The 70,374-nt window shown below is 42.0% G+C and overlaps 5 protein-coding genes across 5 annotated transcripts in view; all 5 read left to right on the plus strand.

Annotated features, from left to right (window-relative positions):
- The first annotated feature begins 6,297 nt into the window (after positions 1–6,297).
- Positions 6,298–12,676, plus strand: Gm38423 (predicted gene, 38423). The gene is made up of 6 exons (NM_001256481.2): positions 6,298–6,336; positions 9,452–9,539; positions 10,007–10,315; positions 10,594–10,671; positions 11,651–11,956; positions 12,260–12,676. The coding sequence occupies exons 1-6, from the start codon at positions 6,298–6,300 to the stop codon at positions 12,553–12,555; spliced, it is 1,116 nt and encodes a 371-aa protein (NP_001243410.2). The 3' UTR covers positions 12,556–12,676.
- Positions 12,677–21,368: 8,692 nt separating this feature from the next.
- Positions 21,369–27,783, plus strand: Gm11237 (predicted gene 11237). Its single transcript, NM_001277575.2, has 6 exons — positions 21,369–21,440; positions 24,555–24,642; positions 25,113–25,421; positions 25,700–25,777; positions 26,755–27,060; positions 27,364–27,783. Exons 1-6 carry the CDS (start codon positions 21,402–21,404, stop codon positions 27,657–27,659), a joined length of 1,116 nt encoding a protein of 371 aa, NP_001264504.1. The 5' UTR covers positions 21,369–21,401; the 3' UTR covers positions 27,660–27,783.
- An 8,755-nt stretch (positions 27,784–36,538) lies between these two features.
- On the plus strand, positions 36,539–42,917 carry Gm11236 (predicted gene 11236). Its single transcript, NM_001277531.1, has 6 exons — positions 36,539–36,577; positions 39,692–39,779; positions 40,247–40,555; positions 40,834–40,911; positions 41,889–42,194; positions 42,498–42,917. The coding sequence occupies exons 1-6, from the start codon at positions 36,539–36,541 to the stop codon at positions 42,791–42,793; spliced, it is 1,116 nt and encodes a 371-aa protein (NP_001264460.1). The 3' UTR covers positions 42,794–42,917.
- Positions 42,918–51,663: 8,746 nt separating this feature from the next.
- Gm11238 (predicted gene 11238) lies at positions 51,664–58,046 on the plus strand. The gene is made up of 6 exons (NM_001277512.1): positions 51,664–51,702; positions 54,819–54,906; positions 55,374–55,682; positions 55,961–56,038; positions 57,018–57,323; positions 57,627–58,046. The coding sequence occupies exons 1-6, from the start codon at positions 51,664–51,666 to the stop codon at positions 57,920–57,922; spliced, it is 1,116 nt and encodes a 371-aa protein (NP_001264441.1). The 3' UTR covers positions 57,923–58,046.
- An 8,725-nt stretch (positions 58,047–66,771) lies between these two features.
- Gm11239 (predicted gene 11239) overlaps positions 66,772–70,374 on the plus strand; it is a 6,381-nt gene continuing 2,778 nt past the window's right edge. Inside the window, exons 1-2 of the mRNA NM_001277487.1 lie at positions 66,772–66,810; positions 69,925–70,012. Coding sequence (NP_001264416.1) covers positions 66,772–66,810; positions 69,925–70,012 — 127 coding nt within the window. The remainder of the gene's footprint in view (positions 66,811–69,924; positions 70,013–70,374) is intronic.

A 70,374-nucleotide genomic window follows, 5' to 3' on the forward strand; every position in this document is an offset into this window, starting at 1 on the left:
TTTTTTGGTCTAACAGCAAACTCTGTCCAATCAAAATTTCTAATGGGAAATTGATATACTTCTAACTAAAGCAGTTCCAGTGTACCAATATAATAACGTACTCCTTTTTATTGAATTTCTTTTTAATGATTATTTTCCCCATGCCAATCTAGCCTCTGCTGCCAACAGTGAGAGAGAAGGAAAACCCAGAGGTCCAAGGAACATCATTTTTATGTTCTACTGCCACCTAGCGATGCTAGTGAAGACCTTGCCTGGTGCTTTCATGGGCAATTGAGTAACTTCTAGAATGGAAATTCTAGAAGTGAAAAACTCAGTGTTACCTGCACATAAAGTCAAAGGACTTTTGTAAACACGGAAGATTTTAGTAAACACTAGGAACATGTATGTCATGATGGAGTCTTCCTTTTGAAACTATTAATAAAATGAATGCTCCTCTGGGAAAGATCAATTGTTAACAGTAACTGAAATAAGAAATGAACAAAATTGTGAGAACAAGTTTTATCATGACATTTACAGTATAGAAACCTTGTCACATTTTAAGTCAAATGATGATGGGCTGCTGTTTCAATTTGAGAGCATATATAAACTTAGTGTATGACAACCATGTTTATTGAAATCCTTTTTTTGGAATACGATCTTAGAGATTAAAAGTGTACGTGGATCAAAAATTTTGAAGGTGGGTTGGTATTCTCATCCCTTCACTCAGGGCCCTACTAACTACGGGAGATACACTGTTGGGCATTTTTATCTAAGGTCACCCCCACTGAATCCTAGGAGTCTCTCACTTCCAGGTCTCTGGGCCTTTCTAGAGGTTCGCCCCACCTCTATCCCCCAACCCCCAGCTGCTGCATATTTCCATTCATTCTCCTGGTCCTATGGGCTTCTCTCCTGTCTCCCCCAATACCTGCCCCTGCTTGACCCTCTTGCCTCTCTTACCCAGGTCCCTCCCTTCCTCTGCCTCCATCGTTATTTTGTTCTCCTTCTTCCTTTTTGTTAAACTTCTTACAGTCTGTGCTGCCAACAGTGAGAGAAGGAAAACCTGAGGCCCAAGGGACATCATTTTTATATTCCTGGTACTAATTGACTAATATTCACTTATCAGTGAGTACATACTATTCCTGTCCTTTTGAGTTTGTGTTACCTCACTCAGAATGATATTTTCTAACTCCATCCATTTGCCTGAAAAAATCATGATGTCCTCATTTTTAATAGCTTCATAGTATAAAAGAAATACAGAGATAAAAATAGAGCAGGGAAAAAAAATGAAGGAATAGCCTACCAGTGGCAGGTCCAACTTGGGATCCATCCTATGGGTGGGCACCAAACCCTGACACTATTACTGATTCTATGTTGTCCTTGCAGACAGCAATGTGGCTGTCCTCAGAGAGGCTCTACCAGCTGCTGCCTGAAACAGATGCAGATACTTAGAGCCAAACACTGGACTGATGTCGGTAACTCCTATGGAAGAGTTAGAAGGATTGAAGGAGCTGTCTTTCTCTAATAAATAACAAGTTTAAAGGAGTTAAACTTGGGACAGCCCAAGTAACAAATATTTAGTTCTGTACCCTGTTCAATATGGTATCACCGTTGCCTCTGCCTGCCCTTTCTTTATTTCTTGGATGACCATGCAAATGAGATTGTATAACTTTTGCCAATGGTCATAAGCCTTCATTAGTGTTTATAAACTCAGTATAAACCGAGCAGCTTTTTCTCCTGGATTGCTCTTGGTTGGAACTGAATCACCACTCATCTGTAAATCACTTCAAGATATATTTTCTTAACTTACCCACTGTTAAGTGTACGTCTTCCTAGTATGCATCGAACAAAAGTAAGTTTTCTTAGGTCTTTTAGTATCTCATGTCTGAGGTATATATTCAATAAATATTTGAATAGGATAATTTAATTTATTTATGAGACATAATCAAACCAAAGTCTTTCTCATATTGATGAGGTTCAGGGCAAAATTTCTTACCTTACTCAAGACACCTGGTAGGTGTTGCTGGTGTGTGGGCATTCTTTTTTTTTCTCCATATATTTCAATAATCAGAATCTTACTAATAAAAAAGAGAAAAACCCCTCAGCCAGCAGAAACAAAGCTCAGCTGCACTGGTCATTAAACTAAGAATCTGTTTGTTGTACCTGGAAAAATGATCATTAAATCTCAGGTTATAATAATAATCTTAACCATCCAGAATGTGGAAAGAATGGAAGGATATAAAACTTCTACTTCTATTTCTAATCCTTAAGACTATTGAACTATGGGTTTTGCTTCTCTTGTTCAGAAGAACTTAATGAGTAAATGAACAAAAGGATCAACAAATCAGTAAGGGAAGAAAAGGGTGGATAAAGAAAACAAGCTCTCTAATAAAGATTTTAAAAGTTGCTGATGACAATACTGCTTATGTTTCTGTGCTATAACCAACCAGGTAGACCATTTCTCCTGGTACTCAGATAGTTTGTAATACTCTGAGGTACATGATTCTCTTTACACAACAGGCCTGGCCACAAGATGGTAGGCTATAGCCAGCTAAGTTGCAAAGAGACAGAGTACTCAGCATTACCTCAAGCAATGGATGCCAGAGAAGCAAATTTGAAAGGACAAAGGAGACTAGTAGAGATAAAGAGAGGGAGAACTCCCAGGACTAGCAGAGATTCATATCAGCAAGAAGTAAGCCAAGTAAATTGGAGTAGACAGGTAGGTGTGAAGTCAAGCACTCTTAGGAACCACTCTACTTTATTTGGCTGTGCTTGCTTTTGTCTTTAGTTAGTATCTATCTCCAAAAAAAATAAAGTTTTCAGAAAATACCTAAGCATCACAAAATCTGAAAATGGCAAAAAAAAAAAAATGCAGTTTACAGTAAAGCTGTGCTGAGCCAGTAATCTCTGTCATAACTCCAGGATTCCTTGGTTCGTTTCTCATCTAGATAGATTATGAATTATCAACAGGGTCCCCCAAGAGGCACACAATCTTTGTGGGGAGATGGAGGAGGACAGGAAGTCTTCCTTAGTGTATAAAGCATAGGTATGTCCAGAATGCAGGAGACATGAAAGGTAGCAGTGGCATTAAATGTTTATAGAAGTGGAATTATTAAGAAAATATGTTTAAACAATGGTCCCTATTGGAATAGTGTGTGTGTTGGGGTATGGAAAGTTTCAGAAACACTGACACAAAGTGCCTTGATGGAGGTGGTTTCTGCTGTGTGTCTTTCATTCTTCCTATTCTTTTCTTTCTGACAGAGGAACACCTTCAAAACTAAGGCTTTATAAATATCAAATTGTCCATCAATGGGCTGATAATTTTATAATTGGATCATCCCACTAAAAGTTTTATGGGGTTCAGGTTGGAAAGCATTCTCTGTGTCCTCTGAACTAAAGGAAGATAACTGTCTCCATTTGATTGGACCCAAGCCATCTCTCAATCCTCTCCCTGTTGCTCTTTACTGATTTATTTTATTTCATCTTTCTATGAGGCTATAAAGGAAATGGATATGGTTTGCCATAGGAATGAACTCTGCTAGAACTTTCATTTTATTTAATTGTATTTTGTATTTAATTTCTTCAGACCTAATCATCTTGAATAAAGATTCCAATAAAAGTCAAAACAGAAATCTAAGGATCACTATCATTCATTTGGTAATTCAAATGTTGACCTTCAGTTCTCTGAGACCAAATTCAACTACTATTTGAGTCTTAAGATTATTAATGTCAATGGGTATTGCACACTGTCATTAAGAGTAATTTTATTGTTATGTTCCTTTAGCATAATAATAATATGTTTTCACCTAGGTTAATGTACTATCTAGTGTCTAATGTTGCAGGACACTTTGGCAAGGCCAGACACCATCCATGAGGATTCCATCTCATTTAGTGAACAGTTAATCTAATGAAAAAGTGGTTAGTTACACCTATAATATTAATTAAACTGTATATATTGCAGACTGGTCACTGTTATACATTTCAGGATCTGTAGCTAGAAGATGTTGATGATAAACTTTCTCCTCCAGTAAGGTGCAACACCTTTGTGGGTACTTGACACCTGTTGTCTACCCTCCATTTTCATAAGATTCCTGACCCTGTGTCTGCAACTCTCTCTACTTCACAGACAACAGCTCAGCAGCTCTTTCATTATCATGCCCTCTTGATGGAGGAGTCCTGGTCAGTGATACACACACTCCATTTTTTGAGAATACTGCGATAATGGGTTCAAAATTGAGTTGTACATGGGTGGTAGAATCGAACTATCTTTGTTTTGTTTGTTTGTTTTTGTTTTTGTTTTTTTTTTTGTTTATTTGTTGGTTGGTTTTTTGTTTTTGTTTTCAAGACAGAGTTTCTCTGTATAGTCTTGGCTGTCCTGGAACTCACTTTGTAGACCATGCTGGCCTCAAACTCAGAAATCTGCATTTCTCTGCCTCCCAAGTACAGGGATTAAAGGCATGAGCCACCACCGACCGGCCCATCTATCATATCTTGATCTCTATCTCTCTATCTGTCTCTATATCTCCCCATATCTATGTGTCTATGTATCTAGTATCCATCTATATTGCACTTGACATTCCACGTTGTACAGTTACATCACTCTACGTCTAATTAAGGTCCATAAAGTGTTTATTGTTTAAATGAATCATGACCTAGGGCTCTCTTCTGAGACATACATATATGTTATAGGTCTACAAGAAGGCCAGAAAAGAAGGAAGTTCTACATTGCCTGCATGGTATCATCCTCCCTAGGAAGTGCATGCACTAACTGAGGTTAGAGCAGGGGTTGTCTATTTTTGGGGGGAGATGTGTTTTGAGTTGATGAAGCTCCCAAAGGGGTCACCTAAAGCCAGTCTGTGAGCCAAGCATACTCAAAGCACCACATTCCTCTCCCTGGCCCCTTGTTCAAACACAAGATTCTCTGGGCTATACCTAGCTATAGCATAATGCTAAAATATGCAGTCTAACTGACAAAGTCCTCATACTATGTAACGCTGTCAAAAAAATTCGAAAGGCCATAATCTGATCATGTGGTTTAATGTCCTTTCAATGACTGAAGGGTAGTGCTGTATAAAATCAAAATCACAAAGCAGATCATATACCTCCAATATCACAGGATATATATTCCTAATTGAAAAAGTTACAGTGAAGAAATACTGAACCAAAGCAAGATAAAAATTTATCTGTGCAAACGCCAAATGCTCTATCTCCATGTCTGTTACCAGCTTTGTTAAGAGCTTTGCTGAGCTGGTTATCTATGCCTCTGATCTCTCTAATATCCTCAAGTCTAAAAGGTAACCTTAAGTTGCAGGTTCTTGTTCTAATGTCTGGGACCCACACATGATCATCTGGGCTCCTCCATAGGGCTTGGGTCACTTCTTCATCTCTGCCCTCTATAGTACTCTAGGCTTTGGTGGGTGACACTCCATTACTGCTATTCTTGTTGGTCATCCCATGGCATTGGCATCTCCAAAAGGCTGGGGACTTCTACTACATGTAGGCTTCACCAATAGCCTCTCAAAGGCTCCCTTCAATGTACCTAGTCACTAATTCTTTGCATGACTTCTTCAGTCCTAATTCATCAACTGCAACTAGGGCTGCACCTTCACACACAGCCTTCCCTAGGTGCTGAAGGCAATGGCAACCCCACAGTCACATCTAACCTCATACCTGGGAACATCTAGAATCTGACTTACCAAGCAAAGAGCATACATGCAATGATCTGAGGCCTTAGGCACATAAGTAGCATAGGGCTGGCTTGTCTAGCCTCAGTGGGAGAGGATGAACTTAAACCTGCATAGACTTTATGCATCAGGGTAGAGGTAATACCCAGGGAGTCCACCTACTCAGAGATCAAGGGGAGATTTGGAGAGGGGCCAGCCTTTTGGGTGAAAATTTATTGATGAGTTTTATATGAAAGAAAAAGGAAAGAAACAGTTAAAAATAAACGAACTAGCCGGCATGGTGGCGCACGCCTTTAATCCCAGCACTTGGGAGGCAGAGGCAGGTGGATTTCTGAGTTCGAGGCCAGCCTGGTCTACAAAGTGAGTTCCAGGGCAGCCAGGGCTACACAGAGAAACCCTGTCTCCAGGAAAAAAAAAAAAAAAAAAAAAAACGCTCAAATCCCAAAACCAAAACTAAAAAAACGAAAAAAACCAAAACAAAGGACAAAGAACAAAAAACAAAAAATAAATAAATAAACAAACTACAAAACATTAAGAAAACAACAACAACACAAAGGGCCTTCCCTGATAACTCTGAGAGCCAAGGCTCAGCTGCTCTCCACTACCCCTTCATAACTTAAAAATCAGTACCACCTGGATGAATCTCACCGATTACCACGTCCAGCTACAGTATGAGGTACAATCTTGGCAATCTCTGGAACACAGCTTCTTAGTACTCTCAGATCACACTTCCCAGAAGATTTCTCCTCAGTGATGGTGGTCCCTTTATAATACCCTCTAATTTCTATGCATTATTCAACCAGCATCAATTGTCCCACTAACCTCCTCTATTCCTGATTTGAGAGCTAGAATCACATTGAAGTGGAAACTCCTAGTTTTTTGCAAAGTTAATTATTTGAAAGGATGTTTTCTTGAGGCACAGAGGTGAAAGGATGTCTCCCTGAGGAAGACACGGGTAAAGGATGTTTTGCTGAAGCAGAAACAGGTGAAAGGATATTTGATATAGCAAACATGTGAAAGGACCTGTGATGTTGGCGTATAAAATGACTCTACAAACATTAGGGGGAATGAGCCCTGAGCGGTGGTTTGGGTTTCTCTGAGTCACTATTCTTCCCTAAGTATACACAAGTATTGGCTTGCATTACCTAGGGACATTGAGTTATTACAGGTGGTAAAGCTAGCTACCACTGAGAAACCCTCATCCAAGAAATCCTACCTAGATTCCTGCATCAGATGTCTGCTTTGTGGGCTCTCCTCAGGCCAGTTGTCATATCTGTCAGTTTCCTCCTGACCGGATTGTAGCTTCTGGTTTGTGCCTTGTGTGTCTGAGTAGAGAAGGGACCGAAGGTGCCGGTTCGAATGTGGTATCTGCCTGCCTAGAGGACTGGTCTGCAACAACTGTATCCTATTTGCGGTTTGCTATGGACTTAACTGCTGCCAAAGATTGAGCTTGCCTCCTAAAAAGTATTGATGAACAAGTCCACTTCCCCCATAATCTAATAACATTTCTCTTCAAGTACATTTGTGGGATGGCAGGCTAGAGTCGAGGTTGAACCCATTTTAATAATAGGTTGCAATATACTTGATGCCTAAATTGTAATGGGCCAAAGCTGCAGGGTTCTACTGCTTGGTGTACTGGGTCATGGCACCCCATGTTCTATTCCATCTTTACCAGCTTTCTGTGTTCAGTGGTTTCATTCATTGCCTATGCTTGGCTCTCCTGGAACTTAGTCTGTAGACTACCTTAAATTCAGCGATACACAGGCCTCTGTCTACTGAGTCTTGGGATTAAAGGTGTGCCCCACCACGCCTGTACTTAACCTTTTTTTCACCTAGAGCTTGGAATGAGACAGGCTCATCATGAACTCAAAGATCTGCTTGCCTTTGAACCATAGATTTTTTTTGTTGTTGTTTTAGTTTTATGATTGTTATGTTTGTCCTTAAGCTCCTGATCACTGTAAACCAAAGAACAAAGTCTATTCTTTTAAAGACTTTTTATAGACTCCCTTTGCAATTTCAAATGATCTCAGTCTTTTCACCTTAGCCTCAAACAAATTCTTCAGACAAGGGCAAAAAGCAGCCATATTTTCCACCAAATAGCAGAAAAAACAGTCTCTAGGCCACATACTAACATTCTTCTCCTCTGAAACCAACCTCTTGAGCCCTACACCCACAGTTCAATTCACTCTCAGCATCAGTGTCATCCATGTCCCTGCTAGAATGACCCATCCAGCTTCACTTAAGACATTCCACGGCTTTCCTGATCTAAAGTCCCCCAAACCCACTTTCCTTTAAATCAAAACGTGTTCAGGTCTATGACATCAATATCTCAGTGCTGGTACCAACTTCTGCCTGACTTTGGGTTCCCATTGCTCTAAAGAGACTCCATGTCCAACAACTCTTAGGAAAGACAACATTTAACTGGGAATGACATAGGGGTTCTGAAGTTCAGCCCCATATCATGAAGAGAGGAATCATGGCAGCATCTAGGCAGACATGGTGGTGCAGCACCCGAGAATCCTATGCCTTCATCCAGAGGAGGAAGCCAGGACACCTAAGAAGGTATTTAGTAAATGTGTTAATGTCTGGGCCTTACTTTAGATCCCAGCATATGAGAGAGGGAGCTATAGGCAGTGGATTGATCGGTGTATCACACACCAGAGTTTGGTCTTAGCTTTGTGAGTTGAAGAATGCCCAGGACTAGGTGAATAAACTCTGTCTCATAAAATGAACTTAAATTAATTGGCCTAGTTGTAACTTAGTTTCTTTGGTCATTTTCAGTAGAGACGGTGGGGTCTTGCTATGTAGCCTAGGAGATCCTGCTCATGAGCCTGTTTCTTTCCTCAGCATGGGATGTAGGATTAAAGGCCCCAGGTCAACAATTGAGCCACCCTAAACCCATGGGTTGGGTGGGTCAGATTCAATTAAACTGTAGAGCTTTATAAAGGACCACATTTGCACAGGAATCTCCTACTTGTAGTAGTCCAGGGAAGTAAGCAGAGCTCCTTGCACTGCAGACTCTTGTGAACACCGGGACACATTAGACCCTAGTTTCCTCACTGTGTTCGGGAAAGGAAGCTCAGGAGACAAAATGCAGGTGAGTTGGGGGCAATTATATTCACTCCTATTTTCTGTAGGATAACTGGATTATTTGTGCCTAGCCACATACAAAATATGGTTAGCTACCTTGAATTTGAACCCATGTCTGTAAATTGAAGAGGTACAACAACTAGATTTATTTTGTCCTTGGGTTTCTAGGTTTTAGCCCACAACCAACTATGGAGCCAAGAATGATGTTAAATTTCTGAGAATCCCCATTCCTCTTAGGAGTGAATGCCATTATGGCCACCTGTCAGACACCCATGTTGTGTGACTTAGGATGGATAAGTGTAGTTTCACACAGTTTCTCTTGATATCTTATTGTGTCTGAAGCACAGCTGGAGTTGATTAGATTTTGAAAGGGAATTTTTTCCCCTGCCGAAAATGGTAAGAATGTGAACTGGAGAGAGTGAGTGGCTGTGGTCTTCTCAAAGGAGAGGTGCTTCAGTTTCTTTCCTCCACTTGTTCAATAGCTCCTGCCCTGTTCACTGTCGATCCTCTTTGGATTAACCTCACAGGCCTACTCTCCCATTAGAAGAGAATGGACCAGCATCTGTGAATGAGGAAGTAAGGGTGCATTGTTTTAGCTTATGCAACTGGAGGCTGCTACCTGAGTCCATTCACAGCTGAGGAACAGGGATTCCTGTAGCTTGCAACCTGTTTTAATATTTAATTTTTTCCTTTCTGCACAGAGAGAAGATAACCGAGTCCAAAGTGTGAGAAATGACAAAGAAGCCAATAGGAGGAGGAGGCTGAGGCAAGAAGGCCAAAGTTCCTCAGGTATTCAGAGTGAAATCCCTGCTCTTCTATTCTCTTGCTCTTTGACCTCGAGTATATGAAAGAGCCCCGAATTGGAAATCTGTAGTAAGGATAGACCAGCATTCAGTGGTCCCTGATTTATGCCCTTGTCCCAGAAGGCTCTGAGTGTCTCCCTGTTGTGGATGTGGTTATGAGTCTCTACAGATCCAACATTCCCTGGTAGCACTAATGCTGTGGATCCCATTGTATTCTGGGACCAAACCATCCCTAAATCTGCAGACTCCTATGCTTTCCCAGTGAGTGTACTTCTTGCTGTGAAGAGCAGGATAGGTGCTGCAACAGGGCTGGTAAGACTGTGTTCATAACCACTTGAAAATGAAGGAAGCCATCGTTGGCCAATCAGTGTGCAGGGAAAGTCCCTAAGCAAAGTTGACATGGTCATGTGTGTTACCTTTGATATCCTCATCGCATCCCTCTTTGCCTTGCAGGTCCGTGTGATAGCCCGTGGACTGAGGATGAAATCTGGATCTTGCTGCAAGAGTGGGCAATGGTTGAATATGAACTCGGAGACCCAGGCAATAAGATGCATGCGAAGGCCAAGTCCCTTAGCAGACGCCTCTCTAATCGGGGTCTGAGGAAGAGCAAGAATAGCTGCCTTGATGTGATGGTGAAGATGAAGGACCTGCACACACGTCTTTGTAACGAGAGGCCCCGGGCTTACCGCTTGTATTCGACTTATGAATGGATCCTGTACGAGATCTTGGGCCACCCCAGATCCCAGGGAGGCTATGTGCCAGGTGAGTCTCTTGTGTAGAGGAGATTTTGACGTCCCAGAGAAAAGCATCAGCTGGGCATAGAGCAGAGCACACAAATGCTGCAAGTCCATTTCCCATAGGCCTTTATTTCCCATAGTGGGCTGCTCTGTGTTTCAAACTTCCTCTGTCACTCCAAGGCAATGGAATGTGTTCTTGTTCATACTTGACTCTGACCCAGAGTCCAGACAACCACTTATAGCGCCTCAAAGAGAGTGAGGGTGCCATTTTAAACGCCTTCTCTTTCTTCTCTCCTCACTCAGGTCCTTGGTTTGATGGGCACGGTAACCCACCAGCTTCCTATGCACCTTCCCTCTGCATTGATGGTGCCATCTCTCTAGGTATGCACTTTGGCGTTATCGCATCCCTCACACTAGTGGAAAGCTTAAGGGGAACTCATCACTGATGATGTCCAAGGGTGATGAAATTCTGATTTCCTGTTGGAAGGTTTGGAACTCCCATATGTCCTTTGATATTTTCCCTTGCCTTTGGAGTTGTGTGGGGGATATTATATCACGTTAGGTATGACTATGACACTGTTAAATATGCAATGCATTTGCCATTCCTCCTTGGATGGCTTTATCACCCTTCTCTGATTGTATCCTTATTGCTATTGTTTCCTTTGGAAAGGAGTCATGACCTAAGGTGACATCCTAGTCAGGAGTTGACAGGAGGTGGGCTTGTCATGGCTGTTCTTTGTCGTCAAGTTGATTATATCATAGTTAGAAGGAAACAAACCAATAAAGTTCTGCTTGTGTCTGCTTTTCAGCCTAACTTTCCAAGAAGTGAAGATATTTAGGAAACGTGTGACATTGGCATCCCATGCCTTTAGTTCCAGTACTTGGGAGGGGGAGCCAGAGGCAAGCACATCAGTGTGGTGTCCTAGATAGGTTGGGCTTAGTGTTAGTGAGCTGTAGGATGGCCAGCACCATGGAAGGAAACCCCAATTCATAAAAGAAACTTCAATGAACTGACCTTGGTTTCACTCGGTGTCTCTGATATTTTTAAATTGAGACAGTGTGGTCCTCCTAGGTTGGTTGATATTGCCTGAAACCTGCCCTTGGCTAAAACCTAAATCTGAACTCCTATTTATTTTCTAAAGCTGAAGACACTGATGAATTCCCAGTGAGTGTACCTCTTGGTATTAAGAGCCTGGTAGACTCTGGATCCTGGGCTCTCCTGCAAGTGTTCCCAATGTCTTGATAACAGAAAGTAACCATTTTTTTGTCAGTTCAATGTTCAGGGAGAATCCCTGAGTAAAGGTGACAGGTTCGTGTGTGTGACCTCTGATATATTCATCTTGCCCCTCCGTCTCTGCAGGCCCTTCCTTTAGCCCATGGACCGACCCTGAAATCAAGATCTTCCTGCAGGAGTGGCAAGTGGTTGAACGGGAATTTGGCCACCCAGGCCAGAAGATCAAGCAGAAGAGCAGTCTTGTTTGCCAGCGTCTCTATCATCGAGGCCTGTTCAAGGACATCCAAAGCTGTTTGGACCTGATGTGGACCATGAAGGATCTGCACTCCACTCTCAGTAGAGAGAGATCAAGGACTGTACCCTTGTTTTCTCCTTATAGAGATTATCTGGAAAGGATCTTCGACCCCAAATGTCAGAGAGGCCATGTTCCAGGTGAGTCTCTTCTGCACAGACACTTGGGGTTCTGTAAGTGGTGGCATCAGATGGCCTGTCCTTCATGAGGACAGAGCTGAGCAGACTATGGAGTGAAGCCCCATTCCCACAGGGCTGTGTTGTTGCATACAGCACAAATTCTGGCCTCCAATGTCTAACTTCCTGTGTCACCTCAAGGCAATGGAATTTGGACTTGTTCATAGTTGACTCTGACCCAGAGGACAGGCAATTACTTAGAGTGACTCAGGGAGAGTGAGGGTGCCATGTTTATGCTTTCTCTTTCTCTCTTTTTTCTCCTCTCAGGTGTTCAGTATAATTGGTCTGGTTACCACAGGCCTTCCTCAAACCCTCAAACTCCAATGGTGATGCCATCTCCTGTATACCAGCCTTGGGATTATGGCATGGCTGCATCTTCTGGTCAGCTTCCCTGGATCCCATTACTAATCATGTCCAGTCAGGACTTACTGGTTCCCAGATGGGATGCCTGGAATGCCACCTATCCATTGCCAGTTCAACATGTATTTCAGGCCTCTCTCCCTGGAGACAACAACTTTCAGCTGCCGTGGTCACCTCGTGATGAGAGCTCAAGTCCTCAGTGAAGACATGTGGGGACTTTTCTTTTTCCTCTGAAAACCACTAAGAATCTTCCAGCACTGTATGGATCCTCAATGTCTCTATTTTATTGTAAAGGAAATGTGAAATCAAATAAATTATTTTGACACAACTCTTTGCTTTTTTTTTTCATTTTTTTAATTGGGTATTTATTTCATTTACATTTCCAATGCTATCCCAAAAGTCCCAAACACACTCCCGCACCCACTCCTCCACCCACCCACTCCCACTTCTTGGCCCTCTTGTTCCCCTGTACTAAGGTATATAAAGTTTGCATGACTAATGGACCTCTCTTTCCACTGATGGCCAACTAGGCCATTTTCTGATTCATATGCAGCTAGAGACAAGAGCCCGGGGGGGGGGGGGGGGTAACTGGTTAGTTCATATTGTTGTTCCACCTATAGGATTGCAGATCCCTTTGGCTCCTTGGGTACTTTCTCTAGCTCCTCCATTGGGGGCCCTGTGTTCCTTCCAATAGCTGACTGAGCATCCACTTCTGTGTTTGCTAGGCTCCGGCATACTCTCACAAGAGACAGCTATATCTTGGTCCTTTCGGCAAAATCTTGCCAGTGTATGCAATGGTGTCAGCATTTGGAGGCTGATTGTCGGATGGATCCCTGGATATGGCAGTCTCTAGATGGTCCATCCTTTTTTCTCAGCTCCAAACTTTGTCTCTGTAACTCCTTCCATGGCGTTTTGTTCCCAATTCTAAGAAGGGGCAAAGTGTCTACACTTTGGGCATCATTCTTCTTGAGTTTCATGTGTTTTGAAAATTGTATCTAATATCTTGGGTATTCTAACATTCTGGGCTAATATCCACTTATCTGTGAGTACATATCGTGTGAGTTCTTTGTGGTTGGGTTACCTCTCTCAGGATGATGCCCTCCAGGTCCATCCATTTGCCTAGGAATTTCATAAATTCATTCTTTTTAATAGCTGAGTAGTACTCCATTGTATAAATGTACCACATTTTCTGTATCCATTCCTCTGTTGAGGGGCATCTTGGTTCTTTCCAGCTTCTGGCTATTATAAATAATATGAACATGGTGGAACATGTGTCCTTATTACCGATTGGAACATCTGGATAGATGCCCAGGAGAGGTATTGCGGGATCCTCCTGTAGTACTATGTACAATTTTCTGAGGAACCGATGGGCTGATTTCCAGAGTGGTTGTACAAGCTTGGAATCCCACCAACAATGGAGGAGTGTTCCTCTTACTCCACATCCTCGCCAGCATCTGCTGTCACCTGAATTTTTGATCTTAGCCATTCTGACTGGTGTGAGATGGAATCTCAGGGTTGTTTAGATTTGCATTTCCCTGATGATTAAGGATGTGGAATATTTGTTCAGGTGCTTCTCTGCCATTCGGTATTCCTCAGGTGAGAATTCTTTCTTCAGCTCTGAGCCCCATTTTTTAATGGGGTTATTTGATTTTATGGAGTCCACCTTCTTGAGTTCTTTATATCTATTGGATATTAGTCCCCTATCTGATTTAGTATGGGTAAAGATCCTTTCCCAATCTGTTGGTGGTCTCTTTATCGTATTGACGGTGTCTTTTGCCTTGCAGAAACTTTGCAACTATATGAAGTCCCATTTATCGATTCTCGATCTTACAGCACAAGGCATTGCTGTTCTATTCAGGAATTCTTCCCCTGTACCCATATCTTCGAGGCTTTTCCTTACTTTCTCCTCTATAAGTTTCAGTGTCTCTGGTTTTATGTGGAGTTCCTTAATACACTTAGATTTGACCTTAGTACAAGGAGATAGGAATGGATTAATTCCCATTTGTCTACATGATAACCGCCAGTTGTGCCAGCAGCATTTGTTGAAAATGCTGTCTTTTTTTCCGCTAAATGGTTTCTGCTCCCCTGTCAAAGAACAAGTGACCATAGCTGTCTGGGTTCATCTCTGGGTCTTCAATTCTATTCCATTGGTGTACTTGTCTGTTGCTATACCAGTACCATGCAGTTTTTTTTTTTTATCACAATTGCTCTGTAGTACAGCTTTAGTTCAGGCATGGTGATTCCACCAGAGGTTCTTTTATCCTTGAGAAGAGTTTTTGCTATCCTAGGTTTTTTGTTATTCCAGATGAATCTGCTGATTGCCCTTTCTAATTCGTTGAAGATTTGAGTTGGAATTTTGATGGGGATTGCATTGAATCTGTAGATTGCTTTTGGCAAGGTAGCCATTTTTACTATATTGATCCTGCCAATCCATGAGCATGGGAGATCTTTCCATCTTCTGAGATCTTCTTTAATTTCTTTCTTCAGAGACATGAAGTTCTTATCATACAGATCTTTCACTTTTTTAGAGGCACCCCAAGGTATTTTATATAATTTGTGACTATTGAAAAGGGTGTGGTTTCCCTAATTTCTTTCTCAGCCTGTTTATCCTTTGTGTACAGAAAGGCCATTGACTTGTTTGAGTTAATTTTATATCCAGCTACTTCACTGAAGCTGTTTATCAGGCTTAGGAGTTCTCCGGTGGAATTTTTAGGGTCACTTATATATACTACCATATCATCTGGAAAAAGTGATATTTTGACTTCTTCCTTTCCAATTTGTATCCCCATGATCTCCTTTTGTTGTCGAATTGCTCTAGCTAGGACTTTAGGTACAATGTTGAATAGGTAGGAAGAGAGTGGCCAGCCTTGTCTAGTCCCTCATTTTAGTGGGATTGCTTCCAGCTTCTCACCATTTACTTTGATGTTGGCTACTGGTTTGCTGTAGATTGCTTTTATCTTGTTTAGGTATGGGCCTTGAATTCCTGATCTGTCCAAGACTTTTATCATGAATGGGTGTTGGATTTTGTCAAATGCTTTCTCCGCATCTAACGAGATGATCATGTGGTTTTTGTCTTCGTGTTTGTTTATATACTGGATTAGTTGATGGATTTCCATATATTGAACCATCCCTGCATCCCTGGGATGAAACCTACTTGGTCAGGATGGATGATTGTTTTGATGTGTTCTTGCATTCGGTTAGCGAGAACTTTATTGAGGATTTTTGCATTGATATTCATAAGGGAAATTGGTCTGAAGTTCTCTATCTTTGTTGGGTCTCTTTGTGGTTTAGGTATCAGAGTAATTGTGGCTTCATAGAATGAGTTGGGTAGAGCACCTTCTGTTTCTATTTTGTGGAATAGTTTGTGACAAACTGGGATTAGATCTTTTTGGAAGGTCTGATAGAACTCTGCACTAAACCCATCTGGTCCTAGGCTTTTTATTTATTTATTTATTTATTTATTTATTTATTTATTTATTTATTTATTTATTTATTTTGGTTGGGAGACTATGAATGACTGCTTCTATTTCTTTAGGGGATATAGGACTGTTTAGATCGTTAACCTGATCTTGATTTAACTCTGATACCTGGTATCTGTCTAGAAACTTGTCCATTTCGTCCAGGTTCTCCAGTTTTGTTGAGTATAGCCTTTTGTAGTAGGATCTGGTGGTGTTTTGGATTTCTTCAGGATCTGTTGTTATGTCTCCCTTTTCATTTCTGATTTCCTTCATTAGGATTCTATCTCTGTGCCCTCTAGTGAGTCTGGCTAAGGGTTTATCTATCTTGTTGATTTTCTCAAAGAACCAGTTCCTCCTTTGGTTGATTCTTTGAATAGTTCTTCTTGTTTCCACTTGGTTGATTTCGGCCCTGAGTTTGATTATTTCTGGCCATCTACTCCTCTTGGGTGAGTTTGCTTCCTTTTATTCTAGAGCTTTTAGGTGTGTTGTCAAGCTGCTACTGTGTGCTCTCTCTAGTTTCTTTTTGGAGGCACTCAGAGCTATGAGTTTTCCTCTTACAAATGCTTGCATTGTGTCCCATAAGTTGGGGAATGTTGAAGCTTCATTTTCATTAAACTCCAAAAAGTCCTTAATTTCTTTCTTTTTTCCTTCCTTGACCAAGGTATCATTTAGAAGGGTGTTGTTCATTTTCCAAGTGAATGCTGGCTTTCTATTTTTTATTTTGTTATTGAAAATCAGCCTTAGTCCATGGTGATCTGATAGGATGCATGGGATAATTTCAATATTTTTGTTTATGCTAAGGCTTGTTTTGTGACCAATTGTATGGTCAATTTTGGAGAAGGTACCATGAAGTGCTGAGAAGAACGTATATCCTTTTGTTTAAGGATAAAATGTTCTCTAGATATCTGTTAGATCCATTTGCTTCATAACTTCTGTTAGTTTCACTGTGTCCCTGTTTGGTTTGTTTCCATGATCTGTCTGTTGGTGAAAGTGGTGTGTTGAAGACTCCCACTATTATTGTATGAGGTGCAATGTATACTTTGAGCTTTACTAAAGTTTCTTTAATGAATGTGGCTGCCCTTGTATTTGGAGCATAGATATTCAGAATTGAGAGTTCCTCTTGGAGGATTTTACCTTCGATGAGTATGAAGTGGCTCTCCTTGTCTTTTCTGGTGACTCTTGGTTGGAAGTCGATTTTATTAGATATTAGAATGGCTACACCAGCTTGTTTCTTCAGACCATCTGCTTGGAACAATTGTTTTCTAGCCTTTCATTCTGAGGTGGTGTCTACCTTTTTCTCTGAGATGAGTTTCCTGTAAGCACAAACATGTTGGGTCTTGTTTGTGTAGCCAGGCTGTTAGTCTATGTCTTTTTATTGGGGAGTTGAGTCCATTGATATTAAGAGATATTAAGGAAAAGTAATTGTTGCTTTCTATTATTTTGGTTGTTAAAGTTGGCATTCTGTTCTTGTGGCTTTTATCTTTTAGGTTTGTTGAGGGATCACCTTCTTGCTTTTTCTAGGACGTGGTTTCCATTCTTGTATTTTTTTTTTTCTGTTGTTATCCTTTGAAGGGCTGGATTCGTGGAAAGATAAGGTGTGAATTTGGTTTTGTCGTGGAATACTTTGGTTTCTCCATCTATGGTAATTGAGAGTTTGGCTGGGTATAGTAGCCGGGGCTGGCATTTGTGTTCTCTTAGTGTCTGTATAACATCTGTCCAGGCTCTTCTGGCTTTCATAGTCTGTGGTGAAAAATCTGGTGTAATTCTGATAGGCTTCCCTTTATATGTTACTTGACCTTTTTCCTTTACTGCTTTTAATATTCTATCTTTATTTAGTGCATTTTTTGTTCTGATTATTATGTGTTGGGAGGAATTTCTTTTCTGGTCCAGTCTATTTGGAGTTCTGTAGGCTTCTTGTATGTTCATGGGCATCTCTTTCTTTAGGTTTGAGAAGTTTATTTCTATAATTTTGTTGAAGATATTTGCTGGTCCTTTGATTTGAAAATCTTCCTTCTCATCTACTCCTATTATCCGTAGGTTTGGTCTTCTCATTGTGTCCTGGATTTCCTGGATGTTTTGAGCTAGGATCTTTTTGCGTTTTGCATTTTCTTTGATTGTTGTTCAGATGTTCTCTATGGAATCTTCTGCACCTGAGATTCTCTCTTCCATTTTTTGTATTCTATTGCTAATGCTCAAATCTATGGTTCCAGATTTCTTTCCTAGGGTTTCTATGTCCAGCGTTGCCTCACTTTGGGTTTTCTTTATTGTGTCTACTTCCCTTTTTTACGTCTTGGATAGTTTTGTTCAATTCCATCACATGTTTGGTTGTGTTTTCCTGCAATTCTTTAAGGGATTTTTGTGCTTCCTCTTTAAGGTCTTCTACCTGTTTAGCAGTGTTCTCCTGTATTTCTTCAAGTGAGTTATAGAAGTCCTTCTTGATGTCCTCTAACATCATCATGAGATATGCTTTTAAATCTGGGTCTAGCTTTTCGGGGGTGTTGGGGTGCCCTTGACTGGGCGAAGTGGGACTGCTGGGTTCTGATGATGGAGAGTGGTCTTGGTTTCTATTAGTAAGATTCTTACATTTACCTTTTGCCATCTGGTAATCTCTGGAGTTAGTTGTTAAGTTGTCTCTGGTTAGAAATTGTTCCTCTGGTGATTCTGTTAGCCTCTATCAGCAGACCTGAGAGACTAGCTCTCTCCTCTGATTTTCAGTGGTCAGAGCACTCTCTGCAGACAAGCTCTCCTCTTACAGGGAAGGTGCACAGATATCTGGCCTTAGGACCACCCCCCTGGCCAAAGATGAAGGCCGAAAACAGGACCTTTCACAGAAGCTGTGTTGCTTTGTCCTGTCACATAAGCTGTTAACTTTTGTAGTGCACACTCTCACCTGTGCAGACTACTTGCGGTGGAGTCCTGGAACCAAGATGGCTCCCGCCGATGCTGAGGCCATCATAACTCTTTTCATGTTTAATTCTTGTCACTTTAGTAGGGGACATAAGTATAGAGGGGAGGGGATGTCATACTTCATGGTGAGGTTCATTTTGTGGGTACCTGATACCTGTTGTCTACCCTCCATTTCCATAAGATTCCTGACCCTGAGACTGCAACTCTCTCTACTTCACAGACAACAGCTCAGCAGCTCTTTCATTATCTGGCCCTGTTGATGGAGGAGCCCTGGTCAGTGATCCACAGACTCCATTTTTTGAGAATACTGCAATAATGGGTTCAAAATTGAGTTGTACGTGGGTAGTAGATGCAATATCAATTGAGAGAATATGAAAAGTTATCTAAATATTTAGGTTTCAGATACTAAAATAGAATGTCTGTCAAGGGACATTGCCACCAAACTCATTTCCTATCTCATCTCATATATAGGTAGAAAGGATTGTTATGTTGGGTCTAATAATGGCCTGGTGATTCACATGCACACACACACACACGCACACACACACACACACACACACACACACACACACACATATATATATATATATATATCTGTCTACCATCTATCTATCTTTGTTTTTGTTGTTGTTGTTGTTTAGTTTTTTGGGGGGGGTTTGAGGGGGGTTTTGGTTTTTTGTTTTTGTTTTTGTTTTTGTTTCTTAAAACAGGGTTTCTCTGTATAGTCTTGGCTGTCCTGGAACACACTCTGTAGACCATGCTGGTCTTGAACTCAGAAATCTGCATTTCTCTCCCTCCCAAGTACAGGGATTAAAGACATGAGCCACCACCGACCGGCCCATCTATCTTATCTTGATCTCTATCTCTCTATCTGTCTCTATATCTCCCCATATCTATGTGTCTATGTATCTAGTATCCATCTATATTGCACTTAACATTCCACGTTGTACAGTTACATCACTCTACGTCTAATTAAGGTCCGTAAAGTGTTTATTGTTTAAATGAATCATGACCTAGGGCTCTCTTCTGAGACATACATATATGTTATAGGTCTACAAGAAGGCCAGAAAAGAAGGAAGTTCTACATAGCCTGCATGGTATCATCCTCCCTAGGAAGTGCATGCACTAACTGAGGTAAGAGCAGGGCTTGTCTGTTTTTGGGGGGAGATGTGTTTTGAGTTGATGAAGCTCCCAAAGGGGTCACCTAAAGCCAGTCTGTGAGCCAAGCATAGCTCCACAAAGCACCACATTCCTCTCCCTGGCCCCTTGTTCAAACACAAGATTCTCTGGGCTATACCTAGCTATAGCATAATGCTAAAATATGCAGTCTAACTGACAAAGTCCCCATACTATGTAACGCTGTCAAAAAAATTCGAAAGGCCATAATCTGATCATGTGGTTTAATGTCCTTTCAATGACTGAAGGATAGTGCTGTATAAAATCAAAATCACAAAGCAGATCATATACCTCCAATATCACAGGATATATATTCCTAATTGAAAAAGTTACAGTGAAGAAATACTGAACCAAAGCAAGATAAAAATTTATCTGTGCAAACGCCAAATGCTCTATCTCCATGTCTGTTACCAGCTTTGTTAAGAGCTTTGCTGAGCTGGTTATCTATGCCTCTGATCTCTCTAATATCCTCAAGTCTAAAAGGTAACCTTAAGTTGCAGGTTCTTGTTCTAATGTCTGGGACCCACACATGATCATCTGGGCTCCTCCATAGGGCTTGGGTCACTTCTTCATCTCTGCCCTCTATAGTACTCTAGGCTTTGGTGGGTGACACTCCATTACTGCTATTCTTGTTGGTCATCCCATGGCATTGGCATCTCCAAAAGGCTGGGGACTTCTACTACATGTAGGCTTCACCAATAGCCTCTCAAAGGCTCCCTTCAATGTACCTAGTCACTAATTCTTTGCATGACTTCTTCAGTCCTAATTTATCAACTGCAACTAGGGCTGCACCTTCACACACAGCCTTCCCTAGGTGCTGAAGGCAATGGCAACCCCACAGTCACATCTAACCTCATACCTGGGAACATCTAGAATCTGACTTACCAAGCAAAGAGCATACATGCAATGATCTGAGGCCTTAGGCACATAAGTAGCATAGGGCTGGCTTGTCTAGCCTCAGTGGGAGAGGATGAACTTAAACCTGCATAGACTTTATGCATCAGGGTAGAGGTAATACCCAGGGAGTCCACCTACTCAGAGATCAAGGGGAGATTTGGAGAGGGGCCAGCCTTTTGGGTGAAAATTTATTGATGAGTTTTATATGAAAGAAAAAGGAAAGAAACAGTTAAAAATAAACGAACTAGCCGGCATGGTGGCGCACGCCTTTAATCCCAGCACTTGGGTGGCAGAGGCAGGTGGATTTCTGAGTTCGAGGCCAGCCTGGTCTACAAAGTGAGTTCCAGGGCAGCCAGGGCTACACAGAGAAACCCTGTCTCCAGGAAAAAAAAAAAAAAAAAAAAACGCTCAAATCCCAAAACCAAAACTAAAAAAACGAAAAAAACCAAAACAAAGAACAAAGAACAAAAAACAAAAAATAAATAAATAAACAAACTACAAAACATTAAGAAAACAACAACAACACAAAGGGCCTTCCCTGATAACTCTGAGAGCCAAGGCTCAGCTGCTCTCCACTACCCCTTCATAACTTAAAAATCAGTACCACCTGGATGAATCTCACCGATTACCACGTCCAGCTACAGTATGAGGTACAATCTTGGCAATCTCTGGAACACAGCTTCTTAGTACTCTCAGATCACACTTCCCAGAAGATTTCTCCTCAGTGATGGTGGTCCCTTTATAATACCCTCTAATTTCTATGCATTATTCAACCAGCATCAATTGTCCCACTAACCTCCTCTATTCCTGATTTGAGAGCTAGAATCACATTGAAGTGGAAACTCCTAGTTTTTTGCAAAGTTAATTATTTGAAAGGATGTTTTCTTGAGGCACAGAGGTGAAAGGATGTCTCCCTGAGGAAGACACGGGTAAAGGATGTTTTGCTGAAGCAGAAACAGGTGAAAGGATATTTGATATAGCAAACATGTGAAAGGACCTGTGATGTTGGCGTATAAAATGACTCTACAAACATTAGGGGGAATGAGCCCTGAGCGGTGGTTTGGGTTTCTCTGAGTCACTATTCTTCCCTAAGTATACACAAGTATTGGCTTGCATTACCTAGGGACATTGAGTTATTACAGGTGGTAAAGCTAGCTACCACTGAGAAACCCTCATCCAAGAAATCCTACCTAGATTCCTGCATCAGATGTCTGCTTTGTGGGCTCTCCTCAGGCCAGTTGTCATATCTGTCAGTTTCCTCCTGACCGGATTGTAGCTTCTGGTTTGTGCCTTGTGTGTCTGAGTAGAGAAGGGACCGAAGGTGCCGGTTCGAATGTGGTATCTGCCTGCCTAGAGGACTGGTCTGCAACAACTGTATCCTATTTGCGGTTTGCTATGGGACTTAACTGCTGCCAAAGATTGAGCTTGCCTCCTAAAAAGTATTGATGAACAAGTCCACTTCCCCCATAATCTAATAACATTTCTCTTCAAGTACATTTGTGGGATGGCAGGCTAGAGTCGAGGTTGAACCCATTTTAATAATAGGTTGCAATATACTTGATGCCTAATTTGTACTGGGCCAAAGCTGCAGGGTTCTACTGCTTGGTGTACTGGGACATGGCACCCCATGTTCTATTCCATCTTTACCAGCTTTCTGTGTTCAGTGGTTTCATTCATTGCCTATGCTTGGCTCTCCTGGAACTTAGTCTGTAGACTACCTTAAATTCAGCGATACACAGGCCTCTGTCTACTGAGTCTTGGGATTAAAGGTGTGCCCCACCACGCCTGTACTTAACCTTTTTTTCACCTAGAGCTTGGAATGAGACAGGCTCATCATGAACTCAAAGATCTGCTTGCCTTTGAACCATAGATTTTTTTTGTTGTTGTTTTAGTTTTATGATTGTTATGTTTGTCCTTAAGCTCCTGATCACTGTAAACCAAAGAACAGTCTATTCTTTTAAAGACTTTTTATAGACTCCCTTTGCAATTTCAAATGATCTCAGTCTTTTCACCTTAGCCTCAAACAAATTCTTCAGACAAGGGCAAAAAGCAGCCATATTTTCCACCAAATAGCAGAAAAAACAGTCTCTAGGCCACATACTAACATTCTTCTCCTCTGAAACCAACCTCTTGAGCCCTACACCCACAGTTCAATTCACTCTCAGCATCAGTGTCATCCATGTCCCTGCTAGAATGACCCATCCAGCTTCACTTAAGACATTCCACGGCTTTCCTGATCTAAAGTCCCCCAAACCCACTTTCCTTTAAATCAAAACGTGTTCAGGTCTATGACATCAATATCTCAGTGCTGGTACCAACTTCTGCCTGACTTTGGGTTCCCATTGCTCTAAAGAGATTCCATGTCCAACAACTCTTAGGAAAGACAACATTTAACTGGGAATGACATAGGGGTTCTGAAGTTCAGCCCCATATCATGAAGAGAGGAATCATGGCAGCATCTAGGCAGACATGGTGGTGCAGCACCCGAGAATCCTATGCCTTCATCCAGAGGAGGAAGCCAGGACACCTAAGAAGGTATTTAGTAAATGTGTTAATGTCTGGGCCTTACTTTAGATCCCAGCATATGAGAGAGGGAGCTATAGGCAGTGGATTGATCGGTGTATCACACACCAGAGTTTGGTCTTAGCTTTGTGAGTTGAAGAATGCCCAGGACTAGGTGAATAAACTCTGTCTCATAAAATGAACTTAAATTAATTGGCCTAGTTGTAACTTAGTTTCTTTGGTCATTTTCAGTAGAGACGGTGGGGTCTTGCTATGTAGCCTAGGAGATCCTGCTCATGAGCCTGTTTCTTTCCTCAGCATGGGATGTAGGATTAAAGGCCCCAGGTCAACAATTGAGCCACCCTAAACCCATGGGTTGGGTGGGTCAGATTCAATTAAACTGTAGAGCTTTATAAAGGACCACATTTGCACAGGAATCTCCTACTTGTAGTAGTCCAGGGAAGTAAGCAGAGCTCCTTGCACTGCAGACTCTTGTGAACACCGGGACACATTAGACCCTAGTTTCCTCACTGTGTTCGGGAAAGGAAGCTCAGGAGACAAAATGCAGGTGAGTTGGGGGCAATTATATTCACTCCTATTTTCTGTAGGATAACTGGATTATTTGTGCCTAGCCACATACAAAATATGGTTAGCTACCTTGAATTTGAACCCATGTCTGTAAATTGAAGAGGTACAACAACTAGATTTATTTTGTCCTTGGGTTTCTAGGTTTTAGCCCACAACCAACTATGGAGCCAAGAATGATGTTAAATTTCTGAGAATCCCCATTCCTCTTAGGAGTGAATGCCATTATGGCCACCTGTCAGACACCCATGTTGTGTGACTTAGGATGGATAAGTGTAGTTTCACACAGTTTCTCTTGATATCTTATTGTGTCTGAAGCACAGCTGGAGTTGATTAGATTTTGAAAGGGAATTTTTTCCCCTGCCGAAAATGGTAAGAATGTGAACTGGAGAGAGTGAGTGGCTGTGGTCTTCTCAAAGGAGAGGTGCTTCAGTTTCTTTCCTCCACTTGTTCAATAGCTCCTGCCCTGTTCACTGTCGATCCTCTTTGGATTAACCTCACAGGCCTACTCTCCCATTAGAAGAGAATGGACCAGCATCTGTGAATGAGGAAGTAAGGGTGCATTGTTTTAGCTTATGCAACTGGAGGCTGCTACCTGAGTCCATTCACAGCTGAGGAACAGGGATTCCTGTAGCTTGCAACCTGTTTTAATATTTAATTTTTTCCTTTCTGCACAGAGAGAAGATAACCGAGTCCAAAGTGTGAGAAATGACAAAGAAGCCAATAGGAGGAGGAGGCTGAGGCAAGAAGGCCAAAGTTCCTCAGGTATTCAGAGTGAAATCCCTGCTCTTCTATTCTCTTGCTCTTTGACCTCGAGTATATGAAAGAGCCCCGAATTGGAAATCTGTAGTAAGGATAGACCAGCATTCAGTGGTCCCTGATTTATGCCCTTGTCCCAGAAGGCTCTGAGTGTCTCCCTGTTGTGGATGTGGTTATGAGTCTCTACAGATCCAACATTCCCTGGTAGCACTAATGCTGTGGATCCCATTGTATTCTGGGACCAAACCATCCCTAAATCTGCAGACACCTATGCTTTCCCAGTGAGTGTACTTCTTGCTGTGAAGAGCAGGGTAGGTGCTGCAACAGGGCTGGTAAGACTGTGTTCATAACCACTTGATAAATGAGGGAAGCCATCCCGCTGGCCAATCAGTGTGCAGGGAATGTCCCTAAGCAAAGTTGACATGGTCATGTGTGTTACCTTTGATATCCTCATCGCATCCCTCTTTGCCTCGCAGGTCCGTGTGATAGCCCGTGGACTGAGGATGAAATCTGGATCTTGCTGCAAGAGTGGGCAATGGTTGAATATGAACTCGGAGACCCAGGCAATAAGATGCATGCGAAGGCCAAGTCCCTTAGCAGACGCCTCTCTAATCGGGGTCTGAGGAAGAGCAAGAATAGCTGCCTTGATGTGATGGTGAAGATGAAGGACCTGCACACACGTCTTTGTAACGAGAGGCCCCGGGCTTACCGCTTGTATTCGACTTATGAATGGATCCTGTACGAGATCTTGGGCCACCCCAGATCCCAGGGAGGCTATGTGCCAGGTGAGTCTCTTGTGTAGAGGAGATTTTGACGTCCCAGAGAAAAGCATCAGCTGGGCATAGAGCAGAGCACACAAATGCTGCAAGTCCATTTCCCATAGGCCTTTATTTCCCATAGTGGGCTGCTCTGTGTTTCAAACTTCCTCTGTCACTCCAAGGCAATGGAATGTGTTCTTGTTCATACTTGACTCTGACCCAGAGTCCAGACAACCACTTATAGCGCCTCAAAGAGAGTGAGGGTGCCATTTTAAACGCCTTCTCTTTCTTCTCTCCTCACTCAGGTCCTTGGTTTGATGGGCACGGTAACCCACCAGCTTCCTATGCACCTTCCCTCTGCATTGATGGTGCCATCTCTCTAGGTATGCACGTTGGCGTTATCGCATCCCTCACACTAGTGGAAAGCTTAAGGGGAACTCATCACTGATGATGTCCAAGGGTGATGAAATTCTGATTTCCTGTTGGAAGGTTTGGAACTCCCATATGTCCTTTGATATTTTCCCTTGCCTTTGGAGTTGTGTGGGGGATATTATATCACGTTAGGTATGACTGACACTGTTAAATATGCAATGCATTTGCCATTCTTCCTTGGATGACTTTATCACCCTTCTCTGATTGTATCCTTATTGCTATTGTTTCCTTTGGAAAGGAGTCATGACCTAAGGTGACATCCTAGTCAGGAGTTGACAGGAGGTGGGCTTGTCATGGCTGTTCTTTGTCGTCAAGTTGATTATATCATAGTTAGAAGGAAACAAACCAATAAAGTTCTGCTTGTGTCTGCTTTTCAGCCTAACTTTCCAAGAAGTGAAGATATTTAGGAAACGTGTGACATTGGCATCCCATGCCTTTAGTTCCAGTACTTGGGAGGGGGAGCCAGAGGCAAGCACATCAGTGTGGTGTCCTAGATAGGTTGGGCTTAGTGTTAGTGAGCTGTAGGATGGCCAGCACCATGGAAGGAAACCCCAATTCATAAAAGAAACTTCAATGAACTGACCTTGGTTTCACTCGGTGTCTCTGATATTTTTAAATTGAGACAGTGTGGTCCTCCTAGGTTGGTTGATATTGCCTGAAACCTGCCCTTGGCTAAAACCTAAATCTGAACTCCTATTTATTTTCTAAAGCTGAAGACACTGATGAATTCCCAGTGAGTGTACCTCTTGGTATTAAGAGCCTGGTAGACTCTGGATCCTGGGCTCTCCTGCAAGTGTTCCCAATGTCTTGATAACAGAAAGTAACCATTTTTTTGTCAGTTCAATGTTCAGGGAGAATCCCTGAGTAAAGGTGACAGGTTCGTGTGTGTGACCTCTGATATATTCATCTTGCCCCTCCGTCTCTGCAGGCCCTTCCTTTAGCCCATGGACCGACCCTGAAATCAAGATCTTCCTGCAGGAGTGGCAAGTGGTTGAACGGGAATTTGGCCACCCAGGCCAGAAGATCAAGCAGAAGAGCAGTCTTGTTTGCCAGCGTCTCTATCATCGAGGCCTGTTCAAGGACATCCAAAGCTGTTTGGACCTGATGTGGACCATGAAGGATCTGCACTCCACTCTCAGTAGAGAGAGATCAAGGACTGTACCCTTGTTTTCTCCTTATAGAGATTATCTGGAAAGGATCTTCGACCCCAAATGTCAGAGAGGCCATGTTCCAGGTGAGTCTCTTCTGCACAGACACTTGGGGTTCTGTAAGTGGTGGCATCAGATGGCCTGTCCTTCATGAGGACAGAGCTGAGCAGACTATGGAGTGAAGCCCCATTCCCACAGGGCTGTGTTGTTGCATACAGCACAAACTCTGGTCTCCCATGTCTAACTTCCTGTGTCACCTCAAGGCAATGGAATTTGGACTTGTTCATAGTTGACTCTGACCCAGAGGACAGGCAATTACTTAGAGTGACTCAGGGAGAGTGAGGGTGCCATGTTTATGCTTTCTCTTTCTCTCTTTTTTCTCCTCTCAGGTGTTCAGTATAATTGGTCTGGTTACCACAGGCCTTCCTCAAACCCTCAAACTCCAATGGTGATGCCATCTCCTGTATACCAGCCTTGGGATTATGGCATGGCTGCATCTTCTGGTCAGCTTCCCTGGATCCCATTACTAATCATGTCCAGTCAGGACTTACTGGTTCCCAGATGGGATGCCTGGAATGCCACCTATCCATTGCCAGTTCAACATGTATTTCAGGCCTCTCTCCCTGGAGACAACAACTTTCAGCTGCCGTGGTCACCTCGTGATGAGAGCTCAAGTCCTCAGTGAAGACATGTGGGGACTTTTCTTTTTCCTCTGAAAACCACTAAGAATCTTCCAGCACTGTATGGATCCTCAATGTCTCTATTTTATTGTAAAGGAAATGTGAAATCAAATAAATTATTTTGACACAACTCTTTGCTTTTTTTTTTCATTTTTTTAATTGGGTATTTATTTCATTTACATTTCCAATGCTATCCCAAAAGTCCCAAACACACTCCCGCACCCACTCCTCCACCCACCCACTCCCACTTCTTGGCCCTCTTGTTCCCCTGTACTAAGGTATATAAAGTTTGCATGACTAATGGACCTCTCTTTCCACTGATGGCCAACTAGGCCATTTTCTGATTCATATGCAGCTAGAGACAAGAGCTCCGGGGGGGGGGGGGGGTAACTGGTTAGTTCATATTGTTGTTCCACCTATAGGATTGCAGATCCCTTTGGCTCCTTGGGTACTTTCTCTAGCTCCTCCATTGGGGGCCCTGTGTTCCTTCCAATAGCTGACTGAGCATCCACTTCTGTGTTTGCTAGGCTCCGGCATACTCTCACAAGAGACAGCTATATCTTGGTCCTTTCGGCAAAATCTTGCCAGTGTATGCAATGGTGTCAGCATTTGGAGGCTGATTGTCGGATGGATCCCTGGATATGGCAGTCTCTAGATGGTCCATCCTTTTTTCTCAGCTCCAAACTTTGTCTCTGTAACTCCTTCCATGGCGTTTTGTTCCCAATTCTAAGAAGGGGCAAAGTGTCTACACTTTGGGCATCATTCTTCTTGAGTTTCATGTGTTTTGAAAATTGTATCTAATATCTTGGGTATTCTAACATTCTGGGCTAATATCCACTTATCTGTGAGTACATATCGTGTGAGTTCTTTGTGGTTGGGTTACCTCTCTCAGGATGATGCCCTCCAGGTCCATCCATTTGCCTAGGAATTTCATAAATTCATTCTTTTTAATAGCTGAGTAGTACTCCATTGTATAAATGTACCACATTTTCTGTATCCATTCCTCTGTTGAGGGGCATCTTGGTTCTTTCCAGCTTCTGGCTATTATAAATAATATGAACATGGTGGAACATGTGTCCTTATTACCGATTGGAACATCTGGATAGATGCCCAGGAGAGGTATTGCGGGATCCTCCTGTAGTACTATGTACAATTTTCTGAGGAACCGATGGGCTGATTTCCAGAGTGGTTGTACAAGCTTGGAATCCCACCAACAATGGAGGAGTGTTCCTCTTACTCCACATCCTCGCCAGCATCTGCTGTCACCTGAATTTTTGATCTTAGCCATTCTGACTGGCGTGAGATGGAATCTCAGTGTTGTTTAGATTTGCATTTCCCTGATGATTAAGGATGTGGAATATTTGTTCAGGTGCTTCTCTGCCATTCGGTATTCCTCAGGTGAGAATTCTTTGTTCAGCTCTGAGCCCCATTTTTTAATGGGGTTATTTGATTTTATGGAGTCCACCTTCTTGAGTTCTTTATATCTATTGGATATTAGTCCCCTATCTGATTTAGTATGGGTAAAGATCCTTTCCCAATCTGTTGGTGGTCTCTTTGTCGTATTGACGGAGTCTTTTGCCTTGCAGAAACTTTGCAACTATATGAAGTCCCATTTATCGATTCTCGATCTTACAGCACAAGGCATTGCTGTTCTATTCAGGAATTCTTCCCCTGTACCCATATCTTCGAGGCTTTTCCTTACTTTCTCCTCTATAAGTTTCAGTGTCTCTGGTTTTATGTGGAGTTCCTTAATACACTTAGATTTGACCTTAGTACAAGGAGATAGGAATGGATTAATTCCCATTTGTCTACATGATAACCGCCAGTTGTGCCAGCAGCATTTGTTGAAAATGCTGTCTTTTTTTCCGCTAAATGGTTTCTGCTCCCCTGTCAAAGAACAAGTGACCATAGCTGTCTGGGTTCATCTCTGGGTCTTCAATTCTATTCCATTGGTGTACTTGTCTGTTGCTATACCAGTACCATGCAGTTTTTTTTTTTTTTTTTATCACAATTGCTCTGTAGTACAGCTTTAGTTCAGGCATGGTGATTCCACCAGAGGTTCTTTTATCCTTGAGAAGAGTTTTTGCTATCCTAGGTTTTTTGTTATTCCAGATGAATCTGCTGATTGCCCTTTCTAATTCGTTGAAGATTTGAGTTGGAATTTTGATGGGGATTGCATTGAATCTGTAGATTGCTTTTGGCAAGGTAGCCATTTTTACTATATTGATCCTGCCAATCCATGAGCATGGGAGATCTTTCCATCTTCTGAGATCTTCTTTAATTTCTTTCTTCAGAGACATGAAGTTCTTATCATACAGATCTTTCACTTTTTTAGAGGCACCCCAAGGTATTTTATATAATTTGTGACTATTGAAAAGGGTGTGGTTTCCCTAATTTCTTTCTCAGCCTGTTTATCCTTTGTGTACAGAAAGGCCATTGACTTGTTTGAGTTAATTTTATATCCAGCTACTTCACTGAAGCTGTTTATCAGGCTTAGGAGTTCTCCGGTGGAATTTTTAGGGTCACTTATATATACTACCATATCATCTGGAAAAAGTGATATTTTGACTTCTTCCTTTCCAATTTGTATCCCCTTGATCTCCTTTTGTTGTCGAATTGCTCTAGCTAGGACTTTAGGTACAATGTTGAATAGGTAGGAAGAGAGTGGCCAGCCTTGTCTAGTCCCTCATTTTAGTGGGATTGCTTCCAGCTTCTCACCATTTACTTTGATGTTGGCTACTGGTTTGCTGTAGATTGCTTTTATCTTGTTTAGGTATGGGCCTTGAATTCCTGATCTGTCCAAGACTTTTATCATGAATGGGTGTTGGATTTTGTCAAATGCTTTCTCCGCATCTAACGAGATGATCATGTGGTTTTTGTCTTCGTGTTTGTTTATATACTGGATTAGTTGATGGATTTCCATATATTGAACCATCCCTGCATCCCTGGGATGAAACCTACTTGGTCAGGATGGATGATTGTTTTGATGTGTTCTTGCATTCGGTTAGCGAGAACTTTATTGAGGATTTTTGCATTGATATTCATAAGGGAAATTGGTCTGAAGTTCTCTATCTTTGTTGGGTCTCTTTGTGGTTTAGGTATCAGAGTAATTGTGGCTTCATAGAATGAGTTGGGTAGAGCACCTTCTGTTTCTATTTTGTGGAATAGTTTGTGACAAACTGGGATTAGATCTTTTTGGAAGGTCTGATAGAACTCTGCACTAAACCCATCTGGTCCTAGGCTATTTATTTATTTATTTATTTATTTATTTATTTATTTATTTATTTTGGTTGGGAGACTATGAATGACTGCTTCTATTTCTTTAGGGGATATAGGACTGTTTAGATCGTTAACCTGATCTTGATTTAACTCTGATACCTGGTATCTGTCTAGAAACTTGTCCATTTCGTCCAGGTTCTCCAGTTTTGTTGAGTATAGCCTTTTGTAGTAGGATCTGGTGGTGTTTTGGATTTCTTCAGGATCTGTTGTTATGTCTCCCTTTTCATTTCTGATTTCCTTCATTAGGATTCTATCTCTGTGCCCTCTAGTGAGTCTGGCTAAGGGTTTATCTATCTTGTTGATTTTCTCAAAGAACCAGTTCCTCCTTTGGTTGATTCTTTGAATAGTTCTTCTTGTTTCCACTTGGTTGATTTCGGCCCTGAGTTTGATTATTTCTGGCCATCTACTCCTCTTGGGTGAGTTTGCTTCCTTTTATTCTAGAGCTTTTAGGTGTGTTGTCAAGCTGCTACTGTGTGCTCTCTCTAGTTTCTTTTTGGAGGCACTCAGAGCTATGAGTTTTCCTCTTACAAATGCTTGCATTGTGTCCCATAAGTTGGGGAATGTTGAAGCTTCATTTTCATTAAACTCCAAAAAGTCCTTAATTTCTTTCTTTTTTCCTTCCTTGACCAAGGTATCATTTAGAAGGGTGTTGTTCATTTTCCAAGTGAATGCTGGCTTTCTATTTTTTATTTTGTTATTGAAAATCAGCCTTAGTCCATGGTGATCTGATAGGATGCATGGGATAATTTCAATATTTTTGTTTATGCTAAGGCTTGTTTTGTGACCAATTGTATGGTCAATTTTGGAGAAGGTACCATGAAGTGCTGAGAAGAACGTATATCCTTTTGTTTAAGGATAAAATGTTCTCTAGATATCTGTTAGATCCATTTGCTTCATAACTTCTGTTAGTTTCACTGTGTCCCTGTTTGGTTTGTTTCCATGATCTGTCTGTTGGTGAAAGTGGTGTGTTGAAGACTCCCACTATTATTGTATGAGGTGCAATGTATACTTTGAGCTTTACTAAAGTTTCTTTAATGAATGTGGCTGCCCTTGTATTTGGAGCATAGATATTCAGAATTGAGAGTTCCTCTTGGAGGATTTTACCTTTGATGAGTATGAAGTGGCTCTCCTTGTCTTTTCTGGTGACTCTTGGTTGGAAGTCGATTTTATTAGATATTAGAATGACTACACCAGCTTGTTTCTTCAGACCATCTGCTTGGAACAATTGTTTTCTAGCCTTTCATTCTGAGGTGGTGTCTACCTTTTTCTCTGAGATGAGTTTCCTGTAAGCACAAACATGTTGGGTCTTGTTTGTGTAGCCAGGCTGTTAGTCTATGTCTTTTTATTGGGGAGTTGAGTCCATTGATATTAAGAGATATTAAGGAAAAGTAATTGTTGCTTTCTATTATTTTGGTTGTTAAAGTTGGCATTCTGTTCTTGTGGCTTTTATCTTTTAGGTTTGTTGAGGGATCACCTTCTTGCTTTTTCTAGGACGTGGTTTCCATTCTTGTATTTTTTTTTTCTGTTGTTATCCTTTGAAGGGCTGGATTCGTGGAAAGATAAGGTGTGAATTTGGTTTTGTCGTGGAATACTTTGGTTTCTCCATCTATGGTAATTGAGAGTTTGGCTGGGTATAGTAGCCGGGGCTGGCATTTGTGTTCTCTTAGTGTCTGTATAACATCTGTCCAGGCTCTTCTGGCTTTCATAGTCTGTGGTGAAAAATCTGGTGTAATTCTGATAGGCTTCCCTTTATATGTTACTTGACCTTTTTCCTTTACTGCTTTTAATATTCTATCTTTATTTAGTGCATTTTTTGTTCTGATTATTATGTGTTGGGAGGAATTTCTTTTCTGGTCCAGTCTATTTGGAGTTCTGTAGGCTTCTTGTATGTTCATGGGCATCTCTTTCTTTAGGTTTGAGAAGTTTATTTCTATAATTTTGTTGAAGATATTTGCTGGTCCTTTGATTTGAAAATCTTCCTTCTCATCTACTCCTATTATCCGTAGGTTTGGTCTTCTCATTGTGTCCTGGATTTCCTGGATGTTTTGAGCTAGGATCTTTTTGCGTTTTGCATTTTCTTTGATTGTTGTTCAGATGTTCTCTATGGAATCTTCTGCACCTGAGATTCTCTCTTCCATTTTTTGTATTCTATTGCTAATGCTCAAATCTATGGTTCCAGATTTCTTTCCTAGGGTTTCTATGTCCAGCGTTGCCTCACTTTGGGTTTTCTTTATTGTGTCTACTTCCCTTTTTTACGTCTTGGATAGTTTTGTTCAATTCCATCACATGTTTGGTTGTGTTTTCCTGCAATTCTTTAAGGGATTTTTGTGCTTCCTCTTTAAGGTCTTCTACCTGTTTAGCAGTGTTCTCCTGTATTTCTTCAAGTGAGTTATAGAAGTCCTTCTTGATGTCCTCTAACATCATCATGAGATATGCTTTTAAATCTGGGTCTAGCTTTTCGGGGGTGTTGGGGTGCCCTTGACTGGGCGAAGTGGGACTGCTGGGTTCTGATGATGGAGAGTGGTCTTGGTTTCTATTAGTAAGATTCTTACATTTACCTTTTGCCATCTGGTAATCTCTGGAGTTAGTTGTTAAGTTGTCTCTGGTTAGAAATTGTTCCTCTGGTGATTCTGTTAGCCTCTATCAGCAGACCTGAGAGACTAGCTCTCTCCTCTGATTTTCAGTGGTCAGAGCACTCTCTGCAGACAAGCTCTCCTCTTACAGGGAAGGTGCACAGATATCTGGCCTTAGGACCTCCCCCCTGGCCAAAGATGAAGGCCGAAAACAGGACCTTTCACAGAAGCTGTGTTGCTTTGTCCTGTCACATAAGCTGTTAACTTTTGTAGTGCACACTCTCACCTGTGCAGACTACTTGCGGTGGAGTCCTGGAACCAAGATGGCTCCCGCCGATGCTGAGGCCATCATAACTCTTTTCATGTTTAATTCTTGTCACTTTTGTAGGGGACATAAGTATAGATGGGAGGGGATGTCATACTTCATGGTGAGGTTCATTTTGTGGGTACCTGATACCTGTTGTCTACCCTCCATTTCCATAAGATTCCTGACCCTGAGTCTGCAACTCTCTCTACTTCACAGACAACAGCTCAGCAGCTCTTTCATTATCTGGCCCTGTTGATGGAGGAGCCCTGGTCAGTGATCCACAGACTCCATTTTTTGAGAATACTGCAATAATGGGTTCAAAATTGAGTTGTACGTGGGTAGTAGATGCAATATCAATTGAGAGAATATGAAAAGTTATCTAAATATTTAGGTTTCAGATACTAAAATAGAATGTCTGTCAAGGGACATTGCCACCAAACTCATTTCCTATCTCATCTCATATATAGGTAGAAAGGATTGTTATGTTGGGTCTAATAATGGCCTGGTGATTCACATGCACACACACACACACGCACACACACACACACACACACACACACACACACACACACACACACATATATATATATATATATATATATATATATATATATATATATATATAATCTGTCTACCATCTATCTATCTTTGTTTTTGTTGTTGTTGTTGTTTAGTTTTTTGGGGGGGTTTGAGGGGGGTTTTGGTTTTTTGTTTTTGTTTTTGTTTTTGTTTTTGTTTCTTAAAACAGGGTTTCTCTGTATAGTCTTGGCTGTCCTGGAACACACTCTGTAGACCATGCTGGTCTTGAACTCAGAAATCTGCATTTCTCTCCCTCCCAAGTACAGGGATTAAAGACATGAGCCACCACCGACCGGCCCATCTATCTTATCTTGATCTCTATCTCTCTATCTGTCTCTATATCTCCCCATATCTATGTGTCTATGTATCTAGTATCCATCTATATTGCACTTAACATTCCACGTTGTACAGTTACATCACTCTACGTCTAATTAAGGTCCATAAAGTGTTTATTGTTTAAATGAATCATGACCTAGGGCTCTCTTCTGAGACATACATATATGTTATAGGTCTACAAGAAGGCCAGAAAAGAAGGAAGTTCTACATAGCCTGCATGGTATCATCCTCCCTAGGAAGTGCATGCACTAACTGAGGTAAGAGCAGGGGTTGTCTGTTTTTGGGGGGAGATGTGTTTTGAGTTGATGAAGCTCCCAAAGGGGTCACCTAAAGCCAGTCTGTGAGCCAAGCATAGCTCCACAAAGCACCACATTCCTCTCCCTGGCCCCTTGTTCAAACACAAGATTCTCTGGGCTATACCTAGCTATAGCATAATGCTAAAATATGCAGTCTAACTGACAAAGTCCCCATACTATGTAACGCTGTCAAAAAAATTCGAAAGGCCATAATCTGATCATGTGGTTTAATATCCTTTCAATGACTTAAGGGTAGTGCTGTATAAAATCAAAATCACAAAGCAGATCATATACCTCCAATATCACAGGATATATATTCCTAATTGAAAAAGTTACAGTGAAGAAATACTGAACCAAAGCAAGATAAAAATTTATCTGTGCAAACGCCAAATGCTCTATCTCCATGTCTGTTACCAGCTTTGTTAAGAGCTTTGCTGAGCTGGTTATCTATGCCTCTGATCTCTCTAATATCCTCAAGTCTAAAAGGTAACCTTAAGTTGCAGGTTCTTGTTCTAATGTCTGGGACCCACACATGATCATCTGGGCTCCTCCATAGGGCTTGGGTCACTTCTTCATCTCTGCCCTCTATAGTACTCTAGGCTTTGGTGGGTGACACTCCATTACTGCTATTCTTGTTGGTCATCCCATGGCATTGGCATCTCCAAAAGGCTGGGGACTTCTACTACATGTAGGCTTCACCAATAGCCTCTCAAAGGCTCCCTTCAATGTACCTAGTCACTAATTCTTTGCATGACTTCTTCAGTCCTAATTTATCAACTGCAACTAGGGCTGCACCTTCACACACAGCCTTCCCTAGGTGCTGAAGGCAATGGCAACCCCACAGTCACATCTAACCTCATACCTGGGAACATCTAGAATCTGACTTACCAAGCAAAGAGCATACATGCAATGATCTGAGGCCTTAGGCACATAAGTAGCATAGGGCTGGCTTGTCTAGCCTCAGTGGGAGAGGATGAACTTAAACCTGCATAGACTTTATGCATCAGGGTAGAGGTAATACCCAGGGAGTCCACCTACTCAGAGATCAAGGGGAGATTTGGAGAGGGGCCAGCCTTTTGGGTGAAAATTTATTGATGAGTTTTATATGAAAGAAAAAGGAAAGAAACAGTTAAAAATAAACGAACTAGCCGGCATGGTGGCGCACGCCTTTAATCCCAGCACTTGGGAGGCAGAGGCAGGTGGATTTCTGAGTTCGAGGCCAGCCTGGTCTACAAAGTGAGTTCCAGGGCAGCCAGGGCTACACAGAGAAACCCTGTCTCCAGGAAAAAAAAAAAAAAAAAAAAAAAACGCTCAAATCCCAAAACCAAAACTAAAAAAACGAAAAAAACCAAAACAAAGGACAAAGAACAAAAAACAAAAAATAAATAAATAAACAAACTACAAAACATTAAGAAAACAACAACAACACAAAGGGCCTTCCCTGATAACTCTGAGAGCCAAGGCTCAGCTGCTCTCCACTACCCCTTCATAACTTAAAAATCAGTACCACCTGGATGAATCTCACCGATTACCACGTCCAGCTACAGTATGAGGTACAATCTTGGCAATCTCTGGAACACAGCTTCTTAGTACTCTCAGATCACACTTCCCAGAAGATTTCTCCTCAGTGATGGTGGTCCCTTTATAATACCCTCTAATTTCTATGCATTATTCAACCAGCATCAATTGTCCCACTAACCTCCTCTATTCCTGATTTGAGAGCTAGAATCACATTGAAGTGGAAACTCCTAGTTTTTTGCAAAGTTAATTATTTGAAAGGATGTTTTCTTGAGGCACAGAGGTGAAAGGATGTCTCCCTGAGGAAGACACGGGTAAAGGATGTTTTGCTGAAGCAGAAACAGGTGAAAGGATATTTGATATAGCAAACATGTGAAAGGACCTGTGATGTTGGCGTATAAAATGACTCTACAAACATTAGGGGGAATGAGCCCTGAGCGGTGGTTTGGGTTTCTCTGAGTCACTATTCTTCCCTAAGTATACACAAGTATTGGCTTGCATTACCTAGGGACATTGAGTTATTACAGGTGGTAAAGCTAGCTACCACTGAGAAACCCTCATCCAAGAAATCCTACCTAGATTCCTGCATCAGATGTCTGCTTTGTGGGCTCTCCTCAGGCCAGTTGTCATATCTGTCAGTTTCCTCCTGACCGGATTGTAGCTTCTGGTTTGTGCCTTGTGTGTCTGAGTAGAGAAGGGACCGAAGGTGCCGGTTCGAATGTGGTATCTGCCTGCCTAGAGGACTGGTCTGCATCAACTGTATCCTATTTGCGGTTTGCTATGGACTTAACTGCTGCCAAAGATTGAGCTTGCCTCCTAAAAAGTATTGATGAACAAGTCCACTTCCCCCATAATCTAATAACATTTCTCTTCAAGTACATTTGTGGGATGGCAGGCTAGAGTCGAGGTTGAACCCATTTTAATAATAGGTTGCAATATACTTGATGCCTAATTTGTACTGGGCCAAAGCTGCAGGGTTCTACTGCTTGGTGTACTGGGACATGGCACCCCATGTTCTATTCCATCTTTACCAGCTTTCTGTGTTCAGTGGTTTCATTCATTGCCTATGCTTGGCTCTCCTGGAACTTAGTCTGTAGACTACCTTAAATTCAGCAATACACAGGCCTCTGTCTCCTGAGTCTTGGGATTAAAGGTGTGCCCCACCACGCCTGTACTTAACCTTTTTTTCACCTAGAGCTTGGAATGAGACAGGCTCATCATGAACTCAAAGATCTGCTTGCCTTTGAACCATAGATTTTTTTGTTGTTGTTTTAGTTTTATCATTGTTATGTTTGTCCTTAAGCTCCTGATCACTGTAAACCAAAGAACAAAGTCTATTCTTTTAAAGACTTTTTATAGACTCCCTTTGCAATTTCAAATGATCTCAGTCTTTTCACCTTAGCCTCAAACAGATTCTTCAGACAAGGGCAAAAAGCAGCCATATTTTCCACCAAATAGCAGAAAAAACAGTCTCTAGGCCACATACTAACATTCTTCTCCTCTGAAACCAACCTCTTGAGCCCTACACCCACAGTTCAATTCACTCTCAGCATCAGTGTCATCCATGTCCCTGCTATAATGACCCATCCAGCTCCACTTAAGACATTCCACGGCTTTCCTGATCTAAAGTCCCCCAAACCCACTTTCCTTTAAATCAAAACGTGTTCAGGTCTATGACATCAATATCTCAGTGCTGGTACCAACTTCTGCCTGACTTTGGGTTCCCATTGCTCTAAAGAGACTCCATGTCCAACAACTCTTAGGAAAGACAACATTTAACTGGGAATGACATAGGGGTTCTGAAGTTCAGCCCCATATCATGAAGAGAGGAATCATGGCAGCATCTAGGCAGACATGGTGGTGCAGCACCCGAGAATCCTATGCCTTCATCCAGAGGAGGAAGCCAGGACACCTAAGAAGGTATTGAGTAAATGTGTTAATGTCTGGGCCTTACTTTAGATCCCAGCATATGAGAGAGGGAGCTATAGGCAGTGGATTGATCGGTGTATCACACACCAGAGTTTGGTCTTAGCTTTGTGAGTTGAAGAATGCCCAGGACTAGGTGAATAAACTCTGTCTCATAAAATGAACTTAAATTAATTGGCCTAGTTGTAACTTAGTTTCTTTGGTCATTTTCAGTAGAGACGGTGGGGTCTTGCTATGTAGCCTAGGAGATCCTGCTCACGAGCCTGTTTCTTTCCTCAGCATGGGATGTAGGATTAAAGGCCCCAGGTCAACAATTGAGCCACCCTAAACCCATGGGTTGGGTGGGTCAGATTCAATTAAACTGTAGAGCTTTATAAAGGACCACATTTGCACAGGAGTCTCCTACTTGTAGTAGTCCAGGGAAGTAAGCAGAGCTCCTTGCACCGCAGACTCTTGTGAACACCGGGACACATTAGACCCTAGTTTCCTCACTGAGTTCAGGAAAGGAAGCTCAGGAGACAAAATGCAGGTGAGTTGGGGGCAATTACATTCACTCCTATTTTCTGTAGGATAACTGGATTATTTGTGCCTAGCCACATACAAAATATGGTTAGCTACCTTGAATTTGAACCCATGTCTGTAAATTGAAGAGGTACAACAACTAGATTTATTTTGTCCTTGGGTTTCTAGGTTTTAGCCCACAACCAACTATGGAGCCAAGAATGATGTTAAATTTCTGAGAATCCCCATTCCTCTTAGGAGTGAATGCCATTATGGCCACCTGTCAGACACCCATGTTGTGTGACTTAGGATGGAAAAGTGTAGTTTCACACAGTTTCTCTTGATATCTTATTGTGTCTGAAGCACAGCTGGAGTTGATTAGATTTTGAAAGGGAATTTTTTCCCCTGCCGAAAATGGTAAGAATGTGAACTGGAGAGAGTGAGTGGCTGTGGTCTTCTCAAAGGAGAGGTGCTTCAGTTTCTTTCCTCCACTTGTTCAATAGCTCCTGCCCTGTTCACTGTCGATCCTCTTTGGATTAACCTCACAGGCCTAATCTCCCATTAGAAGAGAATGGACCAGCATCTGTGAATGAGGAAGTAAGGGTGCATTGTTTTAGCTTATGCAACTGGAGGCTGCTACCTGAGTCCATTCACAGCTGAGGAACAGGGATTCCTGTAGCTTGCAACCTGTTTTAATATTTAATTTTTTCCTTTCTGCACAGAGAGAAGATAACCACGTCCAAAGTGTGAGAAATGACAAAGAAGCCAATAGGAGGAGGAGGCTGAGGCAAGAAGGCCAAAGTTCCTCAGGTATTCAGAGTGAAATCCCTGCTCTTCTATTCTCTTGCTCTTTGACCTCGAGTATATGAAAGAGCCCCGAATTGGAAATCTGTAGTAAGGATAGACCAGCATTCAGTGGTCCCTGATTTATGCCCTTGTCCCAGAAGGCTCTGAGTGTCTCCCTGTTGTGGATGTGGTTATGAGTCTCTACAGATCCAACATTCCCTGGTAGCACTAATGCTGTGGATCCCATTGTATTCTGGGACCAAACCATCCCTAAATCTGCAGACACCTATGCTTTCCCAGTGAGTGTACTTCTTGTTGTGAAGAGCAGGATAGGTGCTGCAACAGGGCTGGTAAGACTGTGTTCATAACCACTTGAAAATGAAGGAAGCCATCGTTGGCCAATCAGTGTGCAGGGAAAGTCCCTAAGCAAAGTTGACATGGTCATGTGTGTTACCTTTGATATCCTCATCGCATCCCTCTTTGCCTTGCAGGTCCGTGTGATAGCCCGTGGACTGAGGATGAAATCTGGATCTTGCTGCAAGAGTGGGCAATGGTTGAATATGAACTCGGAGACCCAGGCAATAAGATGCATGCGAAGGCCAAGTCCCTTAGCAGACGCCTCTCTAATCGGGGTCTGAGGAAGAGCAAGAATAGCTGCCTTGATGTGATGGTGAAGATGAAGGACCTGCACACACGTCTTTGTAACGAGAGGCCCCGGGCTTACCGCTTGTATTCGACTTATGAATGGATCCTGTACGAGATCTTGGGCCACCCCAGATCCCAGGGAGGCTATGTGCCAGGTGAGTCTCTTGTGTAGAGGAGATTTTGACGTCCCAGAGAAAAGCATCAGCTGGGCATAGAGCAGAGCACACAAATGCTGCAAGTCCATTTCCCATAGGCCTTTATTTCCCATAGTGGGCTGCTCTGTGTTTCAAACTTCCTCTGTCACTCCAAGGCAATGGAATGTGTTCTTGTTCATACTTGACTCTGACCCAGAGTCCAGACAACCACTTATAGCGCCTCAAAGAGAGTGAGGGTGCCATTTTAAACGCCTTCTCTTTCTTCTCTCCTCACTCAGGTCCTTGGTTTGATGGGCACGGTAACCCACCAGCTTCCTATGCACCTTCCCTCTGCATTGATGGTGCCATCTCTCTAGGTATGCACGTTGGCGTTATCGCATCCCTCACACTAGTGGAAAGCTTAAGGGGAACTCATCACTGATGATGTCCAAGGGTGATGAAATTCTGATTTCCTGTTGGAAGGTTTGGAACTCCCATATGTCCTTTGATATTTTCCCTTGCCTTTGGAGTTGTGTGGGGGATATTATATCACGTTAGGTATGACTGACACTGTTAAATATGCAATGCATTTGCCATTCTTCCTTGGATGACTTTATCACCCTTCTCTGATTGTATCCTTATTGCTATTGTTTCCTTTGGAAAGGAGTCATGACCTAAGGTGACATCCTAGTCAGGAGTTGACAGGAGGTGGGCTTGTCATGGCTGTTCTTTGTCGTCAAGTTGATTATATCATAGTTAGAAGGAAACAAACCAATAAAGTTCTGCTTGTGTCTGCTTTTCAGCCTAACTTTCCAAGAAGTGAAGATATTTAGGAAACGTGTGACATTGGCATCCCATGCCTTTAGTTCCAGTACTTGGGAGGGGGAGCCAGAGGCAAGCACATCAGTGTGGTGTCCTAGATAGGTTGGGCTTAGTGTTAGTGAGCTGTAGGATGGCCAGCACCATGGAAGGAAACCCCAATTCATAAAAGAAACTTCAATGAACTGACCTTGGTTTCACTCGGTGTCTCTGATATTTTTAAATTGAGACAGTGTGGTCCTCCTAGGTTGGTTGATATTGCCTGAAACCTGCCCTTGGCTAAAACCTAAATCTGAACTCCTATTTATTTTCTAAAGCTGAAGACACTGATGAATTCCCAGTGAGTGTACCTCTTGGTATTAAGAGCCTGGTAGACTCTGGATCCTGGGCTCTCCTGCAAGTGTTCCCAATGTCTTGATAACAGAAAGTAACCATTTTTTTGTCAGTTCAATGTTCAGGGAGAATCCCTGAGTAAAGGTGACAGGTTCGTGTGTGTGACCTCTGATATATTCATCTTGCCCCTCCGTCTCTGCAGGCCCTTCCTTTAGCCCATGGACCGACCCTGAAATCAAGATCTTCCTGCAGGAGTGGCAAGTGGTTGAACGGGAATTTGGCCACCCAGGCCAGAAGATCAAGCAGAAGAGCAGTCTTGTTTGCCAGCGTCTCTATCATCGAGGCCTGTTCAAGGACATCCAAAGCTGTTTGGACCTGATGTGGACCATGAAGGATCTGCACTCCACTCTCAGTAGAGAGAGATCAAGGACTGTACCCTTGTTTTCTCCTTATAGAGATTATCTGGAAAGGATCTTCGACCCCAAATGTCAGAGAGGCCATGTTCCAGGTGAGTCTCTTCTGCACAGACACTTGGGGTTCTGTAAGTGGTGGCATCAGATGGCCTGTCCTTCATGAGGACAGAGCTGAGCAGACTATGGAGTGAAGCCCCATTCCCACAGGGCTGTGTTGTTGCATACAGCACAAACTCTGGCCTCCAGTGTCTAACTTCCTGTGTCACCTCAAGGCAATGGAATTTGGACTTGTTCATAGTTGACTCTGACCCAGAGGACAGGCAATTACTTAGAGTGACTCAGGGAGAGTGAGGGTGCCATGTTTATGCTTTCTCTTTCTCTCTTTTTTCTCCTCTCAGGTGTTCAGTATAATTGGTCTGGTTACCACAGGCCTTCCTCAAACCCTCAAACTCCAATGGTGATGCCATCTCCTGTATACCAGCCTTGGGATTATGGCATGGCTGCATCTTCTGGTCAGCTTCCCTGGATCCCATTACTAATCATGTCCAGTCAGGACTTACTGGTTCCCAGATGGGATGCCTGGAATGCCACCTATCCATTGCCAGTTCAACATGTATTTCAGGCCTCTCTCCCTGGAGACAACAACTTTCAGCTGCCGTGGTCACCTCGTGATGAGAGCTCAAGTCCTCAGTGAAGACATGTGGGGACTTTTCTTTTTCCTCTGAAAACCACTAAGAATCTTCCAGCACTGTATGGATCCTCAATGTCTCTATTTTATTGTAAAGGAAATGTGAAATCAAATAAATTATTTTGACACAACTCTTTGCTTTTTTTTTTTTCATTTTTTTAATTGGGTATTTATTTCATTTACATTTCCAATGCTATCCCAAAAGTCCCAAACACACTCCCGCACCCACTCCTCCACCCACCCACTCCCACTTCTTGGCCCTCTTGTTCCCCTGTACTAAGGTATATAAAGTTTGCATGACTAATGGACCTCTCTTTCCACTGATGGCCAACTAGGCCATTTTCTGATTCATATGCAGCTAGAGACAAGAGCTCCGGGGGGGGGGGGGTAACTGGTTAGTTCATATTGTTGTTCCACCTATAGGATTGCAGATCCCTTTGGCTCCTTGGGTACTTTCTCTAGCTCCTCCATTGGGGGCCCTGTGTTCCTTCCAATAGCTGACTGAGCATCCACTTCTGTGTTTGCTAGGCTCCGGCATACTCTCACAAGAGACAGCTATATCTTGGTCCTTTCGGCAAAATCTTGCCAGTGTATGCAATGGTGTCAGCATTTGGAGGCTGATTGTCGGATGGATCCCTGGATATGGCAGTCTCTAGATGGTCCATCCTTTTTTCTCAGCTCCAAACTTTGTCTCTGTAACTCCTTCCATGGCGTTTTGTTCCCAATTCTAAGAAGGGGCAAAGTGTCTACACTTTGGGCATCATTCTTCTTGAGTTTCATGTGTTTTGAAAATTGTATCTAATATCTTGGGTATTCTAACATTCTGGGCTAATATCCACTTATCTGTGAGTACATATCGTGTGAGTTCTTTGTGGTTGGGTTACCTCTCTCAGGATGATGCCCTCCAGGTCCATCCATTTGCCTAGGAATTTCATAAATTCATTCTTTTTAATAGCTGAGTAGTACTCCATTGTATAAATGTACCACATTTTCTGTATCCATTCCTCTGTTGAGGGGCATCTTGGTTCTTTCCAGCTTCTGGCTATTATAAATAATATGAACATGGTGGAACATGTGTCCTTATTACCGATTGGAACATCTGGATAGATGCCCAGGAGAGGTATTGCGGGATCCTCCTGTAGTACTATGTACAATTTTCTGAGGAACCGATGGGCTGATTTCCAGAGTGGTTGTACAAGCTTGGAATCCCACCAACAATGGAGGAGTGTTCCTCTTACTCCACATCCTCGCCAGCATCTGCTGTCACCTGAATTTTTGATCTTAGCCATTCTGACTGGCGTGAGATGGAATCTCAGTGTTGTTTAGATTTGCATTTCCCTGATGATTAAGGATGTGGAATATTTGTTCAGGTGCTTCTCTGCCATTCGGTATTCCTCAGGTGAGAATTCTTTCTTCAGCTCTGAGCCCCATTTTTTAATGGGGTTATTTGATTTTATGGAGTCCACCTTCTTGAGTTCTTTATATCTATTGGATATTAGTCCCCTATCTGATTTAGTATGGGTAAAGATCCTTTCCCAATCTGTTGGTGGTCTCTTTATCGTATTGACGGTGTCTTTTGCCTTGCAGAAACTTTGCAACTATATGAAGTCCCATTTATCGATTCTCGATCTTACAGCACAAGGCATTGCTGTTCTATTCAGGAATTCTTCCCCTGTACCCATATCTTCGAGGCTTTTCCTTACTTTCTCCTCTATAAGTTTCAGTGTCTCTGGTTTTATGTGGAGTTCCTTAATACACTTAGATTTGACCTTAGTACAAGGAGATAGGAATGGATTAATTCCCATTTGTCTACATGATAACCGCCAGTTGTGCCAGCAGCATTTGTTGAAAATGCTGTCTTTTTTTCCGCTAAATGGTTTCTGCTCCCCTGTCAAAGAACAAGTGACCATAGCTGTCTGGGTTCATCTCTGGGTCTTCAATTCTATTCCATTGGTGTACTTGTCTGTTGCTATACCAGTACCATGCAGTTTTTTTTTTTTTTATCACAATTGCTCTGTAGTACAGCTTTAGTTCAGGCATGGTGATTCCACCAGAGGTTCTTTTATCCTTGAGAAGAGTTTTTGCTATCCTAGGTTTTTTGTTATTCCAGATGAATCTGCTGATTGCCCTTTCTAATTCGTTGAAGATTTGAGTTGGAATTTTGATGGGGATTGCACTGAATCTGTAGATTGCTTTTGGCAAGGTAGCCATTTTTACTATATTGATCCTGCCAATCCATGAGCATGGGAGATCTTTCCATCTTCTGAGATCTTCTTTAATTTCTTTCTTCAGAGACATGAAGTTCTTATCATACAGATCTTTCACTTTTTTAGAGGCACCCCAAGGTATTTTATATAATTTGTGACTATTGAAAAGGGTGTGGTTTCCCTAATTTCTTTCTCAGCCTGTTTATCCTTTGTGTACAGAAAGGCCATTGACTTGTTTGAGTTAATTTTATATCCAGCTACTTCACTGAAGCTGTTTATCAGGCTTAGGAGTTCTCCGGTGGAATTTTTAGGGTCACTTATATATACTACCATATCATCTGGAAAAAGTGATATTTTGACTTCTTCCTTTCCAATTTGTATCCCCTTGATCTCCTTTTGTTGTCGAATTGCTCTAGCTAGGACTTTAGGTACAATGTTGAATAGGTAGGAAGAGAGTGGCCAGCCTTGTCTAGTCCCTCATTTTAGTGGGATTGCTTCCAGCTTCTCACCATTTACTTTGATGTTGGCTACTGGTTTGCTGTAGATTGCTTTTATCTTGTTTAGGTATGGGCCTTGAATTCCTGATCTGTCCAAGACTTTTATCATGAATGGGTGTTGGATTTTGTCAAATGCTTTCTCCGCATCTAACGAGATGATCATGTGGTTTTTGTCTTCGTGTTTGTTTATATACTGGATTAGTTGATGGATTTCCATATATTGAACCATCCCTGCATCCCTGGGATGAAACCTACTTGGTCAGGATGGATGATTGTTTTGATGTGTTCTTGCATTTGGTTAGCGAGAACTTTATTGAGGATTTTTGCATTGATATTCATAAGGGAAATTGGTCTGAAGTTCTCTATCTTTGTTGGGTCTCTTTGTGGTTTAGGTATCAGAGTAATTGTGGCTTCATAGAATGAGTTGGGTAGAGCACCTTCTGTTTCTATTTTGTGGAATAGTTTGTGACAAACTGGGATTAGATCTTTTTGGAAGGTCTGATAGAACTCTGCACTAAACCCATCTGGTCCTAGGCTATTTATTTATTTATTTATTTATTTATTTATTTATTTATTTATTTATTTATTTATTTTGGTTGGGAGACTATGAATGACTGCTTCTATTTCTTTAGGGGATATAGGACTGTTTAGATCGTTAACCTGATCTTGATTTAACTCTGATACCTGGTATCTGTCTAGAAACTTGTCCATTTCGTCCAGGTTCTCCAGTTTTGTTGAGTATAGCCTTTTGTAGTAGGATCTGGTGGTGTTTTGGATTTCTTCAGGATCTGTTGTTATGTCTCCCTTTTCATTTCTGATTTCCTTCATTAGGATTCTATCTCTGTGCCCTCTAGTGAGTCTGGCTAAGGGTTTATCTATCTTGTTGATTTTCTCAAAGAACCAGTTCCTCCTTTGGTTGATTCTTTGAATAGTTCTTCTTGTTTCCACTTGGTTGATTTCGGCCCTGAGTTTGATTATTTCTGGCCATCTACTCCTCTTGGGTGAGTTTGCTTCCTTTTATTCTAGAGCTTTTAGGTGTGTTGTCAAGCTGCTACTGTGTGCTCTCTCTAGTTTCTTTTTGGAGGCACTCAGAGCTATGAGTTTTCCTCTTACAAATGCTTGCATTGTGTCCCATAAGTTGGGGAATGTTGAAGCTTCATTTTCATTAAACTCCAAAAAGTCCTTAATTTCTTTCTTTTTTCCTTCCTTGACCAAGGTATCATTTAGAAGGGTGTTGTTCATTTTCCAAGTGAATGCTGGCTTTCTATTTTTTATTTTGTTATTGAAAATCAGCCTTAGTCCATGGTGATCTGATAGGATGCATGGGATAATTTCAATATTTTTGTTTATGCTAAGGTTTGTTTTGTGACCAATTGTATGGTCAATTTTGGAGAAGGTACCATGAAGTGCTGAGAAGAACGTATATCCTTTTGTTTAAGGATAAAATGTTCTCTAGATATCTGTTAGATCCATTTGCTTCATAACTTCTGTTAGTTTCACTGTGTCCCTGTTTGGTTTGTTTCCATGATCTGTCTGTTGGTGAAAGTGGTGTGTTGAAGACTCCCACTATTATTGTATGAGGTGCAATGTATACTTTGAGCTTTACTAAAGTTTCTTTAATGAATGTGGCTGCCCTTGTATTTGGAGCATAGATATTCAGAATTGAGAGTTCCTCTTGGAGGATTTTACCTTCGATGAGTATGAAGTGGCTCTCCTTGTCTTTTCTGGTGACTCTTGGTTGGAAGTCGATTTTATTAGATATTAGAATGGCTACACCAGCTTGTTTCTTCAGACCATCTGCTTGGAACAATTGTTTTCTAGCCTTTCATTCTGAGGTGGTGTCTACCTTTTTCTCTGAGATGAGTTTCCTGTAAGCACAAACATGTTGGGTCTTGTTTGTGTAGCCAGGCTGTTAGTCTATGTCTTTTTATTGGGGAGTTGAGTCCATTGATATTAAGAGATATTAAGGAAAAGTAATTGTTGCTTTCTATTATTTTGGTTGTTAAAGTTGGCATTCTGTTCTTGTGGCTTTTATCTTTTAGGTTTGTTGAGGGATCACCTTCTTGCTTTTTCTAGGACGTGGTTTCCATTCTTGTATTTTTTTTTCTGTTGTTATCCTTTGAAGGGCTGGATTCGTGGAAAGATAAGGTGTGAATTTGGTTTTGTCGTGGAATACTTTGGTTTCTCCATCTATGGTAATTGAGAGTTTGGCTGGGTATAGTAGCCGGGGCTGGCATTTGTGTTCTCTTAGTGTCTGTATAACATCTGTCCAGGCTCTTCTGGCTTTCATAGTCTGTGGTGAAAAATCTGGTGTAATTCTGATAGGCTTCCCTTTATATGTTACTTGACCTTTTTCCTTTACTGCTTTTAATATTCTATCTTTATTTAGTGCATTTTTTGTTCTGATTATTATGTGTTGGGAGGAATTTCTTTTCTGGTCCAGTCTATTTGGAGTTCTGTAGGCTTCTTGTATGTTCATGGGCATCTCTTTCTTTAGGTTTGAGAAGTTTATTTCTATAATTTTGTTGAAGATATTTGCTGGTCCTTTGATTTGAAAATCTTCCTTCTCATCTACTCCTATTATCCGTAGGTTTGGTCTTCTCATTGTGTCCTGGATTTCCTGGATGTTTTGAGCTAGGATCTTTTTGCGTTTTGCATTTTCTTTGATTGTTGTTCAGATGTTCTCTATGGAATCTTCTGCACCTGAGATTCTCTCTTCCATTTTTTGTATTCTATTGCTAATGCTCAAATCTATGGTTCCAGATTTCTTTCCTAGGGTTTCTATGTCCAGCGTTGCCTCACTTTGGGTTTTCTTTATTGTGTCTACTTCCCTTTTTTACGTCTTGGATAGTTTTGTTCAATTCCATCACATGTTTGGTTGTGTTTTCCTGCAATTCTTTAAGGGATTTTTGTGCTTCCTCTTTAAGGTCTTCTACCTGTTTAGCAGTGTTCTCCTGTATTTCTTCAAGTGAGTTATAGAAGTCCTTCTTGATGTCCTCTAACATCATCATGAGATATGCTTTTAAATCTGGGTCTAGCTTTTCGGGGGTGTTGGGGTGCCCTTGACTGGGCGAAGTGGGACTACTGGGTTCTGATGATGGAGAGTGGTCTTGGTTTCTATTAGTAAGATTCTTACATTTACCTTTTGCCATCTGGTAATCTCTGGAGTTAGTTGTTAAGTTGTCTCTGGTTAGAAATTGTTCCTCTGGTGATTCTGTTAGCCTCTATCAGCAGACCTGAGAGACTAGCTCTCTCCTCTGATTTTCAGTGGTCAGAGCACTCTCTGCAGACAAGCTCTCCTCTTACAGGGAAGGTGCACAGATATCTGGCCTTAGGACCTCCCCCCTGGCCAAAGATGAAGGCCGAAAACAGGACCTTTCACAGAAGCTGTGTTGCTTTGTCCTGTCACATAAGCTGTTAACTTTTGTAGTGCACACTCTCACCTGTGCAGACTACTTGCGGTGGAGTCCTGGAACCAAGATGGCTCCCGCCGATGCTGAGGCCATCATAACTCTTTTCATGTTTAATTCTTGTCACTTTAGTAGGGGACATAAGTATAGAGGGGAGGGGATGTCATACTTCATGGTGAGGTTCATTTTGTGGGTACCTGATACCTGTTGTCTACCCTCCATTTCCATAAGATTCCTGACCCTGAGTCTGCAACTCTCTCTACTTCACAGACAACAGCTCAGCAGCTCTTTCATTATCTGGCCCTGTTGATGGAGGAGCCCTGGTCAGTGATCCACAGACTCCATTTTTTGAGAATACTGCAATAATGGGTTCAAAATTGAGTTGTACGTGGGTAGTAGATGCAATATCAATTGAGAGAATATGAAAAGTTATCTAAATATTTAGGTTTCAGATACTAAAATAGAATGTCTGTCAAGGGACATTGCCACCAAACTCATTTCCTATCTCATCTCATATATAGGTAGAAAGGATTGTTATGTTGGGTCTAATAATGGCCTGGTGATTCACATGCACACACACACACGCACACACACACACACACACACACACACACACACACACACATATATATATATATATATATATATATATATATATATAATCTGTCTACCATCTATCTATCTTTGTTTTTGTTGTTGTTGTTGTTTAGTTTTTTGGGGGGGTTTGAGGGGGGTTTTGGTTTTTTGTTTTTGTTTTTGTTTTTGTTTTTGTTTCTTAAAACAGGGTTTCTCTGTATAGTCTTGGCTGTCCTGGAACACACTCTGTAGACCATGCTGGTCTTGAACTCAGAAATCTGCATTTCTCTCCCTCCCAAGTACAGGGATTAAAGACATGAGCCACCACCGACCGGCCCATCTATCTTATCTTGATCTCTATCTCTCTATCTGTCTCTATATCTCCCCATATCTATGTGTCTATGTATCTAGTATCCATCTATATTGCACTTAACATTCCACGTTGTACAGTTACATCACTCTACGTCTAATTAAGGTCCATAAAGTGTTTATTGTTTAAATGAATCATGACCTAGGGCTCTCTTCTGAGACATACATATATGTTATAGGTCTACAAGAAGGCCAGAAAAGAAGGAAGTTCTACATAGCCTGCATGGTATCATCCTCCCTAGGAAGTGCATGCACTAACTGAGGTAAGAGCAGGGGTTGTCTGTTTTTGGGGGGAGATGTGTTTTGAGTTGATGAAGCTCCCAAAGGGGTCACCTAAAGCCAGTCTGTGAGCCAAGCATAGCTCCACAAAGCACCACATTCCTCTCCCTGGCCCCTTGTTCAAACACAAGATTCTCTGGGCTATACCTAGCTATAGCATAATGCTAAAATATGCAGTCTAACTGACAAAGTCCCCATACTATGTAACGCTGTCAAAAAAATTCGAAAGGCCATAATCTGATCATGTGGTTTAATATCCTTTCAATGACTTAAGGGTAGTGCTGTATAAAATCAAAATCACAAAGCAGATCATATACCTCCAATATCACAGGATATATATTCCTAATTGAAAAAGTTACAGTGAAGAAATACTGAACCAAAGCAAGATAAAAATTTATCTGTGCAAACGCCAAATGCTCTATCTCCATGTCTGTTACCAGCTTTGTTAAGAGCTTTGCTGAGCTGGTTATCTATGCCTCTGATCTCTCTAATATCCTCAAGTCTAAAAGGTAACCTTAAGTTGCAGGTTCTTGTTCTAATGTCTGGGACCCACACATGATCATCTGGGCTCCTCCATAGGGCTTGGGTCACTTCTTCATCTCTGCCCTCTATAGTACTCTAGGCTTTGGTGGGTGACACTCCATTACTGCTATTCTTGTTGGTCATCCCATGGCATTGGCATCTCCAAAAGGCTGGGGACTTCTACTACATGTAGGCTTCACCAATAGCCTCTCAAAGGCTCCCTTCAATGTACCTAGTCACTAATTCTTTGCATGACTTCTTCAGTCCTAATTTATCAACTGCAACTAGGGCTGCACCTTCACACACAGCCTTCCCTAGGTGCTGAAGGCAATGGCAACCCCACAGTCACATCTAACCTCATACCTGGGAACATCTAGAATCTGACTTACCAAGCAAAGAGCATACATGCAATGATCTGAGGCCTTAGGCACATAAGTAGCATAGGGCTGGCTTGTCTAGCCTCAGTGGGAGAGGATGAACTTAAACCTGCATAGACTTTATGCATCAGGGTAGAGGTAATACCCAGGGAGTCCACCTACTCAGAGATCAAGGGGAGATTTGGAGAGGGGCCAGCCTTTTGGGTGAAAATTTATTGATGAGTTTTATATGAAAGAAAAAGGAAAGAAACAGTTAAAAATAAACGAACTAGCCGGCATGGTGGCGCACGCCTTTAATCCCAGCACTTGGGAGGCAGAGGCAGGTGGATTTCTGAGTTCGAGGCCAGCCTGGTCTACAAAGTGAGTTCCAGGGCAGCCAGGGCTACACAGAGAAACCCTGTCTCCAGGAAAAAAAAAAAAAAAAAAAAAAAAACGCTCAAATCCCAAAACCAAAACTAAAAAAACGAAAAAAACCAAAACAAAGGACAAAGAACAAAAAACAAAAAATAAATAAATAAACAAACTACAAAACATTAAGAAAACAACAACAACACAAAGGGCCTTCCCTGATAACTCTGAGAGCCAAGGCTCAGCTGCTCTCCACTACCCCTTCATAACTTAAAAATCAGTACCACCTGGATGAATCTCACCGATTACCACGTCCAGCTACAGTATGAGGTACAATCTTGGCAATCTCTGGAACACAGCTTCTTAGTACTCTCAGATCACACTTCCCAGAAGATTTCTCCTCAGTGATGGTGGTCCCTTTATAATACCCTCTAATTTCTATGCATTATTCAACCAGCATCAATTGTCCCACTAACCTCCTCTATTCCTGATTTGAGAGCTAGAATCACATTGAAGTGGAAACTCCTAGTTTTTTGCAAAGTTAATTATTTGAAAGGATGTTTTCTTGAGGCACAGAGGTGAAAGGATGTCTCCCTGAGGAAGACACGGGTAAAGGATGTTTTGCTGAAGCAGAAACAGGTGAAAGGATATTTGATATAGCAAACATGTGAAAGGACCTGTGATGTTGGCGTATAAAATGACTCTACAAACATTAGGGGGAATGAGCCCTGAGCGGTGGTTTGGGTTTCTCTGAGTCACTATTCTTCCCTAAGTATACACAAGTATTGGCTTGCATTACCTAGGGACATTGAGTTATTACAGGTGGTAAAGCTAGCTACCACTGAGAAACCCTCATCCAAGAAATCCTACCTAGATTCCTGCATCAGATGTCTGCTTTGTGGGCTCTCCTCAGGCCAGTTGTCATATCTGTCAGTTTCCTCCTGACCGGATTGTAGCTTCTGGTTTGTGCCTTGTGTGTCTGAGTAGAGAAGGGACCGAAGGTGCCGGTTCGAATGTGGTATCTGCCTGCCTAGAGGACTGGTCTGCAACAACTGTATCCTATTTGCGGTTTGCTATGGGACTTAACTGCTGCCAAAGATTGAGCTTGCCTCCTAAAAAGTATTGATGAACAAGTCCACTTCCCCCATAATCTAATAACATTTCTCTTCAAGTACATTTGTGGGATGGCAGGCTAGAGTCGAGGTTGAACCCATTTTAATAATAGGTTGCAATATACTTGATGCCTAATTTGTACTGGGCCAAAGCTGCAGGGTTCTACTGCTTGGTGTACTGGGACATGGCACCCCATGTTCTATTCCATCTTTACCAGCTTTCTGTGTTCAGTGGTTTCATTCATTGCCTATGCTTGGCTCTCCTGGAACTTAGTCTGTAGACTACCTTAAATTCAGCGATACACAGGCCTCTGTCTACTGAGTCTTGGGATTAAAGGTGTGCCCCACCACGCCTGTACTTAACCTTTTTTTCACCTAGAGCTTGGAATGAGACAGGCTCATCATGAACTCAAAGATCTGCTTGCCTTTGAACCATAGATTTTTTTTGTTGTTGTTTTAGTTTTATGATTGTTATGTTTGTCCTTAAGCTCCTGATCACTGTAAACCAAAGAACAAAGTCTATTCTTTTAAAGACTTTTTATAGACTCCCTTTGCAATTTCAAATGATCTCAGTCTTTTCACCTTAGCCTCAAACAAATTCTTCAGACAAGGGCAAAAAGCAGCCATATTTTCCACCAAATAGCAGAAAAAACAGTCTCTAGGCCACATACTAACATTCTTCTCCTCTGAAACCAACCTCTTGAGCCCTACACCCACAGTTCAATTCACTCTCAGCATCAGTGTCATCCATGTCCCTGCTAGAATGACCCATCCAGCTTCACTTAAGACATTCCACGGCTTTCCTGATCTAAAGTCCCCCAAACCCACTTTCCTTTAAATCAAAACGTGTTCAGGTCTATGACATCAATATCTCAGTGCTGGTACCAACTTCTGCCTGACTTTGGGTTCCCATTGCTCTAAAGAGATTCCATGTCCAACAACTCTTAGGAAAGACAACATTTAACTGGGAATGACATAGGGGTTCTGAAGTTCAGCCCCATATCATGAAGAGAGGAATCATGGCAGCATCTAGGCAGACATGGTGGTGCAGCACCCGAGAATCCTATGCCTTCATCCAGAGGAGGAAGCCAGGACACCTAAGAAGGTATTTAGTAAATGTGTTAATGTCTGGGCCTTACTTTAGATCCCAGCATATGAGAGAGGGAGCTATAGGCAGTGGATTGATCGGTGTATCACACACCAGAGTTTGGTCTTAGCTTTGTGAGTTGAAGAATGCCCAGGACTAGGTGAATAAACTCTGTCTCATAAAATGAACTTAAATTAATTGGCCTAGTTGTAACTTAGTTTCTTTGGTCATTTTCAGTAGAGACGGTGGGGTCTTGCTATGTAGCCTAGGAGATCCTGCTCATGAGCCTGTTTCTTTCCTCAGCATGGGATGTAGGATTAAAGGCCCCAGGTCAACAATTGAGCCACCCTAAACCCATGGGTTGGGTGGGTCAGATTCAATTAAACTGTAGAGCTTTATAAAGGACCACATTTGCACAGGAATCTCCTACTTGTAGTAGTCCAGGGAAGTAAGCAGAGCTCCTTGCACTGCAGACTCTTGTGAACACCGGGACACATTAGACCCTAGTTTCCTCACTGTGTTCGGGAAAGGAAGCTCAGGAGACAAAATGCAGGTGAGTTGGGGGCAATTATATTCACTCCTATTTTCTGTAGGATAACTGGATTATTTGTGCCTAGCCACATACAAAATATGGTTAGCTACCTTGAATTTGAACCCATGTCTGTAAATTGAAGAGGTACAACAACTAGATTTATTTTGTCCTTGGGTTTCTAGGTTTTAGCCCACAACCAACTATGGAGCCAAGAATGATGTTAAATTTCTGAGAATCCCCATTCCTCTTAGGAGTGAATGCCATTATGGCCACCTGTCAGACACCCATGTTGTGTGACTTAGGATGGATAAGTGTAGTTTCACACAGTTTCTCTTGATATCTTATTGTGTCTGAAGCACAGCTGGAGTTGATTAGATTTTGAAAGGGAATATTTTCCCCTGCCGAAAATGGTAAGAATGTGAACTGGAGAGAGTGAGTGGCTGTGGTCTTCTCAAAGGAGAGGTGCTTCAGTTTCTTTCCTCCACTTGTTCAATAGCTCCTGCCCTGTTCACTGTCGATCCTCTTTGGATTAACCTCACAGGCCTACTCTCCCATTAGAAGAGAATGGACCAGCATCTGTGAATGAGGAAGTAAGGGTGCATTGTTTTAGCTTATGCAACTGGAGGCTGCTACCTGAGTCCATTCACAGCTGAGGAACAGGGATTCCTGTAGCTTGCAACCTGTTTTAATATTTAATTTTTTCCTTTCTGCACAGAGAGAAGATAACCGAGTCCAAAGTGTGAGAAATGACAAAGAAGCCAATAGGAGGAGGAGGCTGAGGCAAGAAGGCCAAAGTTCCTCAGGTATTCAGAGTGAAATCCCTGCTCTTCTATTCTCTTGCTCTTTGACCTCGAGTATATGAAAGAGCCCCGAATTGGAAATCTGTAGTAAGGATAGACCAGCATTCAGTGGTCCCTGATTTATGCCCTTGTCCCAGAAGGCTCTGAGTGTCTCCCTGTTGTGGATGTGGTTATGAGTCTCTACAGATCCAACATTCCCTGGTAGCACTAATGCTGTGGATCCCATTGTATTCTGGGACCAAACCATCCCTAAATCTGCAGACACCTATGCTTTCCCAGTGAGTGTACTTCTTGCTGTGAAGAGCAGGATAGGTGCTGCAACAGGGCTGGTAAGACTGTGTTCATAACCACTTGAAAATGAAGGAAGCCATCGTTGGCCAATCAGTGTGCAGGGAAAGTCCCTAAGCAAAGTTGACATGGTCATGTGTGTTACCTTTGATATCCTCATCGCATCCCTCTTTGCCTTGCAGGTCCGTGTGATAGCCCGTGGACTGAGGATGAAATCTGGATCTTGCTGCAAGAGTGGGCAATGGTTGAATATGAACTCGGAGACCCAGGCAATAAGATGCATGCGAAGGCCAAGTCCCTTAGCAGACGCCTCTCTAATCGGGGTCTGAGGAAGAGCAAGAATAGCTGCCTTGATGTGATGGTGAAGATGAAGGACCTGCACACAAGTCTTTGTAACGAGAGGCCCCGGGCTTACCGCTTGTATTCGACTTATGAATGGATCCTGTACGAGATCTTGGGCCACCCCAGATCCCAGGGAGGCTATGTGCCAGGTGAGTCTCTTGTGTAGAGGAGATTTTGACGTCCCAGAGAAAAGCATCAGCTGGGCATAGAGCAGAGCACACAAATGCTGCAAGTCCATTTCCCATAGGCCTTTATTTCCCATAGTGGGCTGCTCTGTGTTTCAAACTTCCTCTGTCACTCCAAGGCAATGGAATGTGTTCTTGTTCATACTTGACTCTGACCCAGAGTCCAGACAACCACTTATAGCGCCTCAAAGAGAGTGAGGGTGCCATTTTAAACGCCTTCTCTTTCTTCTCTCCTCACTCAGGTCCTTGGTTTGATGGGCACGGTAACCCACCAGCTTCCTATGCACCTTCCCTCTGCATTGATGGTGCCATCTCTCTAGGTATGCACTTTGGCGTTATCGCATCCCTCACACTAGTGGAAAGCTTAAGGGGAACTCATCACTGATGATGTCCAAGGGTGATGAAATTCTGATTTCCTGTTGGAAGGTTTGGAACTCCCATATGTCCTTTGATATTTTCCCTTGCCTTTGGAGTTGTGTGGGGGATATTATATCACGTTAGGTATGACTATGACACTGTTAAATATGCAATGCATTTGCCATTCCTCCTTGGATGGCTTTATCACCCTTCTCTGATTGTATCCTTATTGCTATTGTTTCCTTTGGAAAGGAGTCATGACCTAAGGTGACATCCTAGTCAGGAGTTGACAGGAGGTGGGCTTGTCATGGCTGTTCTTTGTCGTCAAGTTGATTATATCATAGTTAGAAGGAAACAAACCAATAAAGTTCTGCTTGTGTCTGCTTTTCAGCCTAACTTTCCAAGAAGTGAAGATATTTAGGAAACGTGTGACATTGGCATCCCATGCCTTTAGTTCCAGTACTTGGGAGGGGGAGCCAGAGGCAAGCACATCAGTGTGGTGTCCTAGATAGGTTGGGCTTAGTGTTAGTGAGCTGTAGGATGGCCAGCACCATGGAAGGAAACCCCAATTCATAAAAGAAACTTCAATGAACTGACCTTGGTTTCACTCGGTGTCTCTGATATTTTTAAATTGAGACAGTGTGGTCCTCCTAGGTTGGTTGATATTGCCTGAAACCTGCCCTTGGCTAAAACCTAAATCTGAACTCCTATTTATTTTCTAAAGCTGAAGACACTGATGAATTCCCAGTGAGTGTACCTCTTGGTATTAAGAGCCTGGTAGACTCTGGATCCTGGGCTCTCCTGCAAGTGTTCCCAATGTCTTGATAACAGAAAGTAACCATTTTTTTGTCAGTTCAATGTTCAGGGAGAATCCCTGAGTAAAGGTGACAGGTTCGTGTGTGTGACCTCTGATATATTCATCTTGCCCCTCCGTCTCTGCAGGCCCTTCCTTTAGCCCATGGACCGACCCTGAAATCAAGATCTTCCTGCAGGAGTGGCAAGTGGTTGAACGGGAATTTGGCCACCCAGGCCAGAAGATCAAGCAGAAGAGCAGTCTTGTTTGCCAGCGTCTCTATCATCGAGGCCTGTTCAAGGACATCCAAAGCTGTTTGGACCTGATGTGGACCATGAAGGATCTGCACTCCACTCTCAGTAGAGAGAGATCAAGGACTGTACCCTTGTTTTCTCCTTATAGAGATTATCTGGAAAGGATCTTCGACCCCAAATGTCAGAGAGGCCATGTTCCAGGTGAGTCTCTTCTGCACAGACACTTGGGGTTCTGTAAGTGGTGGCATCAGATGGCCTGTCCTTCATGAGGACAGAGCTGAGCAGACTATGGAGTGAAGCCCCATTCCCACAGGGCTGTGTTGTTGCATACAGCACAAACTCTGGTCTCCCATGTCTAACTTCCTGTGTCACCTCAAGGCAATGGAATTTGGACTTGTTCATAGTTGACTCTGACCCAGAGGACAGGCAATTACTTAGAGTGACTCAGGGAGAGTGAGGGTGCCATGTTTATGCTTTCTCTTTCTCTCTTTTTTCTCCTCTCAGGTGTTCAGTATAATTGGTCTGGTTACCACAGGCCTTCCTCAAACCCTCAAACTCCAATGGTGATGCCATCTCCTGTATACCAGCCTTGGGATTATGGCATGGCTGCATCTTCTGGTCAGCTTCCCTGGATCCCATTACTAATCATGTCCAGTCAGGACTTACTGGTTCCCAGATGGGATGCCTGGAATGCCACCTATCCATTGCCAGTTCAACATGTATTTCAGGCCTCTCTCCCTGGAGACAACAACTTTCAGCTGCCGTGGTCACCTCGTGATGAGAGCTCAAGTCCTCAGTGAAGACATATGGGGACTTTTCTTTTTCCTCTGAAAACCACTAAGAATCTTCCAGCACTGTATGGATCCTCAATGTCTCTATCTTATTGAAAAGGAAATGTGAAATCAAATAAATTATTTTGACACAACTCTTTGCTTTTTTTTTCATTTTTTTAATTGGGTATTTATTTCATTTACATTTCCAATGCTATCCCAAAAGTCCCAAACACACTCCCCCACCCACTCCTCCACCCACCCACTCCCACTTCTTGGCCCTCTTGTCCCCTGTACTAAGGTATATAAAGTTTGCATGACTAATGGACCTCTCTTTCCACTGATGGCCAACTAGGCCATTTTCTGATTCATATGCAGCAAGAGACAAGAGCTCCGGGAGGGGTGGGGGGGGGGGGGTAACTGGTTAGTTCATATTGTTGTTCCACCTATAGGATTGCAGATCCCTTTGGCTCCTTGGGTACCTTCTCTAGCTCCTCCATTGGGGGCCCTGTGTTCCTTCCAATAGCTGACTGAGCATCCACTTCTGTGTTTGCTAGGCTCCAGCATACTCTCACAAGAGACAGCTATATCTTGGTCCTTTCGGCAAAATCTTGCCAGTGTATGCAATGGTGTCAGCATTTGGAGGCTGATTGTCAGATGGATCCCTGGATATGGCAGTCTCTAGATGGTCCATCCTTTTTTATCAGCTCCAAACTTTGTCTCTGTAACTCCTTCCATGGCGTTTTCTTCCCAAATCTAAGAAGGGGCAAAGTGTCTACACTTTGGGCATCATTCTTCTTGAGTTTCATGTGTTTTGAAAATTGTATCTAATATCTTGGGTATTCTAACATTCTGGACTAATATCCACTTATCTGTGAGTACATACCGTATGACTTCTTTTGTGGTTGGGTTACCTCTCTCAGGATGATGCCCTCCAGGTCCATCCATTTGCCTAGGAATTTCATAAATTCATTCTTTTTAATAGCTGAGTAGTACTCCATTGTATAAATGTACCACATTTTCTGTATCCATTCCTCTGTTGAGGGGCATCTTGGTTCTTTCCAGCTTCTGGCTATTATAAATAATATGAACATGATGGAACATGTGTCCTTATTACCGATTGGAACATCTGGATAGATGCCCAGGAGAGGTATTGCGGGATCCTCCTGTAGTACTATGTACAATTTTCTGAGGAACCGACGGGCTGATTTCCAGAGTGGTTGTACAAGCTTGCAATCCCACCAACAATGGAGGAGTGTTCCTCTTACTCCACATCCTCGCCAGCATCTGCTGTCACCTGAATTTTTGATCTTAGCCATTCTGACTGGTGTGAGATGGAATCTCAGGGTTGTTTAGATTTGCATTTCCCTGATGATTAAGGATGTGGAATATTTGTTCAGGTGCTTCTCTGCCATTCGGTATTCCTCAGGTGAGAATTCTTTCTTCAGCTCTGAGCCCCATTTTTTAATGGGGTTATTTGATTTTATGGAGTCCACCTTCTTGAGTTCTTTATATCTATTGGATATTAGTCCCCTATCTGATTTAGTATGGGTAAAGATCCTTTCCCAATCTGTTGGTGGTCTCTTTGTCGTATTGACGGAGTCTTTTGCCTTGCAGAAACTTTGCAACTATATGAAGTCCCATTTATCGATTCTCGATCTTACAGCACAAGGCATTGCTGTTCTATTCAGGAATTCTTCCCCTGTACCCATATCTTTGAGGCTTTTCCTTACTTTCTCCTCTATAAGTTTCAGTGTCTCTGGTTTTATGTGGAGTTCCTTAATACACTTAGATTTGACCTTAGTACAAGGAGATAGGAATGGATTAATTCTCATTTGTCTACATGATAACCGCCAGTTGTGCCAGCAGCATTTGTTGAAAATGCTGTCTTTTTTTCCACTAAATGGTTTTTGCTCCCCTGTCAAAGAACAAGTGACCATAGCTGTGTGGGTTCATCTCTGGGTCTTCAATTCTATTCCATTGGTGTACTTGTCTGTTGCTATACCAGTACCATGCAGTTTTTTTTTTTTTTATCACAATTGCTCTGTAGTACAGCTTTAGGTCAGGAATGGTGATTCCACCAGAGGTTCATTTATCCTTGAGAAGAGTTTTTGCTATCCTAGGTTTTTTGTTTTTCCAGATGAATCTGCTGATTGCCCTTTCTAATTCGTTGAAGATTTGAGTTGGAATTTTGATGGGGATTGCATTGAATCTGTAGATTGCTTTTGGCAAGGTAGCCATTTTTACTATATTGATCCTGCCAATCCATGAGCATGGGAGATCTTTCCATCTTCTGAGATCTTCTTAATTTCTCTCTTCAGAGACATGAAGTTCTTATCATACAGATCTTTCACTTTTTTAGAGGCACCCCAAGGTATTTTATATAATTTGTGACTATTGAAAAGGGTGTGGTTTCCCTAATTTCTTTCTCAGCCTGTTTATCCTTTGTGTACAGAAAGGCCATTGACTTGTTTGAGTTAATTTTATATCCAGCTACTTCACTGAAGCTGTTTATCAGGCTTAGGAGTTCTCCGGTGGAATTTTTAGAGTCACTTATATATACTACCATATCATCTGGAAAAAGTGATATTTTGACTTCTTCCTTTCCAATTTGTATCCCCTTGATCTCCTTTTGTTGTCGAATTGCTCTAGCTAGGACTTTTGGTACAATGTTGAATAGGTAGGAAGAGAGTGGCCAGCCTTGTCTAGTCCCTCATTTTAGTGGGATTGCTTCCAGCTTCTCACCATTTACTTTGATGTTGGCTACTGGTTTGCTGTAGATTGCTTTTATCTTGTTTCGTTATGGGCCTTGAATTCCTGATCTGTCCAAGGCTTTTATCATGAATGGGTGTTGGATTTTGTCAAATGCTTTCTCCGCATCTAACGAGATGATCATGTGGTTTTTGTCTTCGTGTTTGTTTATATACTGGATTAGTTGATGGATTTCCATATATTGAACCATCCCTGCATCCCTGGGATGAAACCTACTTGGTCAGGATGGATGATTGTTTTGATGTGTTCTTGCATTTGGTTAGCGAGAACTTTATTGAGGATTTTTGCATTGATATTCATAAGGGAAATTGGTCTGAAGTTCTCTATCTTTGTTGGGTATTTTTTTGGTTTAGGTATCAGAGTAATTGTGGCTTCATAGAATGAGTTGGGTAGAGCACCTTCTGTTGCTTTTTTGTGGAATAGTTTGTGACGAACTGGGATTAGATCTTAGGAGGTCAGATAGAACTCTGCACTAAACCCATCTGGTACTAGGCTTTTTTTTTTTTTTTTTTTTTTTTTGGTTGGGAGACTATGAATGACTGCTTCTATTTCTTTAGGGGATATAGGACTGTTTAGATCGTTAACCTGATCTTGATTTAACTCTGATACCTGGTATCTGTCTAGAAATTTGTCCATTTCGTCCAGGTACTCCAGTTTTGTTGAGTATAGCCTTTTGTAGAAGGATCTGATGGTGTTTTGGATTTCTTCAGGATCTGTTGTTATGTCTCCCTTTTCATTTCTGATTTTCTTCATTAGGATTCTTTCTCTGTGCCATCTAGTGAGTCTGGCTAAGGGTTTATCTATCTTGTTGATTTTCTCAAAGAACCAGTTCCTCCTTTGGTTGATTCTTTGAATAGTTCTTCTTGTTTCCACTTGGTTGATTTCGGCCCTGAGTTTGATTATTTCTGGCCATCTACTCCTCTTGGGTGAGTTTGCTTCCTTTTATTCTAGAGCTTTTAGGTGTGTTGTCAAGCTGCTACTGTGTGCTCTCTCTAGTTTCTTTTTGGAGGCACTCAGAGCTATGAGTTTTCCTCTTACAAATGCTTGCATTGTGTCCCATAAGTTGGGGAATGTTGAGGTTTCATTTTCATTAAACTCCAAAAAGTCCTTAATTTCTTTCTTTTTTCCTTCCTTGACCAAGGTATCATTTAGAAGGGTGTTGTTCATTTTCCAAGTGAATGCTGGCTTTCTATTATTTATTTTGTTATTGAAAATCAGCCTTAGTCCATGGTGATCTGATAGGATGCATGGGATAATTTCAATATTTTTGTTTATGCTAAGGCTTGTTTTGTGACCAATTGTATGGTCAATTTTGGAGAGGGTACCATGAAGTGCTGAGAAGAATGTATATCCTTTTGTTTAAGGATAAAATGTTCTCTAGATATCTGTTAGATCCATTTGCTTCATAACTTCTGTTAGTTTCACTGTGTCCCTGTTTAGTTTGTTTCCATGATCTGTCCGTTGGTGAAAGTGGTGTGTTGAAGACTCCCACTATTATTGTATGAGGTGCAATGTGTACTTTGAGCTTTACTAAAGTTTCTTTAATGAATGTGGCTGCCCTTGTATTTGGAGCATAGATATTCAGAATTGAGAGTTCCTCTTGGAGGATTTTACCTTTGATGAGTATGAAGTGGCTCTCCTTGTCTTTTCTGGTGACTCTTGGTTGGAAGTCGATTTTATTAGATATTAGAATGGCTACACCAGCTTGTTTCTTCAGACCATCTGCTTGGAACAATTGTTTTCTAGCCTTTCATTCTGAGGTAGTGTCTACCTTTTTCTCTGAGATGAGTTTCCTGTAAGCACAAACATGTTGGGTCTTGTTTGTGTAGCCAGGCTGTTAGTCTATGTCTTTTTATTGGGGAGTTGAGTCCATTGATATTAAGAGATATTAAGGAAAAGTAATTGTTGCTTTCTATTATTTTGGTTGTTAAAGTTGGCATTCTGTTCTTGTGGCTTTTATCTTTTAGGTTTGTTGAGGGATCACCTTCTTGCTTTTTCTAGGACGTGGTTTCCATTCTTGTATTTTTATTTTTTTTTCTGTTGTTATCCTTTGAAGGGCTGGATTCGTGGAAAGATAAGGTGTGAATTTGGTTTTGTCGTGGAATACTTTGGTTTCTCCATCTATGGTAATTGAGAGTTTGGCTGGGTACAGTAGCCGGGGCTGGCATTTGTGTTCTCTTAGTGTCTGTATAACATCTGTCCAGGCTCTTCTGGCTTTCATAGTCTGTGGTGAAAAATCTGGTGTAATTCTGATAGGCTTCCCTTTATATGTTACTTGACCTTTTTCCTTTACTGCTTTTAATATTCTATCTTTATTTAGTGCATTTTTTGTTCTGATTATTATGTGTTGGGAGGAATTTCTTTTCTGGTCCAGTCTATTTGGAGTTCTGTAGGCTTCTTGTATGTTCATGGGCATCTCTTTCTTTAGGTTTGGGAAGTTTATTTCTATAATTTTGTTGAAGATATTTGCTGGTCCTTTGATTTGAAAATCTTCCTTCTCATCTACTCCTATTATCCGTAGGTTTGGTCTTCTCATTGTGTCCTGGATTTCCTGGATGTTTTGAGCTAGGATCTTTTTGCGTTTTGCATTTTCTTTGATTGTTGTTCCGATGTTCTCTATGGAATCTTCTGCACCTGAGATTCTCTCTTCCATTTTTTGTATTCTATTGCTAATGCTCAAATCTATGGTTCCAGATTTCTTTCCTAGGGTTTCTATGTCCAGCGTTGCCTCACTTTGGGTTTTCTTTATTGTGTCTACTTCCCTTTTTTACGTCTTGGATAGTTTTGTTCAATTCCATCACATGTTTGGTTATGTTTTCCTGCAATTCTTTAAGGGATTTTTGTGCTTCCTCTTTAAGGTCTTCTACCTGTTTAGCAGTGTTCTCCTGTATTTCTTCAAGTGAGTTATAGAAGTCCTTCTTGATGTCCTCTAACATCATCATGAGATATGCTTTTAAATCTGGGTCTAGCTTTTCGGGGGTGTTGGGGTGCCCTTGACTGGGCGAAGTGGGACTGCTGGGTTCTGATGATGGAGAGTGGTCTTGGTTTCTATTAGTAAGATTCTTACATTTACCTTTTGCCATCTGGTAATCTCTGGAGTTAGTTGTTAAGTTGTCTCTGGTTAGAGATTGTTCCTCTGGTGATTCTGTTAGCCTCTATCAGCAGACCTGAGAGACTAGCTCTCTCCTCTGATTTTCAGTGGTCAGAGCACTCTCTGCAGACAAGCTCTCCTCTTACAGGGAAGGTGCACAGATATCTGGCCTTAGGACCTCCCTCCTGGCCAAAGATGAAGGCCGAAAACAGGACCTTTCACAGAAGCTGTGTTGCTTCGTCCTGTCACATAAGCTGTTAACTTTTGTAGTGCACACTCTCACCTGTGCAGACTACTTGCGGTGGAGTCCTGGAACCAAGAGGGCTCCCACCGATGCTGAGGCCATCATAACTCTTTTCATGTTTAATTCTTGTCACTTTAGTAGGGGACATAAGTATAGAGGGGAGGGGATGTCATACTTCATGGTGAGGTTCATTTTGTGGGTACCTGATACCTGTTGTCTACCCTCCATTTCCATAAGATTCCTGACCCTGAGTCTGCAACTCTCTCTACTTCACAGACAACAGCTCAGCAGCTCTTTCATTATCTGGCCCTGTTGATGGAGGAGCCCTGGTCAGTGATCCACAGACTCCATTTTTTGAGAATACTGCGATAATGGGTTCAAAATTGAGTTGTACGTGGGTAGTAGATGCAATATCAATTGAGAGAATATGAAAAGTTATCTAAATATTTAGGTTTCAGATACTAAAATAGAATGTCTGTCAAGGGACATTGCCACCAAACTCATTTCCTATCTCATCTCATATATAGGTAGAAAGGATTGTTATGTTGGGTCTAATAATGGCCTGGTGATTCACATGCACACACACACACACACACACACACACACACACACACACACACACACATATATATATATATATATATATATATATATATATATATATATCTGTCTACCATCTATCTATCTTTGTTTTTGTTGTTGTTGTTGTTTGGGTTTTTTGGGGGGTTTGAGGGGGGTTTTGGTTATTTGCTTTTGTTTTCGTTTTTGTTTTTGTTTCTTAAAACAGGGTTTCTCTGTATAGTCTTGGCTGTCCTGGAACACACTCTGTAGACCATGCTGGTCTTGAACTCAGAAATCTGCATTTCTCTCCCTCCCAAGTACAGGGATTAAAGACATGAGCCACCACCGACCAGCCCATCTATCTTATCTTGATCTCTATCTCTCTATCTGTCTCTATATCTCGCCATATCTATGTGTCTATGTATCTAGTATCCATCTATATTGCACTTGACATTCCACGTTGTACAGTTACATCACTCTACGTCTAATTAAGGTCCATAAAGTGTTTATTGTTTAAATGAATCATGACCTAGGGCTCTCTTCTGAGACATACATATATGTTATAGGTCTACAAGAAGGCCAGAAAAGAAGGAAGTTCTACATAGCCTGCATGGTATCATCCTCCCTAGGAAGTGCATGCACTAACTGAGGTAAGAGCAGGGGTTGTCTGTTTTTGGGGGGAGATGTGTTTTGAGTTGATGAAGCTCCCAAAGGGGTCACCTAAAGCCAGTCTGTGAGCCAAGCATAGCTCCACAAAGCACCACATTCCTCTCCCTGGCCCCTTGTTCAAACACAAGATTCTCTGGGCTATACCTAGCTATAGCATAATGCTAAAATATGCAGTCTAACTGACAAAGTCCCCATACTATGTAACGCTGTCAAAAAAATTCGAAAGGCCATAATCTGATCATGTGGTTTAATGTCCTTTCAATGACTTAAGGGTAGTGCTGTATAAAATCAAAATCACAAAGCAGATCATATACCTCCAATATCACAGGATATATATTCCTAATTGAAAAAGTTACAGTGAAGAAATACTGAACCAAAGCAAGATAAAAATTTATCTGTGCAAACGCCAAATGCTCTATCTCCATGTCTGTTACCAGCTTTGTTAAGAGCTTTGCCGAGCTGGTTATCTATGCCTCTGATCTCTCTAATATCCTCAAGTCTAAAAGGTAACCTTAAGTTGCAGGTTCTTGTTCTAATGTCTGGGACCCACACATGATCATCTGGGCTCCTCCATAGGGCTTGGGTCACTTCTTCATCTCTGCCCTCTATAGTACTCTAGGCTTTGGTGGGTGACACTCCATTACTGCTATTCTTGTTGGTCATCCCATGGCATTGGCATCTCCAAAAGGCTGGGGACTTCTACTACATGTAGGCTTCACCAATAGCCTCTCAAAGGCTCCCTTCAATGTGCCTAGTCACTAATTCTTTGCATGACTTCTTCAGTCCTAATTTATCAACTGCAACTAGGGCTGCACCTTCACACACAGCCTTCCCTAGGTGCTGAAGGCAATGGCAACCCCACAGTCACATCTAACCTCATACCTGGGAACATCTAGAATCTGACTTACCAAGCAAAGAGCATACATGCAATGATCTGAGGCCTTAGGCACATAAGTAGCATAGGGCTGGCTTGTCTAGCCTCAGTGGGAGAGGATGAACTTAAACCTGCATAGACTTTATGCATCAGGGTAGAGGTAATACCCAGGGAGTCCACCTACTCAGAGATCAAGGGGAGATTTGGAGAGGGGCCAGCCTTTTGGGTGAAAATTTATTGATGAGTTTTATATGAAAGAAAAAGGAAAGAAACAGTTAAAAATAAACGAACTAGCCGGCATGGTGGCGCACGCCTTTAATCCCAGCACTTGGGAGGCAGAGGCAGGTGGATTTCTGAGTTCGAGGCCAGCCTGGTCTACAAAGTGAGTTCCAGGGCAGCCAGGGCTACACAGAGAAACCCTGTCTCCAGGAAAAAAAAAAAAAAAAAAAAAAAAAAAAAAAACGCTCAAATCCCAAAACCAAAACTAAAAAAACGAAAAAAACCAAAACAAAGGACAAAGAACAAAAAACAAAAAATAAATAAATAAACAAACTACAAAACATTAAGAAAACAACAACAACACAAAGGGCCTTCCCTGATAACTCTGAGAGCCAAGGCTCAGCTGCTCTCCACTACCCCTTCATAACTTAAAAATCAGTACCACCTGGATGAATCTCACCGATTACCACGTCCAGCTACAGTATGAGGTACAATCTTGGCAATCTCTGGAACACAGCTTCTTAGTACTCTCAGATCACACTTCCCAGAAGATTTCTCCTCAGTGATGGTGGTCCCTTTATAATACCCTCTAATTTCTATGCATTATTCAACCAGCATCAATTGTCCCACTAACCTCCTCTATTCCTGATTTGAGAGCTAGAATCACATTGAAGTGGAAACTCCTAGTTTTTTGCAAAGTTAATTATTTGAAAGGATGTTTTCTTGAGGCACAGAGGTGAAAGGATGTCTCCCTGAGGAAGACACGGGTAAAGGATGTTTTGCTGAAGCAGAAACAGGTGAAAGGATATTTGATATAGCAAACATGTGAAAGGACCTGTGATGTTGGCGTATAAAATGACTCTACAAACATTAGGGGGAATGAGCCCTGAGCGGTGGTTTGGTTTTCTCTGAGTCACTATTCTTCCCTAAGTATACACAAGTATTGGCTTGCATTACCTAGGGACATTGAGTTATTACAGGTGGTAAAGCTAGCTACCACTGAGAAACCCTCATCCAAGAAATCCTACCTAGATTCCTGCATCAGATGTCTGCTTTGTGGGCTCTCCTCAGGCCAGTTGTCATATCTGTCAGTTTCCTCCTGACCGGATTGTAGCTTCTGGTTTGTGCCTTGTGTGTCTGAGTAGAGAAGGGACCGAAGGTGCCGGTTCGAATGTGGTATCTGCCTGCCTAGAGGACTGGTCTGCAACAACTGTATCCTATTTGCGGTTTGCTATGGACTTAACTGCTGCCAAAGATTGAGCTTGCCTCCTAAAAAGTATTGATGAACAAGTCCACTTCCCCCATAATCTAATAACATTTCTCTTCAAGTACATTTGTGGGATGGCAGGCTAGAGTCGAGGTTGAACCCATTTTAATAATAGGTTGCAATATACTTGATGCCTAATTTGTACTGGGCCAAAGCTGCAGGGTTCTACTGCTTGGTGTACTGGGACATGGCACCCCATGTTCTATTCCATCTTTACCAGCTTTCTGTGTTCAGTGGTTTCATTCATTGCCTATGCTTGGCTCTCCTGGAACTTAGTCTGTAGACTACCTTAAATTCAGCGATACACAGGCCTCTGTCTCCTGAGTCTTGGGATTAAAGGTGTGCCCCACCACGCCTGTACTTAACCTTTTTTTCACCTAGAGCTTGGAATGAGACAGGCTCATCATGAACTCAAAGATCTGCTTGCCTTTGAACCATAGATTTTTTTGTTGTTGTTTTAGTTTTATGATTGTTATGTTTGTCCTTAAGCTCCTGATCACTGTAAACCAAAGAACAAAGTCTATTCTTTTAAAGACTTTTTATAGACTCCCTTTGCAATTTCAAATGATCTCAGTCTTTTCACCTTAGCCTCAAACAGATTCTTCAGACAAGGGCAAAAAGCAGCCATATTTTCCACCAAATAGCAGAAAAAACAGTCTCTAGGCCACATACTAACATTCTTCTCCTCTGAAACCAACCTCTTGAGCCCTACACCCACAGTTCAATTCACTCTCAGCATCAGTGTCATCCATGTCCCTGCTAGAATGACCCATCCAGCTCCACTTAAGACATTCCATGGCTTTCCTGATCTAAAGTCCCCCAAACCCACTTTCCTTTAAATCAAAACGTGTTCAGGTCTATGACATCAATATCTCAGTGCTGGTACCAACTTCTGCCTGCCTTTGGGTTCCCATTGCTCTAAAGAGACTCCATGTCCAACAACTCTTAGGAAAGACAACATTTAACTGGGAATGACATAGGGGTTCTGAAGTTCAGCCCCATATCATGAAGAGAGGAATCATGGCAGCATCTAGGCAGACATGGTGGTGCAGCACCCGAGAATCCTATGCCTTCATCCAGAGGAGGAAGCCAGGACACCTAAGAAGGTATTTAGTAAATGTGTTAATGTCTGGGCCTTACTTTAGATCCCAGCATATGAGAGAGGGAGCTATAGGCAGTGGATTGATCGGTGTATCACACACCAGAGTTTGGTCTTAGCTTTGTGAGTTGAAGAATGCCCAGGACTAGGTGAATAAACTCTGTCTCATAAAATGAACTTAAATTAATTGGCCTAGTTGTAACTTAGTTTCTTTGGTCATTTTCAGTAGAGACGGTGGGGTCTTGCTATGTAGCCTAGGAGATCCTGCTCACGAGCCTGTTTCTTTCCTCAGCATGGGATGTAGGATTAAAGGCCCCAGGTCAACAATTGAGCCACCCTAAACCCATGGGTTGGGTGGGTCAGATTCAATTAAACTGTAGAGCTTTATAAAGGACCACATTTGCACAGGAGTCTCCTACTTGTAGTAGTCCAGGGAAGTAAGCAGAGCTCCTTGCACCGCAGACTCTTGTGAACACCGGGACACATTAGACCCTAGTTTCCTCACTGAGTTCAGGAAAGGAAGCTCAGGAGACAAAATGCAGGTGAGTTGGGGGCAATTACATTCACTCCTATTTTCTGTAGGATAACTGGATTATTTGTGCCTCGCCACATACAAAATATGGTTAGCTACCTTGAATTTGAACCCATGTCTGTAAATTGAAGAGGTACAACAACTAGATTTATTTTGTCCTTGGGTTTCTAGGTTTTAGCCCACAACCAACTATGGAGCCAAGAATGATGTTAAATTTCTGAGAATCCCCATTCCTCTTAGGAGTGAATGCCATTATGGCCACCTGTCAGACACCCATGTTGTGTGACTTAGGATGGAAAAGTGTAGTTTCACACAGTTTCTCTTGATATCTTATTGTGTCTGAAGCACAGCTGGAGTTGATTAGATTTTGAAAGGGAATTTTTTCCCCTGCCGAAAATGGTAAGAATGTGAACTGGAGAGAGTGAGTGGCTGTGGTCTTCTCAAAGGAGAGGTGCTTCAGTTTCTTTCCTCCACTTGTTCAATAGCTCCTGCCCTGTTCACTGTCGATCCTCTTTGGATTAACCTCACAGGCCTAATCTCCCATTAGAAGAGAATGGACCAGCATCTGTGAATGAGGAAGTAAGGGTGCATTGTTTTAGCTTATGCAACTGGAGGCTGCTACCTGAGTCCATTCACAGCTGAGGAACAGGGATTCCTGTAGCTTGCAACCTGTTTTAATATTTAATTTTTTCCTTTCTGCACAGAGAGAAGATAACCGAGTCCAAAGTGTGAGAAATGACAAAGAAGCCAATAGGAGGAGGAGGCTGAGGCAAGAAGGCCAAAGTTCCTCAGGTATTCAGAGTGAAATCCCTGCTCTTCTATTCTCTTGCTCTTTGACCTCGAGTATATGAAAGAGCCCCGAATTGGAAATCTGTAGTAAGGATAGACCAGCATTCAGTGGTCCCTGATTTATGCCCTTGTCCCAGAAGGCTCTGAGTGTCTCCCTGTTGTGGATGTGGTTATGAGTCTCTACAGATCCAACATTCCCTGGTAGCACTAATGCTGTGGATCCCATTGTATTCTGGGACCAAACCATCCCTAAATCTGCAGACACCTATGCTTTCCCAGTGAGTGTACTTCTTGCTGTGAAGAGCAGGATAGGTGCTGCAACAGGGCTGGTAAGACTGTGTTCATAACCACTTGAAAATGAAGGA

The sequence above is a fragment of the Mus musculus genome, chromosome 4 (genome assembly GCF_000001635.26).
Source record: "Mus musculus strain C57BL/6J chromosome 4, GRCm38.p6 C57BL/6J".
NCBI lineage: Eukaryota > Metazoa > Chordata > Mammalia > Rodentia > Muridae > Mus > Mus musculus.

Bases quoted from the DNA above. Each gene is read 5' to 3' on its own strand.
- Gm38423 (NM_001256481.2), top strand. From the start codon at position 6,298: ATGAATCTCACCGATTACCACGTCCAGCTACAGTATGAG. The intron at 9,540-10,006 runs GTATTCAGAGTG...TTTGCCTTGCAG, and splicing joins AGAAGGCCAAAGTTCCTCAG to GTCCGTGTGATAGCCCGTGG. The intron at 10,316-10,593 runs GTGAGTCTCTTG...CTCCTCACTCAG, and splicing joins CCAGGGAGGCTATGTGCCAG to GTCCTTGGTTTGATGGGCAC.
- Gm11236 (NM_001277531.1), top strand. From the start codon at position 36,539: ATGAATCTCACCGATTACCACGTCCAGCTACAGTATGAG. The intron at 40,556-40,833 runs GTGAGTCTCTTG...CTCCTCACTCAG, and splicing joins CCAGGGAGGCTATGTGCCAG to GTCCTTGGTTTGATGGGCAC. The intron at 40,912-41,888 runs GTATGCACGTTG...CCGTCTCTGCAG, and splicing joins TGATGGTGCCATCTCTCTAG to GCCCTTCCTTTAGCCCATGG.
- Gm11237 (NM_001277575.2), top strand. From the start codon at position 21,402: ATGAATCTCACCGATTACCACGTCCAGCTACAGTATGAG. The intron at 21,441-24,554 runs GTACAATCTTGG...CTTTCTGCACAG, and splicing joins ACGTCCAGCTACAGTATGAG to AGAGAAGATAACCGAGTCCA. The intron at 27,061-27,363 runs GTGAGTCTCTTC...TTCTCCTCTCAG, and splicing joins TCAGAGAGGCCATGTTCCAG to GTGTTCAGTATAATTGGTCT.
- Gm11238 (NM_001277512.1), top strand. From the start codon at position 51,664: ATGAATCTCACCGATTACCACGTCCAGCTACAGTATGAG. The intron at 51,703-54,818 runs GTACAATCTTGG...CTTTCTGCACAG, and splicing joins ACGTCCAGCTACAGTATGAG to AGAGAAGATAACCGAGTCCA. The intron at 56,039-57,017 runs GTATGCACTTTG...CCGTCTCTGCAG, and splicing joins TGATGGTGCCATCTCTCTAG to GCCCTTCCTTTAGCCCATGG.